This window comes from Schistocerca cancellata, chromosome 1, assembly GCF_023864275.1.
Source record: "Schistocerca cancellata isolate TAMUIC-IGC-003103 chromosome 1, iqSchCanc2.1, whole genome shotgun sequence".
Classification (NCBI taxonomy): domain Eukaryota; kingdom Metazoa; phylum Arthropoda; class Insecta; order Orthoptera; family Acrididae; genus Schistocerca; species Schistocerca cancellata.
The window spans coordinates 150,618,070-150,690,158 of record NC_064626.1 but is presented as its reverse complement, the minus strand read 5'-3'; the positions used below and the strand labels follow the sequence as shown (position 1 = coordinate 150,690,158).

At 40.0% G+C, this 72,089-nt stretch overlaps 1 protein-coding gene and 1 non-coding gene across 2 annotated transcripts; both read left to right on the top strand.

Annotated features, from left to right (window-relative positions):
- The first annotated feature begins 12,763 nt into the window (after positions 1-12,763).
- On the top strand, positions 12,764-12,838 carry Trnas-cga (transfer RNA serine (anticodon CGA)). Its single transcript has one exon. It is a non-coding gene; the product is annotated as a tRNA-Ser (tRNA).
- A 46,643-nt stretch (positions 12,839-59,481) lies between these two features.
- LOC126126628 (gustatory receptor 23a-like) lies at positions 59,482-60,054 on the top strand. The gene has a single exon (XM_049915144.1). It carries the CDS (start codon positions 59,482-59,484, stop codon positions 60,052-60,054), a length of 573 nt encoding a protein of 190 aa, XP_049771101.1.
- Positions 60,055-72,089: the final 12,035 nt, after the last annotated feature.

Genomic DNA, 72,089 nt, shown 5'->3' with positions numbered 1-72,089 from the left:
GGAATAAAGTACATTTAAATAACGATCGGTCTTCCATTATTATTAAGAGTACACAAAGCAATAAAAACAAAACAAAAAAATTATGCTGTGATTTGATGTTTTTTGACACAACATTTCCATAGCTAGTCTTTGTTTGCAGAACCAGAACTCATGCTAGTGAATTTGATACTTCAATTGTCCATTTCCCACTCTTGGTTCCTGTATGAAAATTCGGACTAAAGTCCATTATGCAAATTCTAGCGAGCCATATATCCGTTCCACTCAAACATTTGACCAGTAAAAAAATTGGCGAAGTGCGAGTAGGACTAGTGGTGTGAGGATTTCATATAAACTCAGTTATGTATGTAGATAGTTCATCATTCCCGGGAATCGAACGACGATACTAGCAAGATACCAGTCCCGAAATTTCCTAAACTTTCAAGAATGTTTTAATTTTATTGATCTTGATCGTGTTGAGCACCGCAGCTGACATCAATGTAATGATTAATTAAAACCATCTCAGCTGTATCTTTACACATGTATTGTGTTACAGATGATTTCGTTTGTTAAAAATTTTCAGGTTGGCGAGTTGTTCTTAAGTCATACATAAATGGTCTGGTTGTCGCAGGTAATGTTAAGGAACAAATCAAAAACCACAGATCATAAACATTCTAAGGGCGGCAGTATAGCCAGAAGACACGGCGTGCTGCGTGCAGTAAACTGAATATGTTCAACAAACTAACTCGTTAGTAACACAATAAATGTGTAAAAACACAGTTGAGGTGGTTTTTATTCACCATTAACGACAGTTTTAATTTCAAGTCGGAGGTACCAAACCTCAAAATAAGGCTTCTCTGACTAATTAATAATATTATGGGTGTAATAACGCTTCATTTACTTTAATCCTACTTGTGTTATAAAATTTACTAAACGTTGAGGAAGAAAAATTACTGGTTTTACTGTGGCGTGGGGGGGGGGGGTGAGGAGGGAGGGGGGAGAGCGGTTTCGGGGAAGTTCTACCAGCAGTGGGGTTTCACTTTGCTATGGTCTGGACCAACGTCCGTATCTACATCTACTCTGCACTTCTTACAGTATATTCTGTTCCACTGGCGAATGGCATGAGAAAGAAAGACTGTCACAAAATCTTCTGGTGAGCTGACACTACGTTGATTTTCCAGTCGTACTCCTGTCTGCAGGTAGTTGTAGAAGGAAGTTATGAAGTAATAGGTTGCCTGACTGTGATTGCAACGAAACTGCGGCGGCGAACAAAATTTGGCGAATCAAGGACATGAATCCGGGTTTTCTGCCTGCCGCGAGTAGTCGCCTTAGGAACCTGATGATGTGTTCATTACATTGCAAGTTAAGCATTTCTAAAGTTTGTTTTGACAGCGAACTATGTCACTCAATCTTCACTGACTTCTTTGTAATTGAGTACGTGCATTTTATTTCAGTGAGTGTCGTTCGGTTCATCTTGGGTCGTACACTCCCGAAGTGTTTCTCTGTGAAGCTAAAGCGTCTCGGGATTTGACGAACGTCTCTCACTTGCCAAATGAATCTGTGGCGCAACGCACCGTTATTCCGTGGACCTAACTTCTCTATTAATCCTACCTGATAAAGATCCCACACTGTTAATACTCAAGAATCTGTCGAACGGGCGTTTTGTTAAAACTAGTGAGTCATAAAACTTATTTATGTGGAACTTTCGCTGTAACTCGCTTCTGACTTTTTCTCCTGATCTATACTTGTTACTGTTTCCATTTATTGACCCTCAATCGTGTAAACGTACAACACTCGACCTTACGACATATTTCTGAGAAGAATCAACAGATAGCCCCTTACGTAAGTGTGGATCTCCCGTAGTTCCCTACAACTTACTATCATTGTGACTTCCCTATATACAACAGCATCACTCCGAGCAACCTCCTCCAGATTATACAGGCCTACATGGATGCCAAAAAGCGGCAACAGTTTCTTGTAATTAAAAAAAAAGTTCGAGGTTTGTTGCAGTGTGCTCGGCGATTGGTGTGGTTCGCGTTTTAATCACAGTCACGGTGTATCCTGCCCTCTAAAACTAATCATTCAGTAATGGAAGCATCGCCATTCCAAACCTGATTCGTAGTTTGGCAAATTTCCATTGAGCACTGGTCTTTAACGAGTTTGGATATTTCTTGGTACGGCGTTCACTCCTTTGCAGTCTGAATACTCAGTAAATGAGTCTAGCACATTTGCCACGATTGATTTTTATACCATTTTTAAAATGTTTTCGTTCTTTGGACACCCAAAAATTGCACAATCGTATACCGAAATGATCAAAATGGTGGGTACTTCATGGCACAGAAGTGAGATTACGCTAGCTGACAGTAATTTTAGCGAATACCTTTGTGGATTTTGTTTGAATTTTGCGAACGTTTTACCAGAGAGAGGCCACGTCGCTACTGACTACAGCAGTGCCACTAGTGTGCTGAGTCCCAGTGCTGACAACGCTAGTTGTACGACCAGTGTATCGAGCGACTGCTTCTTAACGGAAGTGAGTGTGGATAGTTGATTAATTCCTCAGATGTAGCGTTAGCAATTGGGTTGCTGAAGAAAGAGTAGCGCGTTGGATGCCAGAATTTATAAGGTTACGAGAGACACAATGGTACACTTTGTTAAATGATGAGGTGATAACTGTAAGTGAATCCTCCATGGTAGTTGACAGCCTATGGAAATCCACTATTTATTTAATCATCGAACGCCTTTCGACCTTTTGGACTATCGCGTGATAGCTGAGTGTTGTACCCATAGGAAAAACTACGTCAGACTTACATAGCTGTTACTGATACAGATTCAGTATGTACAGACTGTTTACAAGGGAAAGCATTACTTTTAAAATTATAGTAAAACAGTACAATTTAACGGAAATGAAAAAAAATGTTGAATTTATTATTAGAATTTAACACCTGCATAACTAAAGCTTAATTTAACAAAAGGAAAAAGGAAATTGTCCCTGAACATTTAAAACTAAGATCCCATTATGTGTCATATTTTTATCAATTTTTAGTACTTTCATTAGTATCATATTTATTATTTTCTTCATAGGTTGTAAAACAACACAGATTTCACCATATCAGTAGTTTTCTGTTAAAATTTGTTCCTTAAACGGTAAATTTACGCTTTATGTTGTACAGTTTTTCACTTGTTCCGAATAACCTAATGCCGCAGCTCTACCTCACTCACCGACTCATACTTTTCCATAGTTCTCGTAGAAGATTTTTATACAGACTACTCTGTGCCAAAGACTTCACTGTGTCTTAACCGTTGAACATTAATGTTGCTCTGTTGTTATTATTGTAAACTGAAGGTCTCTAGAAGCGAGACTAAAGTTTTTACTGAGATTGTGTCAACATACGGTATAGCACACTAGTTTTTGCAACTACAGACTGGTTCCTGTTGGCCAGCGAACAGAAGTAGAGTACTTTTAGGCCCTTTACTTTTTCATACACTTATATCAATCTGGTAGAAACTATAGACATTATTTAGAACGTTAAATTTGTTCTAATTCAGATCTGAAGGCAGACTGGGATTCATTTATTTTATTTTATGTATCCAGAACACCATACATTAAAATCTAGTATAAGTCAATTGTAAAAAAATTTAAATTTAAATACGTTTTTCCCAGTCATAAGTTACATGGACGGTCTTATCATTACCTAACTGTACACTAGCTTGGTACACCTTGTGCTGAGGTTTGGGCTAGTCTGTAGGTTGTCATCCGGTTTGGCATCCCCAAAGTCGCGTACTGGTGCCCCATCGAGGTATCCCCACCGAGCAAGGTAATACTTGCTATGTGAGACCGTAGTCTGCAGCCTGTGGAGAGCCTTCCAGGTTGGGAAGCGTTTGTTACTTTCAGCCGCAAATTCTTCCTTCAGCTACAAGATAGGATTTGGTGTTGCCTCCTTCCATATCGTAAGTCCCCTCTCTTCGATGGTGACGTTGATTGGCACTGACGTCCAAAGGCAGCTCTTTCTTCAGCAAAGTCACCTGGGCAGTTGTTGGTGCCCGTGTATAGGGTGACGATTACTTGTCGTCTGTTTCTTCCTCTCCACCTCGGCTGCCACTTGCCACCGTATACAGGGAAGGCGGGGGGGGGGGGGGGGATGGGTATATCTATGAGAGGATAGATCTCCTCTGTCAGTGTGGGCCTCAGACATCCTGATATGATTAGGGATGACTCATTTACGGCCACATCGATGTGTTTCAGATAGGTCGAATTCTTCCACACATGCGCGCCATATTCAGCTGATGACAAACTGAGTAAAGTGGCTGTTTCTAGAAACATATGTGGGTCAGCACCCCAGTTTGTGTTGGTCAGGTTAGTGTCCCAACAGTGCGGTTTAAATGACTGAGTTCTGACCAAATTCGAGCATAAGTATCTGGAAGTGTACGAGTGCTCTAACTCTGCCCTTTCCAACTGATACGGAGCTTTCTTTTGGCTTCCTTATTACTAAGGTAGAAACTACAAATTTGCGTCTTTGCTGGATTTGGTTTCAGTTGGTTTTAGTAACAGTAATCCCCAAGTTTTCCAAGGATACTAGTCCATTTCTCTTTCACTTCCTCGAAGGTACTCCCTTAGGCAGCTACGGCGGTGTCATCAACATATATAAACTGCCTGCCTTCGAGATGCGTTGGCTGCTCATTAATATATACATTGAACAGCAGCGGAGCTAATAAACTGCCTGAGCGAGAACACTTTATTTGTTTCTCCATCTACTATTTTTTTTCCTACGTGGTAACACAGAAGCGCCTATTCTGTAGTACACACTGATCAAATCTTGAAAATCCAAAATCCTTATTCATCTGCTAAACCTCATATATCACTCTACCGCAGGTAAAAGTATTATAGGCTGCCCTCAAACCTATGAAAACCGTGCAAGACACCTTTTTTTTCTTTCATATCCATCTTCAGTGTACTGGGTTTAATTTAAAATTTGCCCGCTCTATGAGCAACATGATCAAAATCTGGTTTGTTCAGGCGTTAGGATCTCACTTAGAGATTTTGGGATATTCTTTTCAGCACCATTTTCTCGAGGGATTTAAAAAGGCGGCAAAGCAGAGATACTGGACGAAACTGGTTAACATCTGTTGGATCCTTGCCTGGTTAATAGGAATTCCATTCTTGCTTTTCTCCATACCCTGTGGATCTGCAGTTTTTCGTCACGTCCGTTAACCACCTAAGAGGTTTTGACCCAAAGTGTCTAATTTATTTGGTCCTTAAATCGTCTTGGCCGGCTGCCTTATTATTTTTCATTGTGCTATATGGCTCCATCGAAAGGAAAACAATGTTTTTGTTACTTTGTGGAGGTTGGAACTTACAGGGATTAGATATCGTTATCCATCGTTTTGTAATGATGCTCTGTAAGTCTTTCTTTGTGCTAAAGCTCACTATATTAAAGACAGTTACAGAATAGTCTCGTAGCTCCATTACGAATTTAAGTTTAGGATGTTTGGACTTTAAAAACGTCGCATCAATGTATAATTTCTTCCACATACATGGCCCAGTACTTAATTTTGCAATGAAGACCATGCGACAGTTTTTCCATCGTTTCCTTAAGTGGTTAAGCGCGAAGTCTGGGATTGTTCCTTGGAAAAGATCACGGTCGATTCCCACTGGAATTCTCCGAAAATCCGAGTTTTGGCTACATCCCTCGTAGCCGTCGGGACGTTCATCTCGATAACCTTGCTCCGTGTTACGATCATAGGCAAGTAGTCTTTTTGTTGCAATCTTCCGTCAGTTCTCAGTCAACAGAAGTTGGCGGACGCTTTGCTGTTAGGTGTCGCTGTCAACGATACGACTAATAATCATTGTACTGAGATTGCATCTTTGTGCTGCATTCAAGTACCATTATTTACTATAGTAATATAGACAATTTTTTAAATTTTGAAGTTACGCTCACAACTACAACCATAACTATTTTGAATACTCGTTCGTTTGAGAATAGAAATTTGAATTAACTAATGGCGAGAGATTTGTTGTTTCATATATAGGCACTTCAGGCACCGGGGGCGTTATTGTGAAGCTGTACCCCGCATGCCATCTTAGATGTATGGAGGAGGAAGTCACAAGTCACCTGAATCCTTTTGGAACGTTCGGAATGTCAACAACAAACCTCTCCAGGATGCACAGCGCCTCTCTTGCAGCGTTTGCTACTGGAGTGTGTTCCTTGATTTTAGGAACGCATTAGAAACCATTCTGTACTGTCATTTAATGACCAAGATAAGAGTTTGTCCAGTTTCAGTCTCCCATTTTAATGCCGTGAGACAGTAGAGCCATTCGACTAGAGTTGATTCAGGCAGCCTGTTATAATTCTGCACGGCTCGTTTAGGGCAATATCCACCTGTTTGGCATGTGTTGAGTGTGTTTTGTTTTCATCGATGGACTCCCATTTTGTCAGGTTAGCCCGTGATGTACCCACTTCTGACCTCGGCCTTTCAAGGACTTCCACATTGGCCAGTTCCCATCATGAATAGCGATAAATATTCTGAAAATCTTTTCCAACCAGGACCGTGGAATGTCTCAGACCTTCATAGTTGCAGCCTGTCGTCTTCATCAGCGGTTGCTTATTTCTCTGATGTTCTGAGGGAACTTTCTCTTAACCTTAGTTGTTGTGGGTAATATTGTTGTCCATGCATTGGATACGCTTCTTCCTGCCTCAGTTTCGTTATTTCCATACCTGCAGCTCTTTATCTTCGAACAGGAGGTGGTGCAATTCCTGCAAGACAGGAGATCCATTCGACTAGAGTTGATTCAGGCAGCCTGTTATAATTGTGCACGGCTCGTTTAGGGCAATATCCACCTGTTTGGCATGTGTTGACTTATGCCTGACGGGACAGACATACTCTGCCTGCTAAGCAAGCCATTAATCCAGTGTCACATCATGCCTGAAATTAGGCAAGCTGTTATCTTGGTCATTACACGACAATACAGAATGGTATCGAGCACGTTCCTAAAATCAAGAAACACGGCATTAAAATGGGAGACTGAAACTGGACAAACTCTTATCTTGGTCATTAAATGAGAGTATGGAATGGTTTCGAATGCTTTCCTAAAATCAAGGAACACGGCATCAACATGGGCGGCTATGAAAGTCATACGTTGCTCTGGATTTCGTTTACGAATACATGGAGCGCTCTCGGAAGACCTATTTTTACAGAATCTGTTTTAATATTTATAGAGAAATTTTTCATTCTCCAAACAGATCCCCGTATGTGAGTAAGAAACATGTGCCATTACGCTACTGGAAACAGACTGACATCAGGGCTATAGGCTTATAATGAAGCGCAGCAGTTCAGCGAGCTTTCTTGGAAACGTAGTATCCATCGTTGTTCCAGCGACCAACCTTTCACTCCTACTGGAAGGGATCGAAGTTCTTTCACATAATCTCTGTAGAATCTCACACGTATTTTATCTGGTCCAGATGTCATTTCATTGTTGAGCTAATTTAGTTGATTTTCCGTTCCACGAGTACTTATCTCAGTATCTGTCACTTATGAGGCCGTCTGCTGATTGAAAGACGATAACATTTTATGATCTTCCGCTGTGAAACAGTTTCAGAAGACTTAAGTTTTTCGGCCCTCTGTTGTCATACTAACTTTACATAGGACCAAAATAGCTTAGGATTGTTAGTCTCATTAGGTGGCAAATTTTTACTTCCGACTTCATATAACGTCTCACACTGCTCTATTTATGCTTATTTTCCTTCTTCCATGTCGACAGAACGTTAACGCACCTCCTCTCCCAGCCATCACCTCTCATTTTTTCCCCCATCACGTGATGCCACTTCTGTACGATGGCTTAGCCACTTAATTGCCTCCGTAAAGGGCAGTGTTCTTTCATTGCAGCTAGAGAATTCTGTAAGTAAGGTGTTTCCATCTGCTTAGTATAGTCCTCATTCTTCGAGTCCAGTTATGTTTCTTAAAACAACGTCTGCCCTGTTAGGTTGTCTTTCCATACCAGAATACGTCCCATTATTTTCAAGGTAAGTTAAATTTTTTTTTTTTGAGTCCACTGATTTCGCAGTTGCACTGTTTTTTGCGTATATATAGTTACACTCTTTATCTGATGTAGAGTACAACGTTTAGAACTCCAATGGCTCAAGTGGTGTCTCATAATTTATTCGAATGTCACCTTCTGTCAGGTGTTTGCTGTTCATCCTTACTGGCGCACAAAACTGGCGTAGTGATGAAGCAGATAGGCCCTACGTTTTAATTTAGGACCTCTGAAGTAAGGAATCCTGCGTGACCAGTTTCGAAATAGCTTTGTACTTACTCCAAATTTTCGAGGCGGGCTGTTGAATGTTTCCTTTGTGGGTCGATATGCGTATCCTACATTCGATCTCATACTATTTTTCACACATTATTATGTTTAATATTTTCTAACTATTCTTACGTTATCCTGAGACATAAATATTACGCCACAATTGATAATCGCCCTGACTAGGTGCCACTAGACAGTTTTATCTGATAACAGACAGTGAAATTCACGCTAAATGGGTTTGTTTACTGGAACATTTTATAAATAACTGTAAGCTCTTTTATGCGATTGTAAAGTCGCATGTTACGCGGCTGTTGGATAGGAATATACATCAACACAAGTTGCACGGTTTTGACATTTAGACTTCTTTCTACTCTGACACATTACCGTCTAATCCTAGAGAGCAGAAATGATTTATAGTTCCATTCCGTCCGATCTCCTGCTGAAAGTGGTTCGGTTCTTTGCTGAATGTGTCAGATCGCTGCTAGTGTAGTAGCGAACATGTCAGGCACAGTTCTGTATTAACGTATGTGCCACTGAAGCGTGTAAAAGGATCACAACAAATAGATAACCACAACAGTTGGATTTTAACGGATCAGCAGTATTTTCACACAGAAGATGTACTATTACTACTCTGACTGCAGCAGTGATATGCTTCGTGAGTAGCACACTAATTATGTACGAGCAGCCATAACAGGAAATCGTCCTGTTGTCTTGTAGAGATGAATAACTTTGGGTGCGTTTTAGAATGCGAGAACGAATCATTGTGAAATTGTCGATACTGGAAATAAAATCCCATAACCATTTACGAGTTCACGAGTTAAGAAAAACTTGAGGTAATCTCAGTAAAAGCGAAGAAGAATTACAGAGAATTATAGGACGTGTTGAATGGAGTGAATAATCTAATGACTACAGAATACGGATTGAGAGTAATCTGAAGAAAGACGAAAGTAATGAGCAATACTAGAAAAGAGATTAGCGACATTTAACTTCAAAATTAGGGACCACACAGTAGAAGAAGTTAAGGGAGTCTTCTACCTTGAAGTAAAATAACAGCTGGTGGATAAAACAAGTAGAAAATAGCAGACTAGCACAAGCGAAGAAGGCATTCCTGATCAAGAGATATCTACCAGTAATAAACATCGGCTAGTGTCTCGAGTTCTTCGGCCGACTTTTGTTAGACAGTTTTTCTAACATTTCACCAGCATGAATGGCTCTACCCATTGTTCAAAAAATGGTTCAAATGGTTCTGAGCACAATGGGACTTAACATCTGAGGTCATTAGTACTCTAGAACTTAGAACTACTTAAACCTAACTAACCTAAGGACATCACACACACCCATGCCCCAGGCAGGATTCGAACCTGCGACCGTAGCGGTCGCGCGGTTCCAGACTGAAGCGCCTACAACCGCTCGGCCACACTGGCCGACCCCATTGTTCCTCAGATTTCTTTCCAGGTATTGCCTCTCGCGTCGGAGATGAAGCGGTTCACGTTTTCGTCTTGCTCGCATTACGAGCGTATTAATGGCTACCCCATCAGTTACGTAAGAAGGGTCACAGAATCAAAAACTTAGCAAAGTGATACATCGGGGAAGGTAAACTTGGGTACAGCCTTTCTTCGGTACAGTCCCAGAGTGACGTACATCTTCGGCCGTATATTGAGCAAAGACGATGTAAAGACTATTTATAAACCGAAACAAATCAAAGTGTATTTCATGTCGGCAAAGAAGGAAAGGGATAAATTTGCAACGTCGGGAATATACCGCATACCCTGTGCATGCCGAAAAATCTTTGTCGACATGACTGGACGATGAGTTAGCACCAGGATAGGATCACCGATCATGAGCAATATTGCAGGTTGGGACAGGTGGAGAAATCGACCGTGCTGGTGCACACGCTGTGTGAGACCGACCACACAGTGAAATTCGACGACACGGAAGGTCTTTCTGTTGAGAGGAACTATCACACCGGCTTGTTCAGGGAAGCTAAAGAAGTACACATGCGTGACAACAGCTTCACTAAGAAAGAAGTAAGCTTCAATGTGAACAGATCCTGGTTTCCTGTGCTGCAGCGAACGACTTTTGTAGGTAGCAAGGGGAGAATCGTAGCGTTAATAACTCCGGAACAGCCCTCGGACGTTGGTGTGCCAGGTGAGGTCCTGTCCACCACAATGGAGGATAAATCTTTGACAATACAACCACTCGTACTGGCGAAACGACAGAAGAACCGTCAAATAAACGTTGGCCGAAGAACCTGAGACAGAATCCAACAGGCAGTTTGTCAAGAAGCTGTCACGAAAGTCCTAAGACTTCTGTATTAAACATCTGCCATAATTTGAGAAAGTCGTATCTGAGAATATACATTTTCGCACAGCAGTGTATGGTAGGGAATATAGGACTTCGGGAAAACGGTAAAAGAAGAGAATGGAATCGTTTGAGATGTATGCCATTGAAGTGTCTTGAAAATTAGAGAGGTAATTGGAGATGGAGTAGAATTTCAGCAGGGGAAAAAAGGGTCGAGAAAGTAAACGGCACTGGTGAATTACAAGGCACGAACCCATTATTTGTTTGAAATGATTTCCGGAAATAAAGCAATATAGATCCCCACTCTTCACGAATTTGAATTTTGCGCCCAGACACACAAGTTACAGTGTTCGTGTTTGCGTACGCAATAACAGTTCTGAACCAGCTTTATAGTGCTAAATGCTTGTTACATAGTCGTCTACCTGGAGGTGTCAAAAATTACATTTTGGCTACTCCGAAATCCCTGCCACAGGGATACACTTTTTGTGGACCTTCCAGTGTAAATGGTTATTACAAACCGTAAGCCCGGTGGTAAATGTATGTTATATAGCACTACAGGCTAAAAAAATGTTGTTCGGTCACAGTGAGCAGGCGTGTACTGTATGGGGGAATGACCAAGTGCTACGCAGTGTACAGTGTTGTTACTACTAGTAAGCTTTCCACAAATCTCATATATTATCCTATGTTTTTCACCTGTTTTGAAAGCTACAGTTACCACACAGTACTTAGTATGAACGGAACTGAAATCGGTCAGTCGTCTTCTTTAGGAAACGGCAATGTTTAATTTATCTTGAATAAGATCTGTACATGTACTCTGTAAATCTACTCATGAACGTTTTTAGGTAACTAATATTCCTGTTACAATTTTCAGGTTATTTGTGTGCTATCTCTGACGAAAATTCACGAGAATACACCATGCTGCAACCAGAATCGAAGGTAAGTGAGAACCTCAATTCGTTGAATCGAGTTACATGTTTGCCTGATGTTTAGTATATGTGTATCGGCTTTACAGAATTAAACGTTGTTGTGTGAAATGGGACTGACTTGCCACGATGTGTTTACATAAACTAACAGCATTCATTAGTGTGTTATTACTTAGTACGTAGTAAGAGAAAGGATTTACGGTCGTTTTAAACTGAGTTTGCTTTTATACTCTACTACGTCAGCAGTTTCTTCTGTAAAGGTGTTCTCTATTTTCTAAGTGCGACGTTAAGTCTATGATATACCTATTTTTCGAATTTTTATAATTCCCGTCCATTTACAAGTTTACATTTGTTGATTTTAAAGTTCTAAACTAATGTAAATACGCTAACATGAAAATTTTAAGATTGCTTTTACGACAGGAATTATTACTGATGATAAATGCCTCCCAAATTTATCGTAGCTTATCAATACCATTTTCGAATAATTATCTGGCACTGGAAACTGCCACGGTCTGCGTTTACTGCTGAATGTGCACACTGTACAGTTAGTTGAACGCACGTCTGTGTCCTGTTTTCTTAGTGTTAACGTACGTATGTCAAATAAATCTGGTGTCCGCTACACTGTTGCTCACGTGCCTTGTAAACAAAAGCACTGAAAGTAATTAGAGAAATGAACCATTTTTGTAGGCAGTGGGAAGTCTCGTGCATGAAGAGGAATTTACATTCTTGACCATGATGCGCCTTCAGTATGGTCATAATTACTCTTGTCATCTCGAGGATCGTCTCGCTCGTAGAACTGGCTGGCAGTTCGTCCTTTTCCTTGGTGATGTAGGTAAGAACCCTGTGAAAAAAACCAAATACGACCCCCAAGGCAAACACGGGTTTTTAATGGCTTTATAGTCGATCCTTTATCTAAACTGGGGCGGGCGAATATATCCTACGTGCACCTCCACATTTGCCAGGGCATTTGACGTTGTGTGGCGGAGGTTACCTTGGATATCACTCTCGTGTCCAGAATGAGATTTTCACTCTGCAGCGGAGTGTGCACTGATATGAAACTTTCTGGCAGATTAAAACGGTATGCCGGACTGAGACTAGAAATCGGGACCTTTGCCTTTCGCGGGCAAGTGCTCTACCATCTGAGCTACCCAAGCACGGCTCACACCCACTCCTCACAGCTTTACTTCCGCCACTACCTCGCCTCCTACTTTCCAAACTTCCTTGCAGAACTGGCGGAAATAAAGATGAGAGGACCGGACGTGAGTCGTGCTTGGGTAGCTCAGATGGTAGAGCACTTGCCCCCGAAAGGCAAAGGTCCCGAGTTCAAGTCTCGGTCCGGCAAACAGTTTTAATCTACTAGGAAGTTTAACTCTCGTGTCCATTTTTCTTATTCCATCCGCCCGGGAGTATCATTCTACAAGCCTCCAAAGAAGCTCTCGTATGTCTGATTTGTCCATCCTGGTAATGTCGTCAGATAGGAAGACGAATGAAGAAGTATTTGAGTAATGGAGAAGAGGAACCAATTTATTGATAATAACTGAAGAGAGAGATTTATTATGACACTCACGCTGGTGCATTTCTGCAATAGAAGAGAAGCAGTAGAAAGTCCAGGACGAGGTAGTGCAAGGGCAGAAGTTTGATGTCAGAAGACGCCTATATTCGTGGCTGAAACGATTAATTAAGTGGAGATTGACATCTTGCTGACTTCAGCCATAGGGGTGAAGAGAGGAACCAGACGAAAATCATCACTTCGTGAAATGTATGTGGGAGGAAGATATACTGTATGTTACCTTGCTATTCTTGGATCGTACACTCACAGAAATTTATAGCAAGTCCGTGTGAAATGCAGAGCACGCTACGTGTTCGAAAAGTCTAATCGAAGCCGCAATGAAATCTTCTGCTCTTCAGTCGATTTCCTTTCGTTTCTGTACTAACTCTATATCGTGCGAATTCCTCAATGAAGATCGCTAGTCAAGAATTGTTGGCAAGAGGTTTCTGTGATCTACTTCTTTATAGAGGTAAAAACAAGTATCCTTAGAATTCTTCCAGTGACTCTCACTCAGGTGGCAGCTTTTCCTACTCCTAGTTTCAAGTGGTCACCCCACTTCAGGTTCTTCCAGACGTACACTACTCGATATTTTACTATTCTTCGGCAACCGCATAATGAAACAGTAAAGGATACTTACGCCCGTTCACGTGCAAATATAAATTTTATTTGTGAATAATATCACCTGCTAGTGGTTATATCGTCCATATCTGATCAGTGTTTCAATGTACAGACCGATTTTAGAATAACATGAAGGAAGGGCGCTAGCGAATGCCACAAGCAGTTTCTGACATTTTCTACTGTTTTCGTTGTTATGAGTCACTACGTTGTGCATTTTTTATTCAGCGCTTGTAAATACTATGAGTTCTACATATTTAAGTGCTGTGTAATACCTTATTCCAATTTGGATGATTCTGATAGTTCTACAGTCACAGAGATTCATGGTGAGGGCACTTAAGCCGTGCGTCGTCAGTCCTGCACTGTCTTATACCTTGAAACGGACCTGCTTCTCTCATGCAACACGTGATGCTTGCAAATGAACTGAATTAATGTAGTGTCTTAACAATTTCCTGTGTCTTGAAGACGGAAAGTTGTGTCAGTTGCCAGTAACTTCTGTTTCAAAAGGGTTTTAAGGTGAAATACGTAGTTTTTTCATAAGGCTTCTTCACTTACTGATATATTTGAGTGTATCAGAGTAAGGGCGTAACACAAAGGTGGTTAAATACCGCACTGACAAAATTTTCTCTATTGCAACACTTTTCAATTCGAACAGAATATTTGCCCTTTCGTACATGTCCATCTTGTACATTGGAACAGTTTTTCACGTTTGAAAGAGCCTTACTTGTCCAGGAATAAGTTTTGTAACTTCGAAAAAAGACACCAGCGCCCACAAAGTGAATGCTATTGTTTCAAAACAAACAAATAAATAAATTGCATTAAACTTATATTACAGGACCAGGTAGAGGCGAACCTGTGGTAACTTTGTAAGGTCGTGGGTTATTTTCCTAGATAATATTGGATAACTGTAAGCATGAAAGTGGCTTCCGTATGAGCTAGGTGCCATCATCTAGGCGTATTAATTTTTGGATTTAATCAGTGAACACATCGGACAGAGCTGCTCAGGACGGCTGTTCGTGGGATCTGTACTTCTTCCTTCAGAGAAGATATTCAGTTGCCTGAAACAGCCAACGTACGCAAGCATAAAATTAGTTCCATATATCAGTCACACATTCAAAACATGGATGCAGGCCTCCAGTTAAACACATCAGTTGAACAACACTTTTTGAAACCAGTAATGACTTACGTTTTCCAAACGGTTGGAGTGGTTCATTGATCTAGTGAGCAAGTAATGATAGCTGCTAGACGGGAAGTAGTGTCTTTCTTAAAACCTACACAGAATCGCACTTTCCTGTCTTGTGAAGCGATCGATCTTATGACTGGTTAGGTGGGCCCCTCAACAGTATCCTGTCTAGTGTACAAGTTTTAGATTTAATTTTTTCTATGCATTTCGGTGTCTCTGCCTCCCTAAAAGTTTCATCCTGTACATTCCCCATTTGTTATTTTCCGATTTCATAAAAGAAATCCCATTATTTTGAAGACAACTTATTTATGTCTCTTTAACTTTCTGCTAATTAAGTAACAGAAAGACAAGTTTTCTGCACATCTTGTTACGCACGAGTTTTCATTTAGTGCTCTGTCAGCCCATGGTCTACAGATAGATTACCAAAGGTATTCTCCTGAAAGCTTGTCAGTATGAATGAATATGTATACACTTTAGATATTACGGGACATTTTCAAGCAATCTGCGACCAAAACCACGAGTTACAGCTACTAGACAGCTGGTGGTTGCACACTAGCATTCTAGTTAAAAAATGTTTAGAAGACTGGTAGATGTTGTTAGGTGGCAGAAAGTAGAAGTAAATATCCTACCTCACAGCAACTGAGAGGACCTTCAGAAACGGAGGCGTTACAGAGTAAATCAACATGTGGCCTATTTCCTGTTACAGCATTTGCCGAGGGGCCCTGTTCTGGAAGGGCCGAGAAGCTCGTTGGGGTTTATCAGTAGCTTTATATGGCCACTACGCGGCTCATTACTGGAGGAAAAAAAGTGTAATATGTTTATTTCAATTAAATTTAATAAATACTGCAATAAACCAGTATGGGCTTTTTGTTTTACTACCGGAAGACAACATTTGTAATGGATTCGTGAGACTGCATTTCAACAAGGTGATTTATTAGAATAGAACACCAGTTAGAGCTGGAAACGTATGGGGAAGGTATACGGCCGGGGCCTGTTTGGGTGAACCACCCCAGAATTCGCTACAACTTAGTTAAGGAAAATGAAAGAGGGTGGCCGGACGTTGGTTTGAACGTCGGGCGGCCTTATCGGCGCGGGGTCAAAGGTCAACTGGCCAGTGTGCTGACGACCCTCCTTGCATCAAGTTGAAAATTACAGTCCAGTTCATTAACGACTGTCTCATCTCAGTCGGTATATTGTCTTACCTCACAGGAGTGCATGATGGTGACGTCTTCCAGTTTTGCACTTTAAGATCGATCGTCAGTACTTTTAGTCCCAGCAGGCCTGAATCTCTAAGCAAACGTCAGAAACCTGACGTAAACTTGAATTTTTCTGCTACTTAGCTGATATCTTGAAAAAAAAAAAAAAAGAAAAAAAGAGAGAAAATTGAAGTTATGGCCTAGGACTGATATTTTGGAAATTGTGGTACAGCGATAAGGTTTGCTAATTCTCTTTGCCTGATGCCAACAATTCTTCTCTACGAACTTATTTCACTTATGTGTTGCTCATTAACAATGTGGAAACCTTCAGCTGGAAGCCATTCAGGGGGTCTGTGTTTCCACAACATCAAATGCAGAATTCTAGTGGCTGCCATTTGCGCAAGCACAGTCTGGCGTCGTATTTTGTTCTACATGATAAGGGTACGGGTGGAATTTTATGTTGGTTCACAGACTACTCCTTCCGAATAGCGCCACGTGAGGGGGTTGCCGAACCCAACGTCCCAACTCTATAGACAGAGCTTCTTTATGTCTCATGTCTCATATGTTTCCAGATTATGGCACGCAATGATTAAGCTCAGGTTTGAATTTAGGACACTAACTGAAAGCTGTCAAGGTATTTACGCTGGTACTTTTCTTCACCCTTCCTGGCACATAATGGTGAGAAGAACATTCTGTTTAACATGCTTTTAACAGAATCTGCCGGGATGAGGATAGCTACGGAAGCATGCTTCGGTAACTGGACTTGGAGGCGGAGATAGTTCGAAATAAAAGTTTGCTTTTCCTTATTTGAGACTCCCCTGGCAATGACTTCATGTTGTCTTGCTAAGCGCCCCGCGTGACACTATTTATCCGGAACACTGCTTTAACAAGCACTGCTGACTGCCATTTTTCTTGTCCTGTGCAGAGGCTTAGTGTTGAGTACTGTATCCGCGAATGCAAAGAGTATGTTTCCCGCGATAGAATCCTTCAAATGGTTCAAATGGCTCTGAGCACTATGGGACTCAACATCTTAGGTCATAAGTCCCCTAGAACTTAGAACTACTTAAACCTAACTAACCTAAGGACATCACACACACCCATGCCCGAGGCAGGATTCGAACCTGCGACCGTAGCAGTCCCGCGGTTCCGGACTGCAGCGCCAGAACCGCTAGACCACCGCGGCCGGCTGATAGAATCCTTGTACGAGGACTTGAGGAAACGTAAAATGTCCGATTTTTTTTGTTTGAAAATTGTTAGAGGTTTAGAAATGAAACATAGTAACACTCTACATCCTTATTCTTCATGTCTATATATTTACTTCTCAACATAGTCGCCCTGGTGACGAATACCTTTCTCCGAACGAGACACCAGTTTGCTGATGCCGTTACTGTAGAATATCTGACGTCGTTGACGAAACCACAACCTCATCTACGCTTATACCGCTTCATCAATATGAAAGTGAAGACCTCCACGGCGTTCTTTAAGTTTTGGAAACAGATGAAAATCGGCTGGGCCAAGTCTGGACTGTATGGAGGATGGTTGTTGACAGTGAGCCCCAGGCATCGGATTGGTGCAGATGTGTCAGCGCTCATGTTTGGTCTGGCTAGGATTGTCACGCTGAAGCAGAGGACGAATCTTCAAATTCGAGACTCGATTACAGCACGTTGTTTCTCACGCACTGACGTAGTTACGTTACACGCCGCCCTGTTACAACATTAAATTTGGAGCCCTGTAACGGCGCAACGGAAAGTCGACCCAATAATATGTATGACATACAATATCTGAATCGATATTGAGAACAGAAAAATAAATGCGGAGGCAACACTTTTCAGCAAGCTCAAGTTAAAACATTTTCCGTATTCTTGTAGAGTTAGATTTGAATAAAAACTCGAACTTTGGGCGAGGCCATCTTTCCTCTTGGCCAAGAGCAATTCCGTGTCATGCTGCCAGAGATTGTGACGATGTCCTTAACGCCAATGGTTCCCGCTGGAACGAAAGTATAAAAATGTGTGTGAAATCTTATGGAACTTACCTGCTAAGGTCATCAGTCCCTAAACTTACACACTACTTAACCAAATCTATCCTAAGGACAAACACGCACACCCATGCCCGAGGGAGGACTCGAACCTCCGCCGAGACCAGCCTTACGAAAGTAAATTGGCGAATTTCTCCGTAGTCTCTCAAAATAGAGAACCCGCTTCCATTCACCACTAAGAGAGTAGCCGCTCTCGATTTAATGTTATTGTTGCACATTCCGTTGGTGCCTGCAGGTTCTTTGATAACCCAGTCCCAGTATGTTGATGCGCGGGACTCCTGTTTTCTTTTTACAAACGTTATTGTCAGGTAGAAACATGGACTATCTTCTGATTAACCAGAAGATAGAACATCCTGCGCCTGGTTAAGTGCAGTCTTGGCAGCATATGCATGGAATCTAGAACATTTAAGGTAGAGGACTGCAGCACCATTCCCACTTTCAATCATCGAATAAAAGCAAGGATGGCTGACATAGTGCTTAGTGTGTCTGGTATTGTAAAACAGATCCTAAGATCCCAGACGCTAGGAAGCCATCTGGCCCTGACAGAATCCCTTTAAGATTTTATGTTCACTATGCTACAAATATAGCAACCATTCTAATTTATCATCTATCAGAGATCATTGGGACAGCGGGAAGTTCCACGGGTTTGGAAGAAGGCCCAGGCCATGTTGTTGTTGTGGTCATCAGTCCTGAGACTGGTTTGATGCAGCTCTCCATGCTACTCTATCCTGTGCAAGCTTCTTCATCTCCCAGTACCTACTGCAACCTACATCCTTCTGAATCTGCTTAGTGTATTCATCTCTTGGTCTCCCTCTACGATTTTTACCCTCCACGCTGCCCTCCAATACTAAATTGGTGATGCCTTGATGCCTCAGAACAAGTCCTACCAACCGATCCCTTCTTCTGGTCAAGTTGTGCCACAAACTTCTCTTCTCCCCAATCCTATTCAATACTTCCTCATTAGTTATGTGATCTACCCATCTAATCTTCAGCATTGTTCTGTAGCGCCACATTTCGAAAGCTTCTATTCTCTTCTTGTCCAAACTATTTACCGTCCATGTTTCACTTCCATACATGGCTACACTCCATACAAATACTTTCAGAAATGACTTCCTGACACTTAAATCTATACTCGATGTTAACAAATTTCTCTTCTTCAGAAACGCTTTCCTTGCCATTGCCAGTCTACATTTTAAATCCTCTCTACTTCGACCATCATCAGTTTTTTTGCTTCCCAAATAGCAAAACTCGTTTACTACTTTAAGTGTCTCATTTCCAGGCCATAGCAATCTATAAAAAGGGTAGAGAATCGGATGCACATAATTACTGGCCAGTCTCACTGACCGCTATGGTCGCAGGTTCGAATCCTGCCTCAGGCATGGATGTGTGTGATGTCTTTAGGTTAGTTAGGTTTAAGTAGTTCTAAGTTCTAGGGGAGTGATGACCTCAGATGTTAAGTCCCATAGTGCTCAGAGCCATTTGAACCATATTTTGTGTTCAGACATAATGACCATTCTAGACTCAGGAAAGCTCATTTGTAGAAACCAGCACGGATTTAGGAAACAGCGGTGATGCGAGACACAGCTGGCCCTGTTTGTGCATGGTATATAACAGGCTCCAGATACAGGCTCGCAGGTTGATGGCATATTTCTCGACTTTCGAAAGGCGTTCGACTCAGTTCCGCAGTGTCGCTTGCTCCAAAAAGTGCGCGCTTACGGTCTATCCGATGACATATGAGGTTGGATAGAAATTTTTCTAACACACAGGGCGCTGTATGTCGTCCTGAACGGGGTGACTTCAACAGAAACAAGCCTAACTTCAGGTGAGTCCCAGGGCAGCGTAATAGGTCCGCTGCTTTTTACGACTTACGATCTTACATAAACGATCTGGTTGATGGTATTGACCGCGGCATTACAGTGTATGCCGATGATGCTGTAGTCTACAGCAAAGTAGTATCACACGAAAGCTGTGAACAAATCAATGAGGATTTGCAGAAAATAAATGCGTGGTGTAATGACTGGCAGTTATCTCTCAGTATTAGTAAGTGTAACCTACTGCGTATAGCAAAGGGAAAATCCCCATTAATGTACAAGTACAAAATAAATGCCCAGTCTTTGGAAGCGGTAACATCCGTCATGTGTCTGGGTGAGACGATTCGAAATGATCTCCAATGGAACGATCCGCTTACACAAGCAAAGGGTAAGGCGAACTCTAGATTGTGCTTTATTGGTAGAATGCTGAAGCGATGCAGTCCTTAAACAGAGGAAATAGCTTACAATACGTTATTTCGTCCAGTCTTAGAGTATTGTTCGTCTGTATGGGAGCCTTAACAGTTTTTTGTGATTCAGGAGATTGAGAAGATCCAAAGAAGAGCGGCAAGATTCGTGACTAGTAAATTTAGCCACCGCGAGAGCGTTACAAATCTCACAGAAAGTTTGAAGTGGGAGACACTGGCAGATAGACGGCGCGCTAAACGGAAGGGGCTGCTCACTAAATTCCGAAATCCTATCTTTACGGAGGATGTAGAGCATATTATATTACCAAGAGCTTTCAAATCGTGCAATGATCACCATTCACATACAAGGGAATTTAGAGCTCGTACTGAGGCGTTCACACAGTCGTTTTTCCCTCCCGCGATCCGCCAGTGGAACAGTGGCGGTGGGGGAGAGTATGACTTTGGCGCGAATTGTGCCCTCAGCCACACACTGCTTGGTGGCTAGTGGCGTATATATGAAAATGTAGATTCCTGAAAACAACCAGACTGCTCATTCAAGCTGCACGGTTTCCACACGTTGCGTAGAAAATCAGCGGTACGTAAAAAAATAGAGACTGAAATAAATACCAGTGGTTACTGAATACAGCCCCACGAAAAAACGTATGAAACTCGTAGGCGAAACATAAATTTTGTTCCATATATCAACTTGCTAGGAATGTATCAAGACGTCGGCACCCACCCACGGTACGGGACTATAAGTCCCACCGCCACACCTTCACCTGCACATGTTAGGCAATAAATTCTGCCTGACTCATGTAGTACTATCACCGTCAGAGGGTGGCACGGGACCACGAGTCCCACCGCCACACCTCCGAAGTGAATTGCAGTGACGCAGTCACTGCACAGTGGAAATTTACTTGACTCACCAACACAGTTAGACCGTAATAGACCGGTGATGCTGTATTGTAACCTATCACCCCGGACTACAAGTCCATTAAAAAAAAAAAAATGTATCAAGACAACCAAAAGCACGGTACGGGACTACAAGTCCCACCGCCACACATTCACCTGTCCATGTTAGGCAAAATTTTCTGCCTGACTCATTTAGTACTAACACCGTCAGAGGGTGGTACGGGACCACAAGTAGACCGGTGATGCTGTATTGTAACATATCACCCCGGACTACAAGTCCATTAAAAAAAAAAATGTATCAAGAAAGAAGTCATCGATATAGGAATGTAGGTGAATAACTTGAAGTGGACACTAGCTATACAATTAGCGTTATGTTGAAGCGGACGCTTCACGTTGACAGCGTGTAGAAAAATTTTCCTAGTTATTTACATTCCAATGGACGCCACAAACACAGCAGACAATGGCACCATGACAGGGTATTGTTCCTATTAAAAACAGGTTGCTCTATTTCGCTGCTGTGTTCGTGTCTTCAGTTTCTTCATTAGCAGCCTCTCCTGGTTTTACTCGATTCAGAATATAATGTTTCAGAATTTCAGTGAATGGCTGTTAGAAACCTAGCAGTGCCAGAGGGCATGCGAAAAAAATTATGAAAACGGCCACCCGTAACTACGTCGTCCACTTCATGTGCTTCATTTGTTTTTCCATCCATCATGTCTTTGCATACAGTATCAAGGGCTAAAACTAGAGGAAGCTAAGAGCAGCAGCCGACCAGAGAGAAACAGCTACAGCAGCATTCTCATTTCTGTCTCATACTTTATATATTGCCTTTTCTTCTCTTATTTTGTTCCATCTCGTATTTCCATTAGTTCCAGAGATATGCATAGTGTCGGCTATATTTAACGTCTTTACTTAGCAGTTGTGCCTAAGTTGTTATGTGTGCTCCATAGGTTGGGTATGATCGCTCTTCCTGGTCATCTCTTAAATCTGCACAATTATAACATTCAGCCTCGCGGGATTAGCCGAGCGGTGTAGGGCATTGCAGTCATGGACTGTGCGGCTGGTCCCGGCGGAGGTTCGAGTCCTCCCTCGGGCATGGGTGCGTGTGTTTGACCTTAGGATAATTTAGGTTAAGCAGTGTGTAAGCTTAGGGACTGATGACCTTAGCAGTTAAGTCCCATAAGATTTCATACACATTTGAACAATTTTTTACCTTCAATTATGCCCACTCCTTAGTCTAAGTTTAAGACTAAACACAAGACCTATCTTCTATGCAGAAAATGCGCTTCCCCGTACCCCATTTGGCCGACAGGAACACTTAAAAAGGTTCATACTATCTGGTCTCTTTGCTAGTAAAATCCTCCGACCTCACTGACACTGACAACAGAGAGCTCAGAGAACAATGTCGTGGAACTGATTAATAAATTAATTCTTACAGTTTCTTATTTCTCAAGCCGTGCTGTGTACATCATCATAAACAGTCGAGTGGAGCGCTCTTCATCCACATAGATCTTCAGAATGCTGTGAAAACGATGTGTCATCTGCAGATGTGAACTTAATTAAACATAGGACATCTATTCGCATCCGAAAACTCCTGTATTCCAATTGAATCAAGTACAGGGCCGTTCACGAATCAAGACAATCTGTTTACACACTTGCCAAGAATAGACGCTAGGCGCAAGTGTGCAGTCATAAGTGAGCACCTCGGAATGCCTAAAGCTCCACAGAGAAGCACAGATTTGTCCCTTTGCTTACAGAGAAACAAAATGATTCTCCTCCATGTTGCACAATCGGCACTGTCCCAGACTATGTTTGCAAATCATCACTGGACGCTTTGCCAGCAATGTCTCGAAGAAATAATACACTCTCCAGCAATGGGTGAGGCTGGACACCCACCAGAGGGTCCTTGACACCTTCTGCCTCAATATTAGCAAACGTCGGTGCACTGATTTGAGCTCTCGACTCATCCAACCTGATTTCCTCCCACTCTTTCTAGACATGAAACTACTGACCAACCCCGAGCAGTTCTTACAAAAATGTTGTAGAAGCTTCTCGAGGAAATTAAAGCAACACCCACCCGAAGGGCTTAGAAAATCGCAAGGCCTCCTGGAAAAAGCGGCAGTAAAGTGCTACAGGTTCTGGGTTCGGAGAACTGTTAACTGTTGTCTCCTGGGCGTCTGTGTGGCGAGTGGGGACACTTTCCGAAAGGGTTAAAAAAAACTGCAGTCTATTTTTGCGAGGGCCTTCGCTGATCTGCGTGTTTCTGCCCCACAGGTGGGAGGAGCAGCCTGCGCGTGTGTGGCGCCCACACCAGCGGCGTAGGCGGAGCTGGCAAGCAAGGCACATGTCAATGCTGAGGGCGGAGCTCCTCAAACACCCCAGGGTTTCGGAGGCGTGGAGGCGGCGGGCGGCGGTGGCGGCAGTTGGGGGCGGCGGCGCGGCTTCCAGAAGGCACCCGCTGCTGGAGGGTCTGCAGAGGAGCCCGTACTTGCCTACCCTGGTCGCACTGCTCATTTTCCTGGTCATCTACGTTCTGAGGAAGACTTGCGCCTCACTGTCGCGTCGTTCTTAGAGCATCTACTGAAGATTTAAATTCTGGTTACAGTCACCATCGATCTGCACTTGAGTACCTTGTCCTGCATATACAGAGACAAGAACTTCAGCGGTGACAACGATCTCCTTGCTGGAGGGAAATGAAAAGTCTGTTGCTAATTATGTAGGCGCCGATGTGTGTAGACGTGGGGAGGGGCAGTGCAGACGATAAGTGGATGTGTGGATATATGTGTATATGTGTTTCAAAATATTTGCATGTACCTCTGTACTCTCTTGGATCTATTAAAATAGTTCAGCTATAAAAGTATTGAAATTTGTTAATTTGGATCCCTATTTTCCTTATCTCTATCCTATGGTTACCACGTCTGGGAAAAACCCTAATTCTTAACTCAGTAGTCCATAATTGAAGTTTGTTTCTGTACTAGCAAATGATACAATAATGAATGATGTGTTACTAATAAATCATTTGTAAATCAGTCACATTAGTAAATTACCCATTCAGAAAACATTGAGGTTGTGAAAAAAAAAAGATGGCGGAATACTCTTATGGATTCTTATCCATGTTGTGGAAGGACGTGATATACCAGGTTTGTTTAGAAAAAAAATGAAATACTGTTCTCTATGTAAGGTATTGCCAATCTAGTTGATGTACAGTGAATGATGTTTGCTGGTGAGCTGCAGTATAGTAGTAAGTCGAATCCGCACTCTGATCACTACGTTTAGGGAATTATACAATACGATTGATCACGTTAAGGGAAAGCTATTCCCGTCCTGGTATTTATGTTATTTTAAACTTCAACGATTGGAACATGTAGACTGAAGAACTAAATCAGCTGAACTCGCGCTGTGAAGTAACTATCAATACTCAGTTTTTGTTTCGTTATAGCGATGAAATTAATCTCAGTTTGTAGCGATCAAATTAGTGTCAATAATCATGTGCTTGCAATGATGGAGGGAGATAAGTATTATTTCTCGGTAGGTAGACGCGATATACATAACATAAATATATAACATATAAATATAAATATATAACATAGAAATTCAAATACAAAAACAAATAACGAATGCTAGAATTTCTCACCTGACAACGTAGCAACATTTTAAGGAGGGTTTTAATGCTGGATATCGAAACTGTAAAAAATTGTAAGCAGTAAATGAATGCAGATCTCTATTACACCGCCATGTAACCGAGGAGCAGAATGGTAATTACCGGCACTACAGGACACGTATAATAAGAAATTATTGACCAATTTGTAAGTATATGTAATAACTATGTTCAGATTGCTACTTTCACACTCCACCTCTTTTTCGTCAGTCTCTTTTTCGTCAGTTAAGTAAATTACACACGAAGATTCGCAAAGGAGGAGACGATTACTTGCCGATATTTAGTGTCTGAATTGGAAAAACAAATTACCTACACGTGATATCACCGAAGAAGATCAAAGTATTTGTCACGAGGTAGTGGACTGAGAACTTTCGAAGCAATTAACTGTGAGGTGTGTTCTGAAGAGAACAGGTTCCAGAACGTATCAGTCTCGACTGACATATGGGTCCTAAGGCTGCTAAGGGTAGATGCATTTCTGGTTTCTGAATCACTTGTTAATGACTTTGCGCAGATATCAAGTAAGAGTGCAGAAAAGTGAATGATGAAACAAAGGAATCGGTTTTCTAAAACTGTCAATAAATGGATTGTGACAGAATGGTTAAAATTACATAAAGCTTACTGCATCAGTAGATCCATGACATGGAAATTAATTTCCATATGTACCATATGGCGAACGAAGTTTTAAATAATTTAGTGAAACTGTCCTATAGATTGTGAGCTATAGTTTACTGTGGTACACGTCTGTTATATTGAGTGCGCCTTATCCAGCAAAATACTGTTCGCTGGGCACATATCACGGTGACAGCTGACCAACAGCAATGTTCCCACTTCAGAACACCCTACATCTCACAGACACATCAGTTCAAGACCACAAAAGTTGAAAAATTCGATTAACTGGGGCATGTATAAGATCTGTATAAAAACACACCAAATGACAGATTTATCAATATGATATAGCCTATAGTATTTTCATTCAGATAACCACTTTGCAACGTGTTGCAACAGGTGTGATACACAAATCAATCCAGTAGCCCACATGTAGAACCATATGTAAATAATATCATAATCTGTATTAACGGGAACCGAATGTTTATAATAAATGTTGTAGACTCATGAACAATACAAGTTAAGAAGGTACTTAATGTCCAACCAGTGGGAATACACATAATTCCCAAAATATACATCAGCTTACTCTCTCGACATTTTCACATGCAGACTGAAGTCCAAAACAGCTGCTCCAACGTTTATCCGAGATATTACGAGAGACACTACCGCTTTATATAGAGATCACTGTTTATATCAATAACTAGTTTGTTTGTTTCATGTTCTATGGATCATGTGCATGATAAATCGTAATGATGTGGAATGAGTTAGTTTACATTCACATCACAGATTAATTTGTATATGGCTACATGCTGAACTTTCATAAAAGTGTTTTAAAAAATACGTGGATGTGAGTTACTAATTCCTATCCATCACGTTTTACACATTGCAGTCATATAAGCTCTTCTATGGAATAAAAGAAGTTATCATGAATGAACAATTTCGGTGTGTTTTGAAATTTTATGTTGCTGTGTGTCATAAGTTATCAAAAATTTTAGTTGCAACATTGTGTACCCCGTTTTGTGCTAAAGACCAACTAAGTGTGGAGTAATGAATATCATTTTTCCTTCTGGTACCGTAATTATGTACATCATTGTTACTTTTGAAACGTAGTGGATTATTTACAACAAACTTCACAAGGAACTAAATATATTGTGAGCGGAAGTCAGAATGCCCAACTTGCTAAATAGATAATTACTAGGTGATCGCGAGTGAGCACCACATATTATTCTTACTGCCCGTTTTTGGGCAACGAAGAGTTTCTTTCTTAAACCTGAGTTACCTCAGAAGATTAATCCATAGGACATTACAAAATGAAAACATGGCAAATATGTCAGCTTACAGATTTGTCGCTACCCAAGGTTTGCAATGATTCTATGTGCAAGAGTGGCTGAACCAAGTTGTTTTAAGAGTTCCAAAATTTGCTTACTCCAGTTTAAATTCTCATCAGTATGGACACTTAGGAATCTTAACACTGAGGGTTTGACTGTTCGCTGTAAGCCAGTCAGTGACATGCGTACTTTTAAGAACATTGTTTACCGTTTCTTCTGTTTCTGTATATAAGCTTGGATTCATTACAATATCACTGCCGCCTGCAAAAAAAAAAAAAGAACTAATTCTACTTCTTATATATTAGACGGGAGAATGTTTACACTTATGAGAAACCATAGCGTACCTAAGTTTGAGCCTTGGGCAGCCCTGTAGTTCAGTTCTCCCCTCTCAGAATAATGTTCACAGATTACACGCTTGAATTACTGAGTGCAATTTTCAGCATTATTTTGATTAGTTGTGATATTATTCATTGTTTGGCAATTCCATCAATCCAATAAACATTCATTTTATCCTGAAGAATATTGTCATTCACGCAGATGGTTCACTAAGAGAAAAGCATGAGAGCAGTACAGAAAAGACCAGTTTAGGAAAGCCGTTGACGGGACTGAGGAAGAGCGATGAGTGGGGTAAACTTAGCAGTTGAGATGCAAACAAAGCTGTGATAATGTTTCCAGGATGACAGAAATACTGGTTTGCTGTTTAGCCCAAGGAAAATACCTCTTATGTACGCAGAGCGAAGCTATGTCGAAGATAATAGGAAAATATTTAATTTCTTACTGAATGTAGGAAAATATTTAATCACTTACTGAATGCTGCGTGAATTTGGAACAGACACACGTTGCTAGGCAGAATTGAGACGCACAGCTTAAATAGACAAGGTGAGTCAGAGGTATGCGCAATTGAGCCAACGTGCTGGACGTAGCAGTCTTGTTTCGCAGTTATAAAATAATGGTAAGTATTTCATATTTGAGGACTCCGCAACCTAAGGAATCAGTAAATAATATTCTGAAAATGAAGTTGCTTGTACGGCCGCATTTACCCAAACGGAGCATCAAAAGGTTTGATGTCGTCAAACAACCGAATGTCGTACCCATATCGTGCGAAAGCGCACACCGCTAGTTTGAATAGTCTAGAATTTTTACCACTAGTGACGTCTCATATGTGTGGCTTAGGGGCGCTCAACGAAGAGTTTATCCGCTCACGAGCCACGTTGAGCCACGACGATCTATCAGTACGAGGACGTGCTGGAAAGTAACGCCTTCCACTTTTTATGTGAACATTCGCGAACTTCTTTAGATAAAATTTTTTTATTAACATTCTGCATCTTTACTCTTCATATCCACATATTTATTTCTCAACATAATCACGCTGGCGACGAACACATTTTTCCCGGCGGGATATCACTTTGTTGATACTGTCAGTGTAGAATATTTGACTTGGTTGATGGAGCTTCAATCTCATCTTTCTTTGTACTGCTTCATCGCTATCAAAGTGAAGTCCTCGAAAGTGTTCTTTAAGTTTTGAGAACAGATGAAGCTCTGTAACACTCCATGAGGTCAGCCCCACGTTTCCTTCATTATGAGCACTAATAACCCAACCTTGAACAATACTGATGTCGATATTTATTTATTTACTCCATTCCATTGTAGGCTGTTACCTACAATTTGATGGTGGGGTACACTGATTATTACAGCAGTCATGCAGTAGACACTAATACTTAATGCTGTCCTACTAATACTACTTTTCATCACTGTAACTACACTCCTGGAAATTGAAATAAGAACACCGTGAATTCATTGTCCCAGGAAGGGGAAACTTTATTGACACATTCCTGGGGTCAGATACATCACATGATCACACTGACAGAACCACAGGCACATAGACACAGGCAACAGAGCATGCACAATGTCGGCACTAGTACAGTGTATATCCACCTTTCGCAGCAATGCAGGCTGCTATTCTCCCATGGAGACGATCGTAGAGATGCTGGATGTAGTCCTGTGGAACGGCTTGCCATGCCATTTCCACCTGGCGCCTCAGTTGGACCAGCGTTCGTGCTGGACGTGCAGACCGCGTGAGACGACGCTTCATCCAGTCCCAAACATGCTCAATGGGGGACAGATCCGGAGATCTTGCTGGCCAGGGTAGTTGACTTACACCTTCTAGAGCACGTTGGGTGGCACGGGATACATGCGGACGTTCATTGTCCTGTTGGAACAGCAAGTTCCCTTGCCGGTCTAGGAATGGTAGAACGATGGGTTCGATGACGGTTTGGATGTACCGTGCACTATTCAGTGTCCCCTCGACGATCACCAGTGGTGTACGGCCAGTGTAGGAGATCGCTCCCCACACCATGATGCCAGGTGTTGGCCCTGTGTGCCTCGGTCGTATGCAGTCCTGATTGTGGCGCTCACCTGCACGGCGCCAAACACGCATACGACCATCATTGGCACCAAGGCAGAAGCGACTCTCATCGCTGAAGACGACACGTCTCCATTCGTCCCTCCATTCACGCCTGTCGCGACACCACTGGAGGCGGGCTGCACGATGTTGGGGCGTGAGCGGAAGACGGCCTAACGGTGTGCGGGACCGTAGCCCAGCTTCATGGAGACGGTTGCGAATGGTCCTCGCCGATACCCCAGGAGCAACAGTGTCCCTAATTTGCTGGGAAGTGGCGGTGCGGTCCCCTACGGCACTGCGTAGGATCCTACGGTCTTGGCGTGCATCCGTGCGTCGCTGCGGTCCGGTCCCAGGTCGACGGGCACGTGCACCTTCCGCCGACCACTGGCGACAACATCGATGTACTGTGGAGACCTCACGCCCCACGTGTTGAGCAATTCGGCGGTACGTCCACCCGGCCTCCCGCATGCCCACTATACGCCCTCGCTCAAAGTCCGTCAACTGCACATACGGTTCACGTCCACGCTGTCGCGGCATGCTACCAGTGTTAAAGACTGCGATGGAGCTCCGTATGCCACGGCAAACTGGCTGACACTGACGGCGGCGGTGCACAAATGCTGCGCAGCTAGCGCCATTCGACGGCCAACACCGCGGTTCGTGGTGTGTCCGCTGTGCCGTGCGTGTGATCATTGCTTGTACAGCCCTCTCGCAGTGTCCGGAGCAAGTATGGTGGGTCTGACACACCGGTGTCAATGTGTTCTTTTTTCCATTTCCAGGAGTGTATTTCCACTATTAATTATAGTAATTAAAAGAACTATTTCTACTATGAATAAAGGCTACACCTTCTACCAAATCTATGTCTGCTACTGTCATGAGAACTTGCGCTGTGATTGCACCTGCCTGTTGTACTTTTGTTGCCTTCCTGGTTGCAGGGAAGGATTCCTCTGTTCCCAGGGAGCGTCTTTGTGTCTGGCGACCCTTACACGTCCATCCGCTCGATACAAATTAAAACGAGACTCTTCCGACCAGGCAACATGTTTCCATTGCTCAACACTCCAGTGTCGGTGTTGACGGGCCCAGGCGAGTAGTAAAGCTTAGCGTCGTGCAGTCATCAATGTTACACGAGTGGAACTTCGGCCCAGAAATCCCATATCGATGATGTTTCGTTGAATGGTTCGCACGCTGACACTTCTTAATGTCCCAGCATTGAAATCTGCAGCAATTCTCCGAAGGGTCGCACTTATGTCACGTTGAACGATTCTCTTCAGTCGCCGGTGGTCCCGTTCTTGCAGGATCTTTTTCTGGCCGCAGCGATGTCGGAGATTTGATATTTTACCGTATTTCTGATATTCACGGTACACTCGTGAAACGGTCGTACGGGAAAATCCCCAGTCCATCGCTACCTCGGAGTTGCTGTGTCCCATCGCGTCGTGTGTAGACTATAATACCACGTTGAAACACGCTTACATCTTGATAACCTGCCATTGTAGCAGCAGTAACCGATCTAACAACTGCGCCAGACGAGTGTTATCTTATACAGGTGTTGCCGACCACAGCGCCGTGTTCTGCCTGTTTATATATCTCTGTGTTTGAATACGCATGCCTATACCAGTTTGTTTGGGGCTTCAGTGTATATCGGCGAGTACAAAGTTTGAGCGTGACAGCTGACAAGAGCTGCATGATGATCATGGAGCATTGTGGAGACCGAATGCTAGAAGAACGAGGTTATTAGGTGATGGAGCTTAAAAATTTAATTCCAGGATTGGTGAAGAATAAATGATCTGGTGTGTATAGAGCAAATTATTGTCATAATTTACCCATCTAACTTCGACATTCTTCTGTAGCACCACATCTCAGAAGTATCTATTATCATTTTGTCTCGTTTTCTTATCTAATTACGTCAACATCGCCTGATTTGATTCGAATACGTTGCAATTGACAATGATCATCTTACAACCTCCTTTCAAGACACTGTTCGAATAATCAACTGGTCGTGCAAGTCGCATGCGGTCTCTAATAAAATTACAGTGTCGCTGGAAAACTTCTACCCGTCTGCTCTTAGACATTCTTCTGTAGCACCACATTTCAGAAATATCTATTCTCATTTTGTTTGAACTTTTTGTCGTACTCGTTTCGCTTCTGCGCAAGGCTGTGCTCCAGACTAATACCTCCCGAAACGACTTGGTAAAACGTAAATTTATATTCGATGTTAAACAGTGTCCTTCTTCACAAATACTTTCCTTGCCAGTGCCAATCGACATTTTAAATATTCTTTGCTTTGGCCACCATTAGTTGTTCTGCTGGCCAAAGAGCGAAACTCACCTATTACTTTTTCTGTCTCGTTTTCTTATCTAATTACGTCAGCATCGCCTGAATTGATTCGAATACATTGCAACTTACAATGTTCATCTTACAACCTCCTTTCAAGACACTGTCCGAATAGTCAACTCTCGTGTAAGTCGCTTGCGGTCTCTAATAAAATTACAATGTAGCTTCAAAATTTCGGACTTTTTTTCCTTGTCCCTGAACTCCAATGCAGTTTGTAAATTTTTCTTTGCATTACGTTACTACTTGTTCAGTGTACAGATTGAGTAACACAGGGGTTTGGCTACAGTCCCTCCCCACCCCCATCTCAATCACTGCTTGCCTTTCAGGCCGCTAGACTCTTATAACAGCTGTCTAGTTTCTAGACAACTTGTATATAAACCTTCGTTCCCTGTATATTACACCTGCTGCATTCAGAATTCTGAAGAGTGTATTCCAGTCAACATTGTCAAAATCTTTCTCTATGTCTATAAATGCCACAAACGTTGATTTATATTTCCTTAGCCAATTTCCTAACATTAACCGTTGAATCATCATTGCCAAAGGTGTACGTAAATTCCTCTGGAACTCAAACTCATCATCCTCGAGGTCGGCTTCTAGCACTCTTTCCATTCGTCTGTAAATAATTCGAATCATTATTTTGCTACCATGACTTCTAAACTGATAATTCGGCTATATCCACACCTGCCTGCATTTGATTTCTTTGTAATTAGAGTTTTACAATCCTGTTGATAACTGGGGGTACTCCGCCTGTCTCATACATCTTTCACGTCAGGCACACTAGTTTTGACATAACTGGCTCTCCCTAGGTTATTAGTAGTTCTGAAGGAATGTCGTCTACTCTAGTGGCTTTGTTTTGTATTAGGTCTTTCAGAGCTCTGTCAAATTCACTATCACAACATCCCTGTCACCTTCATCTGCTTCCCCACCGATTTCTGTGATATTACCATCAAGTTAATTTCCCTTATGTAGCCCTTCTACATAGTACTTCCACCTTTCAGCTTTCCCATCTTTCTTTAGTACCATTTATCCATCTCGATATTCATACTGCTGCTTGTCTTTTCTCCAAAAATCTCTTTAACTTTCCCACTAGCTGTAAATATCTTTCATGCAGTTATACGTGCTTCTACCGAACTGTATTTGTCCTTTGTCGTTTTCTGCTTTCATACATCGCACCTTCTGCCAGTCTCATTTTAAACGTCTGTATTCCCTTTCGCCTGCTTCATTTGCTGCCTTTAATATTTTCTCCTTCCGTCAATTAATTTGAATATCTCCTGCGATATCCAAGGATTTTATCCATTTTATCCTCTCTTGCCATCACTGTTTCACCTCTCAAAGCTACCCGTTCGTTTTCTAATGAATTTATTTCCAAGGTTTCATTTAATCGTTTCCTAATGGTCCCTGTGTGTAACCCTTAATAACCTATCGTTCTATCAACTCATCCAAGTCCCAAACCGTATATTTCCTACACTTTTCGGGATTTCGTCAGTTTTAATCTACAGTTTGCAATTAGTAAATTACGGTCAGAGTCCAAATCTGCCCCTAGGAATTTCTTGCAGTCTAAGATCTTGTTTCTAAGTCTCTGCGTGTCCATTATATCATCAATATGAAATCTCCCAGTGTCTACAGGTCTCTTCTACATATAAAACCACATTTCATCTTTCTTAAGCAAATTGCTGGCGGTGATTAAATTATATCCTGGACGAAATTCTACCGGGCAGCTTCCTCTTTCATTCCTTTTTATCAGTTAATATTCCCCTACTTACGAGTATTTTCCTTCTCTTCCTTTTCCTACTATCGTGTCTCTGTTCTCCGTCATATCTATATTTTCGTGCCCCATACCATATGGATAATTTCTTTTATCTCGCAATATATACTTTCCAAATTATCCTCGTCTACGGACCTATTTGTCATACAAACCCGTGCTCCTGTAGTGGGTGTTTGGGTTTGTGTCTATCTTGACTATAATAATGCATTCACTGTGCTTTTCATAGTAACTTACTTGCAGTTCTTTTTTCTTAGTTGGTATTAGACCTATTCCTGTATTACCCCTATTTGAGGTTGTATTTAAGACCCTGTACTCACCTGATAAGAAATCCTATTCATCCTGGAGCAGAACGTCACTGTTTCCCACTACATGTAACTTTAACATATCCATTTCGCACCAGGAACAACAAACCTCTTAAAATCTTCCACTATTGAACTACAGCCTCTTTAATCTTCTTGTTTTTACAAACAGTAGATGATACTGCTGGATTCTCTAGAACAGTGTTGCGTTTTAATTTCCTTATTTCACTTATTATAGCTAAAAGAACATGCTTTCATAGTTATATCCAGAAAAAACTTCTTTTTCAGTCTTTTAGGATGACCAATAATTCTCGTGTCTATTCTCCAGTTACAGTTCATCAGGGCAATTTGATTTAATTCTGTTCACATAGAAGGATAACTAAAGAATATAACTCTCCCAGCAGCAGCAGCCATCCTTAGGTTATTATCTCGACATCACAAAAGGATGCTTAACTACTATAGATCCTCCCAGTTTTGTCAAATAAAGGCATGGTTGGAGACCTTAGCTGCTATACGAAATAAATTACTGATGGTATGCAGCAACCAGCCACAAACTGGTTTTAGGGTACTTTATTCAAAAAGGAACGTTACCAGTTTCGAATGTTTCACATTTCATCATCAGACGGTTTTTTCATGCTTTTATGAAAACAATGTAACATTTGTTTTATGAATGCATGAAAAACTCGTCTGGTGATGGATTGTAAGACATTCGAAACCGGTAACTGTCGTTGTTAAATAATGTAATGTAAAACAAGTTTGTCAATGGCTGTTGTTTACCATCAACAATTCGTTAAACATAAGTTAGTTTGACAATGGATTGTAGTAGTGAAATAGAAACAATAAGATTTCAGCACTACCTTTCTGCTTTTGTTTATAACGACTCGGTGTTGCGTTGTTTGAACATATAAATATATTCAAAACTCAAGCCCTGAATCGACAATCAATGTCTTTTTGTTCATACAGTACAACGCAAGCATAGGAGCAACTAAAATTTGTACCACTCATTAGATCATCGCCACCCAGAAGAGGAATGACAGAAGACAGACTAACTTCTAAAACAATTGCGGAGACATGGACACAACCCAGCGATATAATGAGTTGGCTGACATCACTATGAATCATACACACAGGTTCAATAGATACATCAATAAAGAGAAAAATAGTTTCTCAATAAAATCTTTGCAATTTTAAGCAACGTTCAAATGGCTACTGCGCTGCCCCCATTGACGACAGAAAACATATGAAGGACTATTGCTGAAGTCATTTTATATTCAATCCACAATCAGCAGTTGAAACATAAACCAAGTCTGTTAGTCAAGATGATACAGCAGGAACCGTAGACGAACGCTTTTGTGGTGAACTTTATCTAATTTACTGAATACCTAAGTGAGACAATAAAAATTAACATAAATTCCATTGACACTGAAAGGCTCGTTTCACATTACACTAAATATTCTACAGGCAAGTCTATGGTCTCACACAATAGTGAATGATGTTGTAGTAGGTGTTTGAGAGACAATGTGCCTAACTGAAAAACTAATTCAAACAGTGTTTCCCAACAATATTTCCAAGTAAACACTCAGTCCTTTAAAGAATCGATCTCCGATGTATAAATCAGCTTCAGGTGTCTGATTACTTTACAAATGAGTTAATATGTTTAATGCAAGCGCGAAAAAGTTTAGAAGAGGTTGTAACTATGCTTGAAAATTGTTGGAAGTTGCTAAGTGTTCTCACTACGAAATACTGGATGAATATAGTCTATGAAATTTGCGCTCCATGTTTAGCAAAAGCAAGTTTTTCATGTATCTTAGTGTTTGTGAAGTCATATGTCCAGAATTATATGTCACACAATGATATAAGTTTGCTAGTATACTCAGTGTTATATGTAGATACTGGCGGCAAGATGGGTTGCAAATAGAGTTAGTAGTAAAAAAGTAATAGATAAGAACGTCATGTCTGATATCAAAGTTTTACTGCATGAACAGCGAAAATATACGTGATAAAATTTTCTCTTTTCAATATTTTGTGAGGGATGTCAGAGATAAAACGTTTCGTGAAGGTTTTAAATTGTCTGTAAGGTTTGTTGGGAGTTGTTATGTGCTTTCACATCATATACTGATTGAAAAAAGCGCTCGTATTTGTGTACTATCATTTACACTGCCTCAAGACAAAAACACAATTTCTAACTGTACTACTTGTCTTATTGAGTTAAATTTTTAATATGGTTTTAACTCTTAAAGATTAGATTATGATGACATATCGGAATTTTTTGAAATCAGCCTTTAATTACGTGAAATATTGAAAATTGATTTTTGCTGCCGCGTTCACAGCAAGACAGTAGCTGGAACAAACATATAATTGGTCAAATAACATTAAATTAAAAAACTTAAAATTATAAATTTTTCTTATACTGTATTGGTGTTGGAATGCAATTACGTCATTCAGAAGTTTGAGCAAAAGTTTTAAAATTTAACAATACAACAATTTTTTTGTCTTTTGTTTGGCAACCCAACTGCGCTAGTAGACTCACATGTTGACGTCGGTTCATGGCCCACAAAGTACTTGAGTCTTCTGGGTGTTGCATGAAATCCAGGATTGCATTGGCTGTACTTCGCTACATTGGTATTTATTTTACTGAAGTATTAGGAAGACAATCCACGAAGTGTATCAAGGACAATATCACTGAACTTCATTAGCTGTGGTGGGGTGAGGAGCTGGACCGTGTACCAACTTCTAGGCAATGTTTCAGCAAAATGTTGTAGATAAAACTAAAGAACCGTACCACTAGCATTACAACTGTTGAACACGCCATTCTTGCAGGAAATGGCACTCATCATTTAGCACAGGTAAACATATTTTGTCCTCTTCATCGTAAATGTGCGGTCAGAGATATCTAAAACAATTGTGCACATTTACTTTTTTCTCGTAATCGGAACTATTTCACTGTCTGGACATCCAGAGAAAAAATATGCTGCTATTTCAAATCTTCTCTGGTTAACTAATATTCTTTTTACATATGTTACACGTGACTTATGTCAGTTCAGGTAGATGAAAGTGTGTTGTTAGTTCTTTGTTTCAGTTTATTGGCTTTCAGGACGAGCCCATACAGTCACTTCAACAGTGGAATGTCAGTTCTACATCTACATCTACATTTATACTCGGCAAGCCACTCAACGGTGTGTGGCGGAGGGCACTTTACGTGCCACTGTCATTACCTCCCTCTCCTGTTCCAGTCGCGTATGGTTCGCGGGAAGAACGACTGTCTGAAAGCCTCCGTGCGCGCTCTAATCTCTCTAATTTTACATTCGTGATCTCCTCGGGAGGTATAAGTAGGGGGAAGCAATATATTCAATACCTCATCCAGAAACGCACCCTCTCGAAACCTGGCGAGCAAGCTACACCGCGATGCAGAGTGCCTCTCTTGCAGAGTCTGCCACTTGAGTTTGTTAAACATCTTCGTAACGCTATCACGGTTACCAAATAACCCTGTGACGAAACGCGCCGCTCTTCTTTGGATCTTCTCTATCTCCTCCGTCAACCCGATCTGGTAGGGATCCCACACTGATGAGCAATACTCAAGTATAGGTCGAACGAGTGTTTTGTAAGCCACCTCCTTTGTTGATTGACTACATTTTCTAAGGACTCTCCCAATGAATCTCAACCTGGTACCCGCCTTACCAACAATTAATTTTATATGATCATTCCACTTCAAATCGTTCCGCACGCATACTCCCAGATATTTTACAGAAGTAACTGCTACCAGTGTTTGTTCCACTATCATATAGTCATACAATAAAAGATCCTTCTTTCTATGTATTCGCAATACATTACATTTGTCTATGTTAAGGGTCAGTTGCCACTCCCTGCACCAAGTGCCTATCCGCTGCGCATCTTCCTGCATTTCGCTACAATTTTCTAATGCTGCAACTTCTCTGTATACTACAGCATCATCCGCGAAAAGCCGCATGGAACTTCCAACACTATCTACTAGGTCATTTATATATATTGTGAAAAGCAATGGTCCCATAACACTCCCCTGTGGCACGCCAGAGGTTACTTTAACGTCTGTAGACGTCTCTCCATTGATAACAACATGCTGTGTTCTGTTTGCTAAAAACTCTTCAATCCAGCCACACAGCTGGTCTGATATTCCGTAGGCTCTTACTTTGTTTATCAGGCGACAGTGCGGAACTGTATCGAACGCCTTACGGAAGTCAAGAAAAATAGCATCTACCTGGGAGCCTGTATCTAATATTTTCTGGGTCTCATGAACACGTAAAGCGAGTTGGGTCTCACACGATCGCTGTTTCCGAAATCCATGTTGATTCCTACATAGTAGATTCTGGTGAAACTTCCCCTTAGAAAAAATATACAAGGCTGTGCTTAAACTGGCACACAATATTTTTAGCGCAACGCAATCTGACTTTCAAAAATCTCTACAAAAGAATGGCCCTGACTAACATTAATCTATACCTTTGACAAATCACTTACCTCACCAAAAATCTCCGTTACTCGAACTACTGCAATGCAGCGAGCGCCACTACTGCCAGCTAAATAAAAGATTCAAACTACGGAAGGCACTAACTACTGATAGGCATAGTTAGCAAATGAAATATTTTAATAGAGAACAAACAATGTATTTACCTTAATAGTGTTGTAAAAGCATAATATACATAGCAGTTCATAATATCCATTATTGCAAATTTCAAAACTCCGCCATCTCTCTCCCCACATCCACCACTGCTGGCGGCTCACCTCCAACTGCGCAACGCTATGCGCTGTTCACATCCAGCTGCCGCTGCCCAACACTACAATGGCAGACAACAATGCAAACTAGCTACAGACTGCACACATCACAGCCAGTGATTTTCATACCGAGCGCTACGTAACGTTGCCAACAAGAAAACATAAACAGCCTACTTACACTGGGTTTCCCAAAACGACATGATACTCGAGCAAAAAACATGTTCTAAAATTCTACAACAGATCGACGTCAGAGATATAGGTCTATAGTTTTGCGCAACAGCTCGACGACCCTTCTTGAAGACTGGGACTACCTGTGCCAATCATTTGGACCCTTCCGTTCCTCTAGAGACTTGCGGTACACGGCTGTTAGAAGGGGGGCAAGTTCTTTCGCGTACTCTGTGTAGAATCGAATTGGTATCCCGTCAGGTCCAGTGGACTTTCATCTGTTGAGTGATTCCAGTTGCTTTTCTATTCCTTGGACACTTATTTCGATGTCAGCCATTTTTTCGTTTGTGCGAGGATTTAGAGAAGGAACTGCAGTGCGATCTTCCTCTGTGAAACAGCTTTGGAAAAAGGTGTTTAGTATTTCAGCTTTACGCGTGTCATCCTCTGTTTCAATGCCATCATCATCCCGGAGTGTCTGGATTTGCTGTTTCGAGCCACTTACTGATTTAACGTAAGATCAGAACTTCCTAGGATTTTCTGTCAAGTCGGTACATAGAATGTTACTTTCGAATTCACTGAACGCTTCACGCATAGCCCTCCTTACGCTAACTTTGACATCGTTTAGCTTCTGTTTGTCTGAGAGGTTTTGGCTGCGTTTAAACTGGCAGTGAAGCTCTCTTTGCTTTCGCAGTAGTTTCCTAACTTTGTTGTTGTACCACGGTGGGTTTTTCCCGTCCCTCACAGTTTTACTCGGCACGTACCTGTCTAAAACGCTTTTTACGATTGCCTTGAACTTTTTCCATAAACACTCAACATTGTCAGTGTCGGAACAGAAATTTTCGTTTTGATCTGTTAAGTAGTCTGAAATCTGCCATCTATTACTCTTGCTAAACAGATAAACCTTCCTCCCTTTTTTTATATTCCTATTAACTTCCATATTCAGGGATGCTGCAACGGCCTTATGATCATTGATTCCCTGTTCTGCACATACAGAGTCGAAAAGTTCGGGTCTGTTTGTTATCAGTAGGTCTAAGATGTTATCTCCACGAGTCGGTTCTCTGTTTAATTGCTCGAGATAATTTTCGGATAGTGCACTCAGTATAATGTCACTCGATGCTCTGTCCCTACCACCCGTCCTAAACATCTGAGTGTCCCAGTCTATATCTGGTAAATTGAAATCTGCACCTAAGACTATAACATGCTGAGAAAATGTATGTGAAATGTATTCCAAATTTTCTCTCAGTTGTTCTGCCACTAATGCTGCTGAGTCGTGAGGTCGGTAAAAGGAGCCAATTATTAACCTAGCTCGGTTGTTGAGTGTAACCTCCACCCATAATAATTCACAGGAACTATCCACTTCTACTTCACTACAGGATAAACTACTACTAACAGCGACGAACACTCCACCACCGGTTGCATGCAATCTACCCTTTCTAAACACCGTCTGTACCTTTGTAAAAATTTCGGCAGAATTTATCTCTGGCTTCAGCCAGCTTCCTGTACCTATAACGATTTCAGCTTCTGTGCTTTCTATCAGTGCTTGAAGTTCCGGTACTTTACCAACGCAGCTTCGACAGTTTACAATTACAATACCTATTGATGCTTGGTCCCCGCATGTCCTGACTTTGCGCCGCACCCGTTGAGGCTGTTGCCCTTTCTGTACTTGCCCAAGGCCATCTAACCTAAAAAACCGCCCAGCCCACGCCACACAACCCCTGCTACCCGTGTAGCCGCTTGTTGCGTGTAGTCGACTCCTGACCTGTCCAGCGGAACCCGAAACCCCACCACCCTATGGTGCAAGTCGAGGAATCTGCAGCCCACACGGTCGCAGAACCGTCTCTGCCTCTGATTCAGACCCTCCACTCGGCTCTGTACCAAAGGTCCGCAGTCAGTCCTGTCGACGATGCTGCTGATGGTGAGCTCTGCTTTCATCCCACTAGCGAGACTGGCAGTCTTCACCAAATCAGATAGCCACCAGAAGCCAGAGAGGATTTCCTCCGATCCATAGCGACACACATCATTGGTGCCGACATGAGCGACCACCTGCAGATGGGTGCACCCTGTACCGTTCATGGCATCCGGAAGGACCCTTTCCACATCTGGAATGACTCCCCCCGGTATGCACACGGAGTGCACATTGGTTTTCTTCCCCTCTCTTGCTGCCATATCCCTAAGGGGCCCCATTACGTGCCTGACTTTGGACCTCCCAACTACCAGTAAGCCCACCCTCTGCGACCGCCCGGATCTTGCAGACTGAGGGGCAACCTCTGGAACAGAACAAGCAGCCATGTCAGGCCGAAGATCAGTATCAGCCTCAGACAGAGCCTGAAACTGGTTCGTCAGACAAACTTTAGAGGCCTTCTGTTCAGTCCTCCGGAATGTCTTTCGCCTTCCATTTAATGATTTAAAGAAATCATAGATATTTGGAAGCTTGCTTTGAAAGCATATTTTGGAGGTATATCTTAAATGGTTGTTTTTCTTAAATGGTTAAGACCTGTACTAAAAAGAATTCTGGTTGCTTGTTTATTTATAAACGTGCTCGACTCATACTGAGTTTAATACCTTAAAGAATTTGAAAGCACATTCTTGCAAAGTCTCTTAAATTGTTCCTTTTCTCTTAAGTTGTCAACACATCTTTTAAGATATGGGTAATTGTTATATTTTCCGAAGCCCTTGCCCAGGCTTGTAGTTTACACTCCACGCTGCTCATCTAAGTTTTTAAACTTCGTTATTCTATTGCTTAAAAAACGGGAACGTTTCCTTATTGAAAAATTTTGAGTCTTGTTCCGATAAAGTGTGTAAACTAAAGGGTTAAAGTTGTTGTCCCACAGCCTTGCCTAGCTGTTCCACATTCTCTTGGCCTTGATTCTAAAACTGTTGTTGCATTTTGATTGGCCATGTATTCTAATCAATTTTTGAATGAATATGTTTAGGTGACGTATATCCTGAGAAGGAGGAAGTGCAACAGCGGCTGGAGGGAGCAATAGGGGAAAAAATGTTTCAGTGTAGTTAGTTTGAGGTATTTTGTTTAGTATGCATCGTCATTCTAGGAACTGTTAGGACATGTGAAGAGAAGTTCATGCTAACTTTCCGTCCATTACTTACAGAAGGATTGATCTGCTGTTTCATTTTTCATTGTTTATGTTCCTGAGTGAGGTAGTTTGTGTCATCTGTTTTAAGGAATGAAAACTTGTGTATGTATATGAAGAAACTTGTCACTTAAGACCATTGTCTCTAACAGAACTTAGCATAGACATTTTTATTGCCCAGTAGCATTTCTGAGTTTCACAGCATTATTGTAGGTGGTCTGAAGTCAATGGGACTGTTGTTGTACTTAGTGATGAAAGTAGTTAGTGGAACATATATAAAATGTTTATGTAAATAATTTACTGATATCAACTATGGCTTAATGTGTAGTTATAGGAATTTAAAAAAGCCTGTTTAAGTTAGGAACGCACATTAATATTTGAATCCTTATTTTTATTGTGAAGTACCTACGCTAATGTCATGCTATCTGGAATATTTGAAATAAGGTAGTAAACCCATGGAAGCTTTTATTGATAGCTATATGGTAGGTAGCTGTGTATGCAGTAGGTGTGCCTTATGCAGAGATTAAGTATGGGCTAATGATAACAATGTTAAAGTGTACATATAAATTTCAGTGAATCATTATGTCTGTTTCTGTACCAATAGGAAATAGAGAGAGATTAGAGGAAGAGAGAGATTGTGTGTGGGAATTAAGATGACAGTCAAGGAAATATGCAGGCTCATGGGTAATCCATTGTGGACACAGATAGAGTGACCAGAAAGTAGCCGCAATCAGTATTCTTGCAGAGATTACAGACATCTGACATACAGAAGTGTATACCCTTACATGGAAAGCACATTCCCGATAGTCGTGACATATATATCCACAGACAGAGTAACCAGAAAGTAGCTGCAATCTGTATTCTTGCAGAGATTACAGAGAACCTCTGACAGATATAAGTGTATATCCTTGCATGGAAAGCACATTCCCAATGGTTGTGATATATAAATTCAACACCGCAGAGTGTGATATTTAGCCTCATCATGAGGAACTTTGATGTAGTATGGATGTAACTTGCATCAAACTGTTATTTACCGGGTAGATGGGTGTCCACCTGCTTTACTGAATCAGAACACAAATTGTGTGTCTGTCCCTGCTTATTATCTACACTTCATTCACTGCACAAGTAGCTGAAGAAACATTTAAAGAAACAGGTCCCTACGAACTGGAAAGAATGTTCTTATCAGTGCCCCAGAAGAAAGTTACCTTGTACTTTCTGGTGCGCCAGTTGACTAAGGAATTTTTGTCTAATGGACTAAAACGAAGTTCCTCTCTTTCTGAAATAGGCAAGCAAGTTACTATTTTTGTGTCATAATGATTAGTATCCTTAAATGTCATTTAAACAGTAAATTATTTTTGCTGAATATCTTACTATTTTCTTCTGTTTCCAAGCGTTTAGTTAATATATTACTATGCCATTCACAGTTAATCTTTTAGTAATCCTTTTTAAAATATGGTAACTTTTGCAATATCATTTGGTTCCCTAGAGTTTTATGTGCTGATAACGACTATAGTCAATGTTATGCAGCAAGGACTTGATTTTGAATATTTAACACATATTGTTTTTTGATATTGTGATGGTGGTATGTTCTTCAGACCATGATTCTGATTAGTTAACATACTTTGCTTAGTGATATCGTGGGTTGCTATGGTCTTCATGGGTAACTTATTTTAATTATAAATATCACCCATCTGATATGCTCTGCAAGACCTAGTTGGGGATCACGAAAGATAATTGTTCACAGTAAGCTATATGGCATTACTATTTTCTGTCCTGTGTATTCAGTCCTTCGCTGTAGAGATAACGTTTACTCATTTATCACTATTTTTTATTTCTTTGGCAGTATATTAGGATATCATGATGAAAGTTGGAATATCCTCTGATTGTATAATCTGTTGTATGCTCCATATCTTCTAAACTCATAAAGGGGATGTGATGAAAGATGCCTGTTTGTTGGGACTTTTATGTTCTTACCACTCATATTACCATTTTCAAGAACTATAATACTTTTTAGAACTATGTGTTAGGTATTGGATTAACCAGTTCTAATATATGTCGATTAAGATACTCATGTATACTGTTTGCTTAACTGATGCATTGGAATTTAGACTTCAGTAGACAGTTAGCCATCAGGCAATATTGTTTTCCAGTGATTGAAAATGTTATGTGCTACCAAGGTATATAAAGAAACGAAGGTAGACCATTAAGGCTATTGGTGATTAGAAAATTCCCAGATGCCCTTAATCACTGTGATGTCATGACTCTCATGGCTATGCATTTGGCAGAACACGGAAGTCGTTATGTGCATCCAAGGCAAATAACTCGTTTCGTGTCGATCATAAAGTGGGGTGCTGTGTCACAAGGTACTGATATTGCTAGAAATGGTTTTCCCAGAGATATGATCTGCAACATGAATGGGGAGTTTGATGCAGACATGTGATCAAAGTGAATATGACAACAGCACGAGTGTGTTCAGTTCACTTTCTCTCTGAAGTCTATGAACAACATTTGAGATATGAACTTCTAGGGTCACCATTAAGAAAGAAGCTGCTACCCCCAACAATCCCCAACATAAGCATTCTGAACTGGAATGGGAAAGCTATTACAGAAAGCATAGATAGGCGCAGAAAGATATCACTCAGAATAGTAATGTCGCGAAAGTTACATTAAAATAGTGTAAAACATAAAATTAATGGTTTTTTCATGTGGTACTGGGTTCCTAAATGACAGAGAAAGACTCGCTATATTGTGTAGCAGAGAAATAAATTATAGTGTTCTGGTTCATTAGCTTTTGCTGCCATATACTATAGCTTCAGTGCTCGTGGAATAAGCCGACAATTTTTTTTTTTTTTTTTTTGTATTCTCAAGATGATTTACCTATTTCAGTGTAAGAATATATTACTACTTGCGACTGAGCTATTTCACTTTCAAATTTCCTGTATTGCTCTAAGGCCTTAACAATTAAAATATATTTAACACTGACTGCGTAGCTCGGTTGATTTGTTATGTTCAGGTAGAGATCGAAATCTGTCGCCTATTCTAAATTTTATGTTTCTTTTTTATCGAAGAAAGCTGTAGCAGAGATTTCTGTCACTCGTACTTATAGCTTTAGCCTGCTATTTATTTGATTGATAATGAGAAATTAATGTTGTAATAAAAGTAAATTCATTCCTTGGAGATCTGGAAGTCGTGCACAACATTGCGAAGCAATAACTAGGTAAAAACGACCTTTCACAACTTTAGAAACTGTGTCACCCAAAGTAAAGAAAGACAATCAGACCACAGCAAACGATCCACTCATAAACTCATTGAAATGATACACTAAGATTTATAAATTAAGGAACTGAGGGCTGGATTGAACTTTTAATAAAACTAAATGCACAGAAAGAAACACCAAAGAGATGTGATGTAGTCTTATGAAGTAAAACAAATTTTCTTCGCCGTCTTATTTCGTTAAAGCGGACAAAAAGGTCATCTGACACGAAAGGAAGAAACCAAATTACATAGAAGTCTGAGTAATGTGTTGCCAGAATGTTTTACATCGCAGCAAATACGATGTCTGTTGAACGAAAGCAAGAGGGTGAATTGGAATTTATAGGACATTGCGCGTGTACTGACTTCAAGAGCTCAATGGCCAAAACCATATGGTTACTTGCGGAAGCGAAAAATGTCTTTGCTGTGCAGCCCATCACTTCGAAACTAGACGAAAGAATTGGAGACTGGGTACTGTCGAATGAATCCTATGTATATTGAAGGCTAAGTCAAACAATTTAATTACACGAGAGAGACTGGAAGTTTTGACATTTTTGGAAATGAATGTTGATGTTCGCGTGTGTTACGATTCGTCGGAGGACTTAGTAGTAGTTGGTCCACACTCCAACGTTCACGTTTGCATATTCCGTGGACTGTGTAAGCTGTGGAAGCAACCAGTTTATTATAACTTCATTACAATTATTACTAGTATTTTGCTTCATAGTATCATTAAGGGTGTTGAGAAATCGGGAATAAATGTTGTAGATGTAGCATCTGATACGACTGGATAAAGTACAAAGGTTTGCAAGGAATTGTGTGTGGATGCAGATAAAAGATATATTGTGTATCTAGCGGACGATGCCAGGAATGCATAGGTTTTCTTCAGTGCATCACATCTGCTAAATTACTGAGGATAATTTTCATTACGCTACCTAATGGGTCCTAAATAACTGAGGAAGCTATATAGGAATTTTTTAAACATAGGAAAGTGATCTAACGATAACGCACCGCATTACAGAAGAACTCATATGATACTGGACCAGCGCACGCCTTTTTTTCACTTCGAATACCTTAGGCTTTGGCGTATGTTCTTCATAAAGACATTGAAAGAAATTTTTCTGAACCCGTTGATTACATCTTTGATGTCTTGAACTGTAGAGTTCCCAAAGATGAATAGTGTTGCTGATTTGGAATGAACCTCACAATTCAAGAAAATACACTAAAGAGATTTCTAGACATTTATTTGACAGTGTGAGATGGCGATAGTGACAGACTTTTGCCTTTTCCAAAAGTTTTCATGACGTCAACTAAATCTGTCTCCGACCTTTTCGAAAGGAAACTAAACAGTACATTAACTTCCTGATCAAGATATCTTGGAGAACTTATATTCTACGTTAGAGAGATTGTGAACATTTTGTAATAAACCTACTCTGTAAATAGGCTGTTTATGTTTTCTTATTGGCAACGTTACGTAGCGCTCTGTACGAAAATCACTGGCTGTGCTGTGTGCAGTCTGTGGCTAGTTTGCATTGTTGTCTGCCATTGTAGTGTTGGGCAGCGGCAGCTGGATGTGAACAGCGCGTAGCGTTGCGCAGTTGGAGGTGAGCCGCCAGCAGTGGTGGATGTGGGGAGAGAGATGGCGGAGTTTTGTAATTTGTCATGAACTGCTATATATATTATGACTATTAAGGTAAATAAATTGTTTGTTCTCTAGTAATATCTTTCATTTGCTAACTATCCCTATCAATAGTTAGTGCCTTCTGTAGTTTGAATCTTTTATTTAGCTGGCAGTAGTGGCGCTCGCTGTATTGCAGTAGTTCGAGTAATGAAGATTTTTGTGAGGTAAGTGATTTCTGAAAGGTATAGTTTAATGTTACTCAGGGCCATTCTTTTGCAGGGATCTTTGATAGTCAGATTGCGTTGCGCTAAAAATATTGTGTGTCAGTTTAAGCACAGTCTTGTATAATTGTTCAAAGGGGACGTTTCATTTGTCGACCCTTAGCCTAGGATACCTCACTGGAATCTTCTGATTTTTTCTTGTAGTTTGTGTATTTAGTGTAGCTTTTGTTTATTGCTAGCGCATAATTATACAGAGAATTTCCTTGGTAGTTGTGGTTTTTCATTGTTGCACAGTAAAACAGTTGTGGCATGCATATAGATTTGCACCAAGTATTTCGCAGCTACGCTTGCAATTAACTAGATATTATGTTCAGTGCTATGTTAATGTGTTCTCTTATTTTTGCACTTCAAATTGTGCTTTTCTGTGTTATCGTGTGAAATATTGTGACAATAATGGCGTGTGAAAAACGTAACACTAGGCTCCAAAGTAAACTGAGAAATGACAGTGAAGACGAGCGTAGCTTATCAGCACCACTGTGTAGTGAATTAACAGACATTCGAAGTAGTAATTTGGTAATTGTGCGTAGGGAAATGGAGCGGGCGGCAAATAATGGTGTAGGCACTGAAACAGGTAGTGAACAAGGAAGCATTATCGATCGATCGGTCGGCAACAGCTCGCCTCAGGAATCCGAAATGACGGGACACAATTTTGCAAATACTGTAGATTCAGGTTTTGCGTCCTCAATATTTTCTCAAACAAGTCAAGATACATTTTCTGCTTGTCAAAATGTGAATGTTGCCGGTGCAAATGCACTGCCGAAAAGCGTAGAGGAACAGATTCCAGACACTAATGCATTGTTATTACAATTAATGCAACAAATGGAACAAAATCAGAGACAAACACAGCAAAAGCTTCAAAAGTTAGACACAATGGAACAATACCAGAGTCAAACACAGCAACAGTTAGACACAATGGAACAAAATCTTCAAAAGTTAGACACCACGCTTGAACAAACACGTGAAGATTTAACTACTGAGTTACATAACATTGAATCGAAATGTCAAAAAGTCTGTAATGACGTAAAAACAGAAATTTGTGAGCATTTCCAACCTATTTTTTCGCGTCATGAAAATGCATTACAGAATCACGAAGCAGCCATAAAAGAACTGCAAACCATTGTTCATGAAAATCATGAGACCCTGCAAGCTAAAATTGACTCAGTTGCATCTACCGATTTGGTTACGCAACTTGCAAAAACTCAGGAAAACTTAAAGGACACAGTAGATACCCTGAAAATTGGTTCAGAAAGACACATGGAGGAAATAAGTACACTATCGGAGAAAGTTGCCGAACTTTCGGATCAGGTCACTAACTTATCTACAAAGGTAGATGATGATCTGAATGACACAAGACCCGTAGCCTTCACTGACACAGAAGAGTATGAACAAATAAGAAAATTCAAACAAAATCAAAATCAAATCAATACACAGTACAAAAGAGAAATCCGGGAAGTACAAGATCAGTTGATGTAGGTAATACAAGAATTACATATTTCAGAGGACACTCGCGCTCCAACACAGTAAGAGGAACTTAGAAATACGGAAAAGCCACAAAATAATAACACAGGGCATTTCGGTAATTATGAATGGAATTGGCAAGGTACACCGAATTTTGAGATGGAACCGCCGACACGACGTAACAATGACCGATATGCTACTCGCCGACACGATGATTTTGTCTATAAGCTGTACATTACTACACGTAAATTCAAAACGTTTAAGAATTCTGGCAACAACATTCATCCACAAGCATGGCTTCATCAATTTTCTCATTGTTTTCCTCCCAACTGGTCATTGGAGCACAGATTAGAATTTATGTGTGGCTACTTAGAGAATGAACCAGCTGTAAGAATGCGATCGGTCATTCACGATTGCCACAGTGAAGGAGAATTTTACCATGCCTTCCTCTCAGCATATTGGTCTCAAGCCACACAAGACCAAGTAAAACATAGCATCATAATGATGAAACATTTCGAACAATCTGAATTTTCCAGTCTTGTGAAATATTTTGAAGACATGTTGCACAAGAATCAGTACCTGTCAAACCCATACAGCCCCTCAGAACTCATCCGCATTTGCTTAATCAAATTACCTGAACATTTATGGCATATTATTTTGGCAGGACGTTGCAAAGACGACATTGAAGCTTTTCAGGGACTCTTACAAGAATTAGAAATTGACACAGACAGTCGCGGGATGCGAAAACAGGGAAACAATCACTACAGGTCACATACGTCACAATTCCGTGACGACAGAAACAATAAATGGCCACGACAAGCCTATTCTTACAACGCAAATCGTGACCAAAACAGACACCACCCATATGACAACCACTGGCAGAGTAATAGTTACAGAGAAAGATCGCATTTCCGTAGTAATGAATATGACAGAGACAATCATAGAAACAGACAATTTGGCAACCAGAACAATTATTATCAAGGGAGACAGAATAACGTCAGACGCAATGGTCCAGCGCGCAGTTACGATTCAGGGAGAAATTCTCCACCACTTGACCGACAAGAAACTACAGGAACTACCGACATGACGACAGACGATATGATCGTAACGACAGACCCGAACTGCATCAGAACTGGCGGGATTTAAACAGAGCAGAGCCCTCTCGGCAAGGCGAATTTGTAGAAGTTAGGTCTCTTAATCCCAATAACGACGCGCGCCAACAAAGAAACAGACAATGACTCGCACCGCAGGCAGCCACTTGCGCCCGCTGGCTCAGGGAAAAATAACATTGACGCTAACCGTGAGCAAAATTCCATTATTCTTTATGGACGAATACCACATGATAATTGCATTCAAGTTGAAACTCTGTGTACTGAGAAGAGCAAAGGTTTACACCACATTTCACATGTAAAACCGTTTATTGAAAGATAATCTGCTGTTCAACTTTGTCTTTGCCATAAAACGTTTCACTTCACATTTCTAGTATGCATTGTCACACTTAGAAACTGTTATCATGCTACAATGTTTGAAGTTAAATATCCAGTCAAGAACCAAGAGAACTAATTTAAATAGAAATTATGAATGCATTGTTATTGTGAACAGACGTCACAGTGTTATTGTGTGTGTGCATTCTTGCTTGTTAGTTGCACGATTACGTAACGACTATAAGGCTCACATACTTAGAACATTTATAAGTACTGCTAATGAGATTTTAATGCAACATTTTGGTTTACTTGAAAATACATTCCGGATTTAAGGTACTTTCTGTGAGATACCAGATGAGACAATGGTTAGTTTATGTGACAGCTACACGATTTTATCATGATGCTACTAATGAGTGACAATTTACAATGTTGCTTTTGCGGTGTTTCTGTTTTATATCTGCACAGTTTTTCTGAATTCTTCTGGAAAGTATAACATGTTTTAGTAGTAACTTTTGTGGTATAGCTACAATGAGACAGCCTTTTCCGTAGCACAACAATACATTACAGCACAGTAATTTCTTCATCACAACAATAAGCGTAATAACTAACATATCTATATGCAAAGCATTTCACCTTTGTTTATCATGAGGTAAGTACATTGACTTCTGCAGAACTTAGCTTTCGGAGGACAATAACTACGACACTTCCACAGAGATTATCTTACAGCAAGACGCACATTTAGCGCTACAGGACACATATTTGAGTGATTTATTTTGTACTTAAAACATTTATTTTTAAAGATTTTTGAATTACAAAGAAAATTTTCCGTGATACATTTCATTCCATTGCTGTAATCTGTAACACCTGAGGGTATAATTACATTAATCCTCAGGGGGGTACACGCTTACTTTGTGTACCATGTGTTTGGCAAGCACAAGGAGCCCTAGCTAATATGGTATTTGCTTATACAACTTTACACATCGGTACCATATTCCTCTAACACATAATTACACAGCTATCTGATCATTTAACTGAGAGAGACAAACTTTTTACTATGGCAGTGACAGATGTTTACTTAATAACACCGTTGGATAACTTCACACTTATGAAACTGTATTTTGTCTGTACTGTGTGAACTGTTCATACTTTTTCGGAACCATTGTGATACTATGAGAGCTTTGAATGATGTATTTGGTATGAGATCATGATTTTTAAAGTACGTTTGAGGCAGATGACACTATTGAAATGAGCAGAGAATTTTCTTTAGGTTTTGAAATTATTGGAGGAAGCTACGACGATTTTGAGAGTTGACTGAGGTGTTATGATGTTATTATTACGATGACTATGTGTATTATGCTGTTGCGGTATGTTTATGATCAATAAGCTGATGCTATATGAGTTATTTGATTATGCTACGTGTCTCTTATGATGAAATATTGAGGAAGTGTTGACGAATATATATATGTATAATGAGGTAAGGAATAATGAGTAGTGGATAGGGACTCTTGACTTGTGAAAAAGGATGTTGGAAACTAAGAATCGTACTTTAAGAGATATGAAATGTGTGTAAATGCGTGAATGTATCACAATGTCGGCGAAAATTTTTTGGACACTGTTATATTCATAAGATTTTGTTTCTACACATTTGCAACGCAAATTCTTGACCTGTGAAATATTTTTATATGAGACTGTCACTGTAGCGGAAACTGCTGTCGTTAATATTTCCGTAAGTTGAGTGACCACCTGCACGTAATGCATTTTGGGCACCCAGCTGAGAGATAGTCGTCTGACAAAAGAAAGCCATTAGGTGAAAAAAAAAGGGAGGCCATTATCCTCGCCATGGACATTCCTTTAGAGAAAACATTGCAAATGCGACACCCTCATTACTTGGAAGGATACTTACATCTGCATACCTGATTATGACAAGCATCTTTCTACGAGAGTTGAGAGCTACTGACTTACGAAATGCCACATAGCTATTGAATGATGTTTTTATGCTTTGGTTTGCGTAATTGCTTATTTCATTTGATACCTGTTTTCCAGCTGTGTTGCAGCATTAGTTTTATAAAATAAACTTAGATGCATTTGCTAATGTGAACACTTTCTGTCAACAGATCTATTAAATAATTATTTTATGACCCACATTCTTCGATAAAGGAGCTCTTGGAATGGAAAGAAAAATAAGAAGGGACTAATAACAGTAACTGCATACATAATTTTCTTTTCAACTACTTGGTAATATTTTTTGTAGAATAATTTGTGGTGCACCACTTTAATTACATAGACATTAAGATGTGAATAGACATTTCCCTTTTCTGCATTGTTGTCTTTACTGTAATATTTTTTCTGCTTGAGCTATGTCATGTTTAGGTATAAGTTACTGCTGTTTGCCAGGCATAGTGTTATTGAATTTGACTTTGTATTATTCTGTTAAGCCAGTTTTACTAATGATTTATTTTTATTGTTTGCTGCACATTGCCTTATATTAGTTGTAATATTACAATTGCTTTCCTAATTTCTTAATGCTGCTTGCTTCGCAAATCTGCGTTTTTTTTCATTGCTGTTTATATTAATTGTTTTATGTGATGCTGCATTGCCTCGTCCCTTGGTATATATATCTGAGCTCAGTAGATTTAAGTTAGCTTAAGAGGGGTAGACTATATAAGAAACTAACTATGATGACTTGGAAGAAATGTATTGAGAAGCTATATGAAAATGGTTTGGGCAAAAAAAAAAGGATACTATACAGTGGAGAAAAACTATTTTTGACAGAGTTTGTGTGTTTGTGTACCCTTGTGTATTTGTTTTCTTCCTGTCTCTGTGTAGTTTCATAGAATTTTTTCTTCTTTTAATATTAAGCTACATTCACTATGATGAGGAATACTGTTATCCTCAAATATAATTGGCATTAATAATATGTTATTTACCTTATAAATATGCTTAGACATTATTTATTCTGTTTTGTTTTAATGCTCATGTGTGAAGTTGATGTTTCACAAGTTATCCTGATCTTTTATGTATGTACTCATGTCATAATTCCTGTAACACTGATGTATATGTTAGTTCGATTCTTTTGTAAAGCCTGTATTACTACAAATGTTATCTGTATTGTTATGTTTTTAATGATGTATTTTGTACATTTGTTATTGTATTCTTATGTTTTAAAATTGTAATTGACACCAGTTCATCAAATTAAGTAACTTGTAAGTTACATTTCACTGCACACGTTTCTGTTGGTCATGGTATATGGACAGTATGTGAGAAGTAGGGACTGTTAGTGTTTGCACGTGTTTTGATAATTCAGCAAGGGACTGGATAACAGCATTGCTGGTTCTAAGGACAATTCCAAAAATTTTGTGAGTGCACAAGTGATGGTTTATGGACTTGCTATATTATCCGCAAGACTCTTCAATGGTGATTGTGCACCTGCACAGTCGCAGCAGATGGCTGCTGGCCATCTCTACATGGACTAAAGTGGGTCTGCATCTTTGATGGCCCACCAATACCATACTCTCTACCAGGACTACAGTCGGTCTGCTCTGTGATGACCTACCTACCAATCTTCTTCAAGACGTCGAATGACTCTGCTGTGGGTTTGCTCTGTTGTGGCCCATTACCTGTCAGCATGTCAAGAGTCAGCACGGTCTTTCCGTTGGAAGGACAATACTACTTCTTCAAGACTGCATGGAAATCCACTACTTCCGTGTGCATTTTCTTTTACTGCTCAGACTTTGAGAAAAACACTGCAATTTTACTGTAATGAACAATCTGGACTGTCTTTATGGACTGTGAGAACATTTTAGATTTTGACCAACATTGTATCAATAAGTGTGTGCATTTGATTTCTTTGATATTGTAATCATGAAAAATTTTTTCAAATCTGTATTGGCCACTGCCCAAAAAATTTGTAAAATTTTTTGTGGGGAGCATGGGGGCTATGTAAATAGGCTGTTTATGTTTTCTTATTGGCAACGTTACGTAGCGCTCTGTACGAAAATCACTGGCTGTGCTGTGTGCAGTCTGTGGCTAGTTTGCATTGTTGTCTGCCATTGTAGTGTTGGGCAGCGGCAGCTGGATGTGAACAGCGCGTAGCGTTGCGCAGTTGGAGGTGAGCCGCCAGCAGTGGTGGATGTGGGGAGAGAGATGGCGGAGTTTTGTAATTTGTCATGAACTGCTATATATATTATGACTATTAAGGTAAATAAATTGTTTGTTCTCTAGTAATATCTTTCATTTGCTAACTATCCCTATCAGTAGTTAGTGCCTTCTGTAGTTTGAATCTTTTATTTAGCTGGCAGTAGTGGCGCTCGCTGTATTGCAGTAGTTCGAGTAATGAAGATTTTTGTGAGGTAAGTGATTTCTGAAAGGTATAGTTTAATGTTACTCAGGGCCATTCTCTTGCAGGGATCTTTGATAGTCAGATTGCGTTGCGCTAAAAATATTGTGTGTCAGTTTAAGCACAGTCTTGTATAACTGTTCAAAGGAGACGTTTCAACTCCATCTGAACTAAGGAATAGAGTGCGTCTCCTTAAACTGATGGGAAACGCAAGTGATATTTCTTTCTCTGGAAGTACCCCGGTTACATAAGAATGAAATGCAGAATCTTCTAGGTGTGACGTCGACTCAGATGCTGCAACCCTATGTCTCATTACCAGTGAACCCTGTGTTGTTGATTAATCGCCAGTACAGTAAAAGCAATCCCAGGAACTGGGAATCTGGAAGAAAATTTATTTACGTTTGTGGTAACAACGTGGCTCGCTCTTGCAGATGCGGTGAAATACATGGCATGCTATACTGCCTTTAACTATTAAAACAGCGATAAATCGTTAGATTTTCCAGCAGCAGAAAAGGATGTATTTGAAGAAGAGTAGAAGAGTTTGTTGCTTTTGGTGGAAATGGATTGTGCATGCTCTGTCCGCTATTTGGAAACAAAAGTTTCCTGAAATTCATTACACAGTTATTGCTCTTTATGGAATAAGGTGAACGTGTATATGGATTAGGTATATGAGTGAAGAAGTAAAGTTGGAAGCTACGAAGAAATGTGGCCTAAGGAGGAAGCAGCTATGAATTGCATCTTCAGCTGGTAAACAATAATAGATATCCGAAACAGGCTACACTTAAACCAATTTGTTCAGCAATTTTTCATCTTAATTATCATTTACTTAGTCCTAACGTATAATACATGTGTCATGCCACTTGATTAGTTATAACTGTATAACTGTGTACTGAACGAAACGCACCGTAAAATGAATGAGTATCACACCACGTCGTCTGTGGTGCGGCACATTAGCTGTATAATCACACTGCCGTTCTACGCTTTGCAGCCATACCTTGATGTCAGGGTCTCCAGCCAATAGAATGCTTTTATGTAGGAATGGTCCTCCTGATGTGCTTCCTTCTTCGAAGGAATTCAACCATTAGATTCATTGTACAGGTCCTTTTAGTGTAAGACATGTGTGTTTCTACAGTTAATAGTTCAGGAATAATGTTGTTCTCACGTTATTACTTTTGTTTAATGCGGAGCCATCATCTTGAACAATCCACATGACATGCAAAACGACTGGTAAAAAGATTCCAATTTGTATACAGTGCTGAAATACGCTCAACAGTTTGAGATTAGTCTGGGTATTCATCTCTATCAGTCTGCACACCTACGTACTTTGATGTATTCATATGCAGTGGAGGAGCCTTGAAGACGTTGTGAATTATCAGGAATTTGGAGACTGACTACTACATCATTGTAACTTCATTTCCTTCTGGTACATTTCCAGTTCTATCATGTTAAGGACATAAAAAGTACAAGGTTTGTTTTGTACTGATGAAATGGATTATATTTCCATTAATAGTAGCATTGTTTTGTAAAGGGTGATGTAGGGAGAATTTTAATTATCAGAATGTAATTCGCTTCCATACATAAGATGTATAATATACATATTATCAACAGCAAGTATTGCACAATGATTCACTGGAAAGTCCTTCTTTTCATTACTGCTCCACTTAAAAGTGTTACAGATAGCGAGCCACCTTATTGTGGTCATGATACAAGTCAAAGTGAAGGCTGACTAATTCTGATGATTAAGTTTGTAAACATTGAGCCATGACTGAAGCCTGAAAAGAGAATTAAATAAAATATCTTTGCATGCTAGCTAGTTTTTCAGGAACTGAATAAGGCAGGATAATGTATTCTGCTGTGCGCTGAAGTGTTATGTGTGGTAGCACCATGTGACTTTCGAGATACTTTAGAGCACCTTTAATTGATTTGTGAGGAGAATAATTACTGCAGTCTCATTAAACTGATGAATACATGATAGGGGGAAGTCCCCCATAGCACAGCACGTTTCTATACGTGAGAAGTTAACACATGTTAGCACATCTTGTTGTTTCACAAAGCTATTCACACATGTATTCTGTGTTCTTTGGAAGTATGCAGACACTTATCATACCTTTTCGCTAATTTATATGGATTTAACTGCTATTTTTCATAAATATAACACATTTCACTTTGCGTATAACGAATTGTGATAGTGTTTGAAGATTTACGCACTACTGGAGTATGCCTGCCTGGGATTGGAAGGACTGGGCCAAATAAGGGATGGACATCATTCGTAACCAGTGTTATATTAATAATTGTCAGAAAAACAATTTATTAATTAGACCAAAAGAACCTTGACATATTATGCAGAATTATTTGAGAACAATTACTTATAATACATCAACAATATTATCAAATATTTAAGTGATATCAAATAACAAAAGTTTATAGTATTAATTCAAATAGTTGCTCTCAAATCTCTAAAAGTCATTCATGAGGACACCAAGTAAGAAAATTAAAATTTACTAAAACATTATTCTCTTTCCAAAAATATACAAGTCTTTTGTTCCAATCGTTATTATTGACATATTTACAGCAACACATAACAACCTTATTTAAAGATCCAAGAAAAATTCTTTGAATAGCTAGGCCACAACCATATCTAGAATGTGTTTCACTAACAACAACAGGAGGCTGAATCGAGTCCGTTATAGAAGCAGCAGGGTACAAACACAACAGTTTATAAGAACGCCACTTGTTCTCGGTACCTAAGGAACGAACTAAATGCAGCTCACCGGTATACAAAGACACTGTGTGATGGCAAACAGTGGAAGACCATCAAGCCGCAAGGCGATATGTTGATGACGACGACCCACCGCTAGCCTCCAGACCTGGTGGACCAAACAGCCAGTACATTGCCCAACAGACCTGCCCTGTCCATGCTGGTTCACGGACTGCCTATCCCGGAAAACGGCCAGAACGTCACTCACGGCAAACGTGCCACGCCTGCATCACGCCAAAGATTCTGTTCCAACAGATGTGGCTCGAGCTATCGATGCGCAGCTTTTCAAGAGACATACAAGTACGCTTTTGAAATCTTTTGACAGAGTGGTCTGGACTGTCATCCCAGAAATTATGAAGGTAGTAGCAATATAAAACAGAAAGTTATTTAAGACTTCTGCGGAAACCATACTGTAGTTATAAGAGTCGAAGGACATGGGGGGGCGGGAGGGGGGGGGCAGCAGTGGATGAGAAGGGAGTGTGACAGGGTTTTTTCCTATCCGCTATGACAACCACTATGTACAATGACCAAGAAATAAAGGAAGCTAAGGAAAAATTTGAAAAAGGAACTGAAGTCGAGGGAGAAGACTGATGGCCAAAGTAGTAAGGATAAATACGCAGATAGGCAAGAGCAGGGAAAACGCGGCAGAAAAAGGATTTATTAATACCTAATACAAATTTAAGCGATAATATGGTTTTTTGAAGGCATTTTTTGAGGGTGTAGCCTTGTACGGAAATGAAACGTTGAGTGTAAGTAGTTCATACAGAAAGTACATAGAAGCTTCTGAAAATTGGTGCTACAGAAGAATGTTGCAGATTAGGTGCATAGATCAGAAAACAAATGACGAGTTATTAAATCGAAACGGACAGAAAAGAAATATACGGTACAACTTGACTAAATGAAGCGATTGGTTCATACAACGCATCCTGAGGGATGAGGTAACAGGTGGTTTAGCAAAGGAGGAAGAGGGGTGTAACAGTTGCAGAGGCGAACTAGTGTATGAGCGTAATAAGTGAGTTAAAATTAATGTGAGTTGTAGTAGATATTCAGTAATGAAAATGGTTCCACAAGTTGAGCTGGAGTGCGAGAGTTGTGTCGAACCAGCCTACGAACTGGGAACCGCAGTACCAAAATGTAGTTTTATATTGCTTCGTACTACATTTATTTAGCAATTTTCATCGTATTTTTTTGCTTTCTTTGAAGACTGCTTGAGTTTTTCTCTAACGGATACTACTAGAATCCGCTATGATCGAAAGCTGAAAGGCGGAAGAAATACATAGAGGTCCCAAACGAAGAAAACAGACTTGAAGACAATGTTAGAGAAAAAGAAGTGAAAGTGAGTGGAGACGAGTTATGAGAAATGATACTGCGAGAAGAATTTGAGATAAAAGTGAAAGACGTCAGTCAAAACAAACCTCGTGAGCTAGCGACGTGCTTTCAGAATTATTTAGATCCTTTGGGAACCAAGCAAGACAGAATATTCCACCTGCTGCGCAAGATATCTCAAACAGGCATACTTCCCCCAGACAAAATTACAGCTGATATAAAGAAAAAATGTATAAATTTCAATTCTAAGAAATGAAGTGTGATCCAGATAGAAAAAAATTGCCTATAAGTGCATCGTAGTTGCAGATGTCTAAGACTTCTTGTCTCCCATTATACAGCTCGAGTGATCTGCCCTGTCTTTGCGCAGATAGCGCTATGTGTCTACAGCCAGACGACTTATCAGGCAAAGCGGTAATAGACAGTACAAAAATCTCTTTCTCGTGAATCATTCTCAGTGTCAGTTCTATCCACATCTAAAGTGCTACATTGATTCATCGGACTCTAATTTTATAAAGGTCTGTTTAATTTGGTTCTGATATCACTTATAGAATATGTATGTCATGTTAACACTTGCTCTCAAATTATAATTGGTTAAAACATAGTTCTATAAACAACTCGCACAGGATTCATACAGGCTTCAACCTCTCAAGTTAATGATTCATTAGCGTTAATGACTCATTACTGGCGATCTTGAAATTAGATTTCGATCGTTATACCATCAGCAAAATTGGAATTGTCACGTTGTGCCAGAGCACTAGGTCATAACTCAGTAGTGACAGCTGTCCGCTTACACGAAGGTAGCTCGCAGAATAATGAGGAGTCCTCACACCTGTGTTTCTCAAATGAGTGGTCATAGCTTCGAAAGTGCAGTGAGACCATTATATCTTTTATTTCAAATCTTTGGTTTGGTTCCCATCATCAGTGCCAACAAACGTTCTCCAACTTCTCTCTACAGAATGTCGGTAAAGAGAGTCATAGGCTACGTCATATGTTTAATGTGGTTCATCTGTATCAGTGGCTCTGGTTTTTACTGCAGTTATTTAGTAATGCATCATATCATAATAAATCCACTGTTCCCTATGACAGTGCGCTTTGTATTTGTCTCATTTGTTTTACTATCAGTTTCGGAACCAGCTACAATTTTATGCAGATCTCTGTCTACCGGACATCATATCGTTAGTAGCATAATGGAACTGTTGCAGCAGGTAGATGAGTTGCTCGCTGTGCGAGATCACACTTACAAAATGGAAATATATCGCAAAACGAGCCAAAGAGCAATTTTACTTTTCATTACAGTGCTTGTTTGCATTGTCATACCACAGATCATTCTAGCAACCTCTTTCTTCAGACATGATCCAATAAGCCTCATCTCTATATGCCTACAAGTCTTCGTCATGATCTGGCGAGTTCAGTTCTTCGCCGTTGTGCTGGTACTCCGACACAGGATGGGCATCGTCTGTGGGCAGCTGCTGAGGAGTACCCGGCCGCCGGCGGGCAGCGAGGCTGAGCTGGAGGAGCTGGCGACGTGTGCAGGACAGCCGCGGGCGGCGGCGGCGGTGGAGGCGGAGGTGCGGCGGCTGCAGCGCGCCAGGATGGCCCTCCACCGCTGCTCCCGCCTTTGCAGTCTCCACTTCGGACCTGCACTGTTGCTGTCCGTCTTGACAGATTTCACCGTTATGACTTGCACTGCCTATTGGTTAATACTCTTGGCACAAGAAACAGACAAGAGTACGGATATACTCGTGAGAGTATTTGGACTTACTAACATATTGTGTCGCCAGCTGGCGGTGTGCTGGGTGTGTTCCTCTGCGGCTGACCGCGCCGACAGAGCTGGTCTGTTGCTGTCGAGGCTGCAGCCGCTCCTTCGCCCTGGCCCAGCAGTCGATGTTCTGCAACTGTCAGTGGAGAGACTACGAGTTTCTGCCATGGGGTTCTGTGACATCGATCTTCGTGTCTTCACAGCCACTATTAGTGCTGCAGTCACTTATCTCGTGATACTTCTACAATTTCATAAGTGAAGCACTTCGTATGATCTTTGCTAGGGCGTATGTCCTTCTAATTGTGCAGTGTACTGATGCTATCATTGGTGGAAACGTCTTTCAGTTAGTGACATATTACTTAATAGTTGCATTGTAAGTATAGGTTATTTTTCAATTACTCATTGTGTTTTTATTATCCAGAGGATTGATAGAGATGTCTTTCTAAATAAACAAATGGCAGTAAAAGTTTTGCAAACTATTTTCAGTAAATTTGTGTATTTATTTTGTTTTTTCCTTCAGTCTGCATGATAAATGGGGCTCTTGCTTGCTTCCTTTATGTCATGTGAGGTAGGTACTATAATGGACCGTCCTGCATCAAATTAAGTTACTGGTGTATGCCCTGACGGTGTATAAGAGCTCTAGCATAAGCTCCCATCTTAATTTGATCTTTCTGTCATGTGTTAGTTAGTTTTGAAAATTACTTTACTACGTTGTGCATGAGACGGCCGATACCAGGTTGGCGTCTACAACACATACATATCATATAGGACCCTCGCTGGTTTTCCATGTGATTCAGTAGTGTTTTTGTGGCACTAACACACTTTATCATATGCAAGAAGTTGTGTGAAGTTACGTTCTTTTCTGTGATCACCTGTGCTAAAGGAAAATGACATATCATGAAAATTATTGGTCTGCAAAAAAATTGGAAATATTCGGCACAGCGTATAATGCACAGCCCACACGTGTCTGGATGGCAAGTAAATAATAACCACACAGTACACCGACAATGCTACATAAATAAAATTAGGCAATTACGCGCATTCAGGAATTGTTGACACCTCATGCCCATGAAATAGTGGGAAACACTGAACTGTTGACGAGCCTAAGCCAACTGAAACAGCAAAACTGTTGTGTGCACTCACTTGTTTCAATACAAGCAGATCACCATATTGTTCCAGAACCAGCTCAAGGGATTATTTGGAATCTATGAACCAAACCTAACAACGAAATCCAAATGTGAAAAAGTTCAAATGTCTCTGTTTACATACTTAATTAATATTACGTGTTAGAGGCCACAGAAGATGCGTATGTATTGAATGAAGGGGAATGTATACGCTTCTGTTTTAAAGTTTTTTTTAGGTCCAAAGTTGTGTTGTTGTTATGGTTTTCAGTCTGAAGACTGCATTAATACAACACTCCACGCTACAGTATGCCTTGCAAGCCTCTTCATCCCCTAATAACTACTACAACCTACATCCTGTTGTGCATTTCTCTCCTGATCTAGATCTATATTTTTACCTCCACTTATCTCCACACTTCCCTCCAATACCAAACTGAAAATTCCATAGTGCCTAGAGAAGGTGTTCTGTTCACCAAACGTTGTTTTAGACAGGAAGTGACACAAATTTATTCTCTTCACAATTCAGTTCAAAACCTACTCATTACTTACGTGATCTATCCACGTGGTCTTCGACATTCTTCCGGTAGCACCAGATTTCAAAGGATATATTCTGTTTTTGTTTGACATTCTTATTGTTCTCCTTTTGCTTCCACACAAAGCTGCACTCCAGGCAAACTCTCTCAAAAAGACTTCCTAGTACTTAAATATGTATTCAATGTCAACCAGTTTCCCCTCTTCACAAACTTTTTCTTCCCTTTACCAATCTATATTTTTATCTACTCTGTGTTTCGACCATCGTAACTTATTTTGCTGAATAATGACCAAACTATCTTCTACATTTAGCATCTCATTTCCTAATCGCATTACGTCAGCATCGCCTGATTTGGTTCGACTACTTTCCATTACCCTCGCTTTGCAATAGCTGATGTTCATCTTACAACCTCTTTTCAGGACACTGTCCATTCCATTCAAATGCTCTTCCAAGGTCCTTGCTGTCTCTTACAGAATTACGATGTCGTTGGCAAACATAAAAATTTCCTCTTCCTCCTGAACTTAAATGCAGTTCTCTCTCTCTCTCTCTCTCTCTCTCACTTTTTTCTTTTTTTTTTTTTTTTGCCTTACGTTACAGCTTTTTCGGTGTGCTTGAATAACGCTGGGGATAGGCTAAAATCCTGCCTCATCCCCTCTCAGCTCATTCTTTTTTCAGGCAATTAGGCCCTTATACAGCCGCCTGGTTTCTGCAAAGCTTGTATTTAAACCTTCGTTCCCTGCACATTACACCCGCTACATTCAGAATTACGAAGAGTGTATTTCAGTCAACATTGTCAAAACCTTCCTGTAATTCTACAAATGCCAAAAATTTTGGTTTACTTTTCCTTAGTCATTTTTCTAAGATGACCCATGGGGTCAGCATTTCCTAGGATGTTACTAAATTTCTTCTAAACTCTAATCATCTCCGGGGTCGGCTTTAACCACTCTTTCCATCTGTCAGAAAATAATTCATTGCAATGTTATGCAACCAAGGCTTTTAAACTGATAGTTTGGTAATATCCACACCTGTCTGCATTTGCTTTCTTTATAAATGGAGTTATAACACTCTTCACGAAATTTGAGGGCATTTCGCCCGTCTCGTACATCTTTCATATCAGGTGGACTAGGTTTGACACACCTGGCTCTGCCTAGGTTATTAGTAGCTCTGAGGAAATGTCGTCTTCTCAACGGACCTTGTTTCGAACAAGGTCTTCTAGAGTTCTGTCGAATTCTGCTGCAGTATTACACCTCACATCCCATCTTCATTTACCTCTTCATTTCTGTCTGTGACACTACCATCAAGTTAATTTCCATTGTAGAGTCGCTCTATATATTCCTTCCAACTTTCAGCTTTATCTTATTCGTTTACTATCGGTTTTTCATCTGAACTCATTATATTCATACTGCTGCTTCTCTTTTCTCAAAAAATCGCGTTCATTTTCATACAGATGGTAACTACATTTCCTCTTGTTATGTTTGCATCCACCGAACTGTATTTGTCCTGTATCGCTTTCTACTTTCATATATTGCATATTCTACCTATCTTTCAATTTCACTTGCTTCATTTGCTGGCTTTTTATATTTTCTCTTTTGATCAGTTAAATTCAATATTTCTTTGATATCCAGGGATATCTACGAGGTGTTGTCTTTTTACCTATTTGATCCTCTGGTGCCTTCAATGTTTCACCTCTCACAGCTAACTATTCGCTCTCTAATTTATTTGTTTCTCAAGTTTCAGTTCATCGTATCCTTTTTTGGAACTTTTAATGACGTATTGTTCTATCCATTCATCCTATTTTCGAATAGCAAATTTCCAACCTTTTTGATATTTCATCAGTTTTAATGTACAATTTTTAACCAGTGAATAAAGGTCTGAGTCCACATATCGCCTGGAAATGTCTTACATTCGAACACCAGATTCCTAAATCTCTTTCTTCTTGTATCACTCTTTCTGGATGATCAAATTTCAGGGGTACAATTGTAACCTTATCTGCAACTGTAATTCATCTGGTCCATTTGATTCAGTTCTGCTGACAAACGAGGATAACAAAACAATATCTCTATCTCAGCAGCAGCGGTCGTCTTTAGATATTATCTCGATATCGCAAAAGGAAATTTAACAAATATAAGTTAGTTGTCAATGTATCATAATAGTAAACTATAAATAATGAGAAATTCTTCCTGTACGTTTCAACTTTTATTTATAATGACTAGGTGATGCGTTTTCTGAACATATAAATGTATTCAAAGCTCAAGTCCTGAATCGACAATCCATGTATTTTCTTCGTGTAATAACAGTAAACAGAGCAGGAACCAGAATTTGTACCGCTCATTGAATCATCGCAGTCCAGAAGAGGAACGACAAAAGACAGTGCGGGGATTTGGACACGAGTCAGCGATATTATGTGTTGGCTGACATCGCTAGGAATCGTATACAGAGATACAATAAATTCATTAATAAAGAAGAAAAATAATTTCTCAATAAAATCTTAGTAATTTTAAGCAACACTGAAATGGTAAATACGCTGCCATCAATGGCGACACGAATCACATGAAGTATTATTGCTGGAGTCATTTCATAATCAGTGCACAATCATCAGTTGAAACATAGATCATCTGTCAGTCAAGAATGATACAGACATTGCAGTAGTTACATCAGGAATCGTATACGAATGTTTTTGTGATGTTCTTCATCTAATTTACTTAATACCCAAGCGAGACTAAAAATTAACTTCAACTACATTCACAAGAAGGGATTCGTTTCATGTTACGCAAAGAGTTCTACAGACAAGTCTATAGCCTTACATAATAAGAAAGTAATGTTGTAGCAAAGTAGTTCGCATTTACACTGTACCTAACTAAATAAATATGTCAGGCAGTATTTACCATTGAAGATCCGATATCTTAAAGAATCTATCTCCCATCTATAAAACAACTTATGATGTCTGATTGCAAATGAGGTAATATGTTAAATATGTAACGTTAAGCATGTGAGCGAGAAAAAGTTTAGAAGAGGTTTGTAATAACGGTTAAAGCTTGTTGGAAGTTGCTAAGTGTTTTCATTATGAAACAAAGAATGAATTTAGTATGGGTACTTTGCGCTCCATTTTAATTGACCGAAAGTTTTCTCGAATCACAATGTTTATGACGTCATTTCTCCTGAACTATGTGTCGTACAGTGGTATGATTTCGCAGGTGCATTCAGTGATATATTTGGACTCTCTCTACAGACAGAAATGTTAATAGTCGGATGTAAAGAAGTAAGAAATTAAAACGTCATGTCTCATGCTGAATTTTTTTCTCACGCACAGTAAGAATGTAAGTATTAACCTTGGCCCATTCATTATTTTTGGGTGTGTCAAATAGAAAAGTTTTCTGAAAGGTTTGAAATTGTATAAATTTTGTTCGAAGTAGCTATGAGCTCCAATTTCAAATACTGAATGAGTAAAGTCTTCGTATTTGTGAGCCGTCAGTTCAGGCACTTCAAGAGAAACACACAGTTTCTAATTGTAGTACTTACCTCATTGTGTTAATGTCCTAACTTAGGGTCACACCTCTTAATGAGTGGATCCTGACAGCGTCTTAATTTTGTTTTAAATCTTCTACTAAATACATGAAATATTGAAAATCAATTTTTCCTCCCGTTCGCATTTAGACAATAATTTAAACATAGTCAATCTGAATTGACTAAAATTAATTATTGACAAAAATGTAAATGGCATAATAACATTTAACTAAACAGCTAAATATTTTTAATTTTTATTATATTCTACTACATCTTGAGCAAAAGTTATAAACTGAGAATTAATTGACATGGTATCGTAAACAATTTTGTTGCCTTTGCTTTGGCAACCTAATTGTACTGCGCTGGCTCGCAACCTGACATTGATTCATCTATCACAGGAAACCAGGGTGAATGCTGGGGGTGGAGCATTTTAATTCGGAGTTATATAAGCTGCATTTTGTTATTTTGGTATTCATTTAACTGATGAAGTATGAAGACAATCGAGGAAGTGCATCAGGAACAATATCACTGAACTTCATCAGCTATGGTGGAGTGAGAGGCTGGGCTGCGGACCGACTTCTAGCAAAGTTTCCGCAATATGTTGTAGATAAAATAGAAGAAACGTACGATTAGGATAACAATTGTGAAACACAGGGTCCTTCAAAGAAATGAAACTAATAATTTAGCGCAGAGGAACCTGTCTTGTCCTCCTTATCGTAAATATGAGGGAAGAGGTATCTAAAACAACACAATATACCCTTGCACATTTCTATCGTAATTGATGGTATTTAATTCCCTTGATATGCAGAGAATAATAAATTACTATTTAAAATCATTTCTGATTAAACAATATTCTTTTTACATCTGTTAAACGTAACATAGGTCAAGTTTATGCAGAAAAAAGTTCAATTTGTTGGTTTTCAGGTCCTACCCATGCAGAAGAACGAATCCACAAAGCTATCTTCCCGATGTATGATGTTCGATAGAGATATATGCTGATTGCTCTCTCATCAGAGAGCGTGGTAGTGTCTCAGATGTCCTTGCTGCTTCAGTCCAAACGCTGTTGTTCTGAACCGCTACAAACCACTAATGCAGCGAACTGCAGTGCTGTGTACAGAGCCAAAATATCTTCAGTCTCACATTATAGTACGTTGAACTGAATGCCAACGGCGGCCCGCGAGTATACATTTTGGGCGTTCACAAACTTTTAGATTCAAATAAACTTCAAAGTGCGAAATTGCATCTTCTGTATAACAATTACAGTTAAGAACAAATTTATGCAACTGCCAGTAATAATAAAGATAATAATAATATTCAAAGCTTTTCTGACCTACAAGAGAATGTTTTTGTGATATTTGAGAAGCACAGTTTAATGATGAGTAGTCATACGTTCCTGTCCATATCATAACCCAAATATTAACGTCATTCACCAAGTCTTATTTTCTGAACCAGGTAAACGGTGTAATTATTTTTTATGAAATGATAGTTAATATTAATGCACTTTACACTGTACTGTAGCTGCGCATTAAATAGAGAAAATTATATGTCAGCATGACTGATACATCCTATTTATAAAGAAAAGCTATTTGTCTGTTTTTCAATCGCCCAAGTGCCTAGATCACGCTATGATTGGAGTCTTAATACCATCCACAACTTTTTTTCTCGGTTGCAGGTATTGCCAGTGCCGGAAGTCTATTCTCCTTAATTGTGTTTCGAAGAAAAGCTTTAATATTCATTATTGAGAAACAACTTTCGAATTCAACTGTTGCCAGAAGGATTGTTATAGTTATTCTCATTAGATCACTTAACTGCGGAAATGTGTCTAGACACAACTTTTTGTCTAGTAGAACCTACAAAACTGTAACTGTTACACCTGTGCGTTGAAAGTGGTGTAGAGTACTCCTAGCTCTGTTCTCCGTTGGGTCTTCAAAAATCATTGATAACTCTCAACAATAAAGTCAACTTCTCTCTCAGGAAAATTTATCGACAATAGAGGAAATTAGCTCACGTCTAACACCACGAGTTGATACATTAATGAGAATCTTTCTGTCATATGATTTATTCTTGTGTCACAAACGTCTGCCGTATTTGCTGCTTGTTTAATATTGTCCTTTTCTCACAATTTGCTTTTCAGTCGCATCATATCTTATTACTTTAGTAATATATTCGAACTCCGGCAGATACTGTCTAGTGGTTTGTTGTTTCAAGACACTCTTACGACATCCTGAATAATATGTTTGGATTTGGCATGATCCTATGAAAAAGCAGAGTAAGAACTCAGGGTCTACTAAATTGGAGAAGCGACTGCAAATTTCTCGTCTGGTTTCATCATGTGCGTGGTCAGAGAGGCTAATTTCTTCTAAACACTCGATCGGACATTCCTTCTTCTCTTTAATTGTGTAGACTGTTCGAATGTTAAGCACCTGTCTTGTAGCTACTACTCGTGGTAGTCTAGTTTGCACAGCTCTGTCTAGCACATTGGTTCTGTGTGACGACCTGGAGAAAAAGGTCAGAAAGCCTGGAAAATACGATCAAAAGATTGTCTCAGATTTGTTTATAGATGCAGCTTTTTGCAGGACCAGACCAAATTGTTCAGCACATCAGTGGATCCTAGGGTACACCTGCATGATCCTTACCTGAAGACAGTTGATGCCTTCGCTCCGAAAGCAGCACCGTGACAGCATTGTGCCATCACTTTATCCTACTTTCTATCGGCACACTTTTGCAAGTCAGAATTTATTGCCCCAAGTAATGTCTCAGTTCCTGTGCGTCAGCGTTAGATAAGGCACTAAATCTCTCCACACTGAGCCATGACATTCGTACCTATAACTAGTCATCAACTGTTCCTTGGTAGGCACGTAAGTCAATTCCTCCGACATTGCTGCCAAACAATGCACACTTAAAATCTTCTTCGTTATTATTTCTCTTTACACAATCCTGAAGTCCATTTTGAACTGTTTTGGGTGTACCTTCAAACACAATAGCAGCTTCTAAATGTTCCTTCACTGAAACGTCAACAGCGCTTTCTACATTTACAAGGCCACGAAACATTCATGTGATTTCTGATGATCCCGTCATTGTGAATATGTACAGCTAACTCCAACGCACCTCAGGAAATTACTCAGTCTATTATTCTGGAGAGTAATTTCTTTTACTATGCTCTTGCTTTACTATGCACTTGTTTTCTCACAGACTCTCTATATACGCTGTCATGTTGCATACTCGCTTTAACTTCAGCAAGCACTGAGATTGTCCTCATTTTTGCTTAATTGGAAGTTTTCGTGCATTTTAATTTTTTCGGACAAACTTACAAGATCTCTAACGTTTCAGTAAGTGCATTTCTTACGTTGCACCCACACAACCACTTACGCTTATTGTACACATCTTTATTAAGCCAAGCTTATTAGACAGTCTCAATCGACGGATCTGGTCTGGGAGGTCCTAGTTCCTTTACAGATAACTCGTCCTGGTAATTCAATTTTCTGTTAGTGCTTAAAATATATTCGACAGAGTTGACGTTGACACTGCACAAGAAAGCCGATTCACTGTCCTGTGTGCGCAGTGACCAGCACAATAAACAATCTTCACATTAAACAAACCTCAAATACAAACTGCTGTTTGTGGAAATGATTAAATTCAAGTTTAATGCCAATCAAAAAAATCACTTGACTGCAGGTAAAAGAAACAGACTAAATTGGTGCACTCTCCTGTTAGGAATACAAAAGGATTACTGTTTTATGAAATCCAAAACTTAATTCACTATAACTTATTCAGAATCCCACAAAATCGGTTTCCTATCAGTATAAACGTAACATATATTGACGTCCGATCTAACTTTGTAATATAGTGAGTGCACTGGTATATCAGAGGAGTGTGCTACTAGCTAGCGGGATTAATCCAAGCGAAAGGAGATAAACGTCTGGCAATGTGTACTACAACCGAGTAGCACTAGCGTAAACTTATAGTTCAGTGGTAAGGGCTAACTGTAAACGCCGTGAACCGATAATGTTATTTATAAAATCTGTATGCGTTTGATGCATAACGCAATTACGTCTCGCCAGTTGCCCATGCTCAAAAGCTCCTTCAAACGTGAATAACTGAAGATGTTGTCGTGATTCTGATGCCAAGTTATATGGTGTCTAGACAACTAGCACTGAAACGTGGGGCTACAGACTTATGTGCCATATGTTTCAGGTTACTGCATCTATGTTACGTTTAACAACATTCAAAGAAAGATAAGAAATAAATCCGGAAGGTCTCCCAAATTAGGGTTTCTCGTGCTTTGGTGCTCTTATGCTGTAGCCGCCGTTGTTGCGTACACATCTCTTCCGAATATTGCAAGTGGAGAAATTGCACCTCGCTAGCCTAACTGACTTGACATGAAACACGATAAATAAAGTGAGAAAGAAATCTGAAGCTAATTAAAATACCTACACTGAAAATGAACGGTAATTTTGATGAGTTATTGGGTAACAGACCAAAAATTTTTGTTTCTGCATATTGAACTCTTTTCTGATCCACGGAAAGTTTTAATAATGGGTAATAATAGCAACACTGTAACAGGTATGGATCTAGCTAGACGTATCTAATTGTAGTGGACTAATTATGACAATATTCTTAGTGCTTGGTTTTGTATAATCGATACTTTCTTTGAAGTGGTGAGTTACAACAGAAAATTATTCCATATCTTATCACTGAATGGAAATGTACCTAATATGTCAGGAGAATAATACGTCTGTTTACAAGATTAGTATTTACACAAAGAACAAAAGCAGCTGAACTTGAATGTTCGAGACAATCGGTAATATGATTCTTCCAGTCCAAGTTTTCATCAATATGTACACCCGAAAATGTAGAGCATTCAACACAATTTAGTGACTCCTCCATATGTGCTACATCAGATGATGGTATGACTGTTTGTTGTACAGAACTTAATACAGTTTTTTCTTTTCTTTTTTAAATTATGGACAGTTCATTTTCTGAGAACCTGTTAATAAGCCTTTGGAAGCAATCAGCTACAGAATGAGATTTTCACTCTGCAGCGGAGTGTGCGCTGATATGAAACTTCCTGGCAGATAAAAACTGTGTGCCCGACCCAGACTCGAACTCGGGACCTTTGCTATCGAGCTCAGTTGGTAGAGCACTTGCCCGCGAAAGGCAAAGGTCCCGAGTTCGAGTCTCGGTCGGGCACACAGCTTTAATCTGCCAGGAAGTTTCATATCAGCGCACACTCCGCTGCAGAGTAAAAATTTAATTCTGGAAATATCCCCCAGGCTGTGGCTAAGCCATGTCTCCGCAATATCCTTTCTTTCAGGAGTGCTAATTCTGCAAGGTTCGCGGGAGAGCTTCTGTAAAGTTTGGAAGGTAGGAGACGAGGTACTGGCAGAAGTAAAGCTGTGAGTACCGGGCGTGAGTCGTGCTTCGGTAGCTCAGTTGGTAGAGCACTTGCCCGCGAAAGGCAAAGGTCCCGACTTCGAGTCTCGGTCGGGCACACAGTTTTAATCTGCCAGGAAGTTTCAAATCAGTTACAGTCTCTTCTGCTGCTTTCTTTCTAATGGAATTTATCATAAAACTATCACCATCTGCTAAAAGTACCAACTCTGCTTGTAGAATATTAAGTGGTAGGTCATTCTCATTAATGAGGAATAACCAAAATTGAAGGAATAAATGGAATTGACGCCCGTGGGATTCCCTTTGTGATTTCTACACAGTCACTAATATTCTCTATTCTTCCAAACCTCATTAAATAATTGCGTAATATCTTAGGATTCTATTTGTTAAGTATGACTCATTCCAGCTTTGTATAGCGCCATAAGTTCCCTAAACCTTGAGTGTTTCTAAGGGAGGAAGATGATCTACATACTTAAATGCTTTGGGGAAAAAAGACACCAAATGCCGATCATTTATTATTTAAGGCCTTGCTATTTGATGAATCGATGTATAAACAGCGTTCTCAATTGAACAACACTTCTGTAATGCAAACTGTGATATTAAGTGTGATTTAAGTGTGACCCTTTTCTTGAATACATTGCTTTTTCGAATGTATTGAAAAAAGATGTTAATGATGCTGGACAATTACTGTTTAAGTCTTCTCTGACACTTTTCTTATGAAGAGATGTAACTGTTCCATATTTTAACCTGATATTACTTCTGAAGTTGGAACAAATTTTCACACCCCTATATGAAATAACGTCAAAGCCATATGAGCTTTTGTTTTTTAGAATATTTGAAATTCTGTTAATTACAGTGAAACCCGTTGGTGCTACTTCTAGCTGTTTAAAGTTTTTTGGAATGACATTTTTAATATATGCTGTTTGTTCTCCAACTGAACTATTTAACCCTTGAGTGGTCGCATCAATTTTTGTAACACCAGTGGTCGTGTGGTTGACTCTGTCCACCAGCCATCGTTTTCACTAAAGATGTGAAAAGTTCTACCATAATATGCTTGCTACTGAAAAGTAATAAGTTTATTTAATTAATACAAATACAAATTTTAATCTTTGATCTTTTTTATTTCTAAAGATACAGTTACAAAATCTAATTAAAAAATCCTAGTTTTTCATTTAACAATACACTCCTAACATACAGGATAAATTTAAATCTCATTTGATCTGCATTTATTTCTCAGTACATGTTCTCATACAGCATTTATTGTATTTTACTCTTTTTACTGAACATTACTGTTTCTACGTAAAAACAGTTTACTAATCCTGTTCCTCTACCTCGTCTACAGTGCTACATGCGCACTTTTCACACACAACTGCGGAATCCTTCTTCCATACAAACATCTTACTCCGACTAAAACGAATTGTAGAAACAACATTGTTTTTCTGCCACACATAACGCAGCGACTCTTCTTATTGATTGGAGGTTCTTCTCGTTCTTGAGGTTCTTGCTATTTATGAGGCGCCAAAAATATTTTAGGATCATTTGAAAGCATCGAACTGTGGGATCTTATAACTAAATGATCTTCCATAAGTTTTTGGGACAACTATTTCAAAACTAGCCTCCTTTTTTTGTTTTTTTGTTTTTTGGGTTTTTTGCGTTGCAGTGAAACAGTACTTGGGCACTGATACCAGTGATGTTTAGTAAAGCGAACCATAGAGCCATCGTCCTCCGCCTTGTTACTCGTGCAAT

What these genes read in the sequence shown, in the direction of transcription:
- LOC126126628 (XM_049915144.1), top strand. Translation starts at nt 59,482, where the DNA reads ATGGGCATCGTCTGTGGGCAGCTGCTGAGGAGTACCCGGCCGCCGGCG.